Genomic DNA, 72,089 nt, shown 5'->3' with positions numbered 1-72,089 from the left:
TTTGTGTGTCCTTTTTCTTATGTTTTCATCGCTCTTTTGTCACATTTTCATCCTCGTTTTTGTTGCTATAACTTTTCCCAAAAGCTTTTAGATTTGGGTAAAGCTGGAGAAAATGTGCTCAGTTCAGGTGGGGGTTAAGAGGTTAAAGCCTGATGTACTAAACTGAAATCTAAAGTCTGTCTGTTACATTTGTTTATCAGATTTGCACAAGTAATATAAAAAGGTTTCTACTGATGAATAGCTTGTACCATTCTGTGAAATGTCCCTGTTTCAGTTTGAAGTAGTGCTTGCTATTAACCTCCTGCATTAGTAAATCATCTTTTGTATTAGTAGAGGTTAATTCACTGTTAATACAGAATTAGTTATTTTGTAGTATATTCTCAACCAAACATAAACTTTCAGGCCTTTGCCATGAAGGAGGCCTGGTTCCCCTCTCAAGTTTTTCCCATAGCATTATGAATAAACCAAGTATTGTTTTTTTCCCTATTACACATTGCTGTATCATATGCTTTGTATCTTTTATAGGGCAGGAAGAAGAGGAGGAAGGGTCACAACCGCAGTCCAAGGAAACTCCTTGTTAGGACCAAGAGTGACCAGTCACCCACTGATGACCTGAAGATCCTGGACTCGTTGCTGGAGGACCTGGTCGGTGTCTTTGATGTGAACTTATTTTATTACTATATATTAATACTATGCTCATTGTGTTTTATTCATTTACTGTCCAGGCGGTGCCAGCTGTGAAGGTGACCCCTGGAGCATCACCTGCCAGTGCTGATGTGGGCGGTGTTTCTCCTGCTGTGATGGAGAAGGACCAGGTTGGTGTCTCTACTTTAAAAGCATACTTTACATGCATAACCTGTCTGTGTTCCCAAGTCTGTTTAAAGCAAATATAGGCTTTACTGATGACTATTGTGATATTATTTACAATTACAAAAACACTCTACACGCTAATGTTTTACATATACTTTTTTTTAAGCCCTTAAAGACATTTATTCAATTGTAGTTCACAATAAGCCCAATCAAGCCCTAATTAGTGCTAGTGCAGCCGAGAGTTGAAGCTCAGTGAGTGAATTCTGGAGGTTATTGTTTTGGTTAATTATATGACTTTATTTACCACATAGACGGAGCCCGGAGCTGGGCCACTTGGAACACCGCCTGCCAACGACGCTGATGTTCTGGTGAAAGGCCAGGTTGGTATTGGAGTGTTCATTTGAGTATTATCATTATAGGTATTATAAGTCAAAAAGTGTTATTCTTGATGAACGTAAAAAGGGTCTGTATAGTGTGAATGTTCTGTGACTTTACCTGATAGCCAAGTGCATTTTCTACAGTTTGACTTTACCCAATTATAAAAGCATCTGTACTGGAGAGCAACAGTGTTACACTTCATTTGAAAGCTAAGACCTACAAAACTGATCCCAACTGCTTTGTCGTATAGCCGCATTTTTTTACACTCTTTTCACTTATTTTTGCTTATTTTTGCTTTTTTGGCATGTTTTTGTTGCTCATTTATTGCTTCTTTGTCTCTTTTTTGGCACATATTTGCTTCATTTTTGTCTTTGTGTGGCCTTTTATTTGTAGCTTTTTAGTTTCTGCTTTTGCTGTCGCATTTGTTATATTTTTGTGAACGTTTAATCATTTTTTCGTTGTATTTTTGTCATATTATTGTCGCTCTTCTGTAACATTTTTGTTCCATTTTCATCCACTTTTTTGTTCTATTTTGACACCTTTTCCAAAAAGCTTTTAGATTTGGGTAAAGTCAAACTGGAGAAATGTGCTCAGTTCAGGTGGGGGTTAAGATGTTAAAGCCTGATGTACTAAACTGAAATCTAAAGTTCAGGTGCCGTTGTCTGTCACACTCGTTTATCAGATTTGTGCAATTAATAATATAAAACAGTTTGTAGTGAGAAATCACTTCAAACTTACTATAAAATGACATGTTCTAGATTTAGTTTGAAGTAGTGCTTTACCACCTTATTTGGAGGTAATTCCCTGTTAAAACAGAATTAGTTATTTTTACTATATTCTCAGTCCAACAAACCTTTGTGATGAAGGAAACCTGGTTCCCCCACACTATTATCTCATAGCTTTATAAATATAAATCAAGTATTGATTTTTTCTTTGTATTATACATTGCTCAAGCATATTTATTGTCTTTTTTACAGAAGAGGAAGAAGAACAGGAAGCGTCACATCCGCAGTCCAAGGAAGGCCGATGGAAGGACCAAGAAGACCAGGAGTGATGTTGTTGTCGATGTAGATGATGGTGATGTTGAGATTGTTGGTTTTGGTCTTGATGTACCGGTTAAAGCAGGTTGTAGAAGAAAAGAAGACTGCCCCGGTGTTTCTGAGGTAAGTCAAGGTGAGTCGGTGCCGGTCACTCTTCCACGGAACATCCGTGGCTCCTTTCACCAGGGGAGTAATCGGTTCGCGTTTGCTGGCTCTCAGTGTATGGGGATTGCACTGATGAGTCTTGCTAAGCACACTGTGGGTCGTGTGTCGTTGTGGCAGAAGCAGGACTTGGACCGGACTCTTCTTTTGGGTGATGAGTTGTATAGATACTGCAAAGTTAGTGGCAGGATTGCTCCCGGGTCAAGTATGTTGTTGGTCCCAGAGCTCCCACATGAGTGGGACATTGAGGGACAAAAGGTTTGTTTTGAGTTCACTGAAGGTCTTCCCGGTGTAGTTGGTGTTGACCGTGGGGAGTTTATTGATAACATGATCATTGTTAGCCTGCGCAGTGGTTTAGAAAGAATGTTGGCACTGTATGACACCTGCCTGTTCACCATGTGTGGCAGCACTTGTGCCATCATTCATGATAACGGTGTGTACGCTGTGGTCGACTCTCACTCTCGGAGTGTGAGTGGGATGGTCGATGCTTATGGCAAAAGTGTTGTGGTGTTCTTTAGGTCTATTGAAGATCTGTATGGGCACTTTTGTCGTTTAGCACGTTGTTATAAGCGTGCGGAGAAACAGTTTGAGCTGACTGGTGTTGTTGTAACTGTTGCATCTGAGGATGTTGCCATCAGCGAGGATGTTGCCATCGTCGAGGATGTTGCCATCGTCGAGGATGTTGCCATCGTCGAGGATGTTGCCATCGTCGAGGATGTTGCCATCGTCGAGGATGTTGCCATCGTCGAGGATGTTGCCATCGTCGAGGATGTTGCCATCAGCGAGGATGTTGGCATCAGCGAGGATGTTGGCATCAGCGAGCATGCTAACATTAGCGAGCAGATGCAGTCAGTTGGTTGTAGTGTGCCTAAGGTTAATGCAAAGCCTCCAAACACCAAGGGCATTCACACATCAAAGAAATCTAAATCTATCCTCTCTAAAAAGGTTGATGCTGGTTTAGAGTTTATTAGCCACACTCAAAGAACTAGATATTTCACCCCCATAGATAAGGATATTAGCCAATCTTTGTGTAGAAAGTTAGAAATACAGTTTGAACATATTAATATGTCCCAAATTACCACCAGTAGGTCATTAGGTGCCCCATGCAAAAATGAGTCCATTGTTGCTGATGGGAATTGTTTTTTCCGTGCAATCTCCCTTGCAGTTAGTGGAACTCAAAAGAATCATAGACGAATTAGGATTTCGGTTGTAAAAGAACTCGAAAAGAATTCTTTGAAATATAAGAGTTTATGGTGTCACTATTCCCCCTCAGTTTATGAGTATATTCAAACTAAAAGAATGAAATATGTAGGTAGTTGGGCAACAGAGGTGGAGATACAGGTAACGGCTGACCTTTTAGGGGTAGGTATATTTACTTTCTTTGATGGGAATTGGCTTGAGTACACATGTAAGAGTAAACCACTGTCAAGCCAATCTATATACTTAGAAAACTGCAATAGAAATCATTATGAGGTAGTTCAATGTGTTAAAGATTCTGGGGGCGAGGGTTGTTGCGGCGTTTGCCAAATCAATGGTAATAAAACAGGGTACAGACTCCGATTTCGTAAGAACTCTTCAGCTCAGGTAAGTAACCCCATCAATGAATTTGTGCTTGAATGTCGAGAGAAAGAGAGAGAGAAATTTAGGAAACGGTACACACAGGGGGTTTTCAAAGAGAAAGTTAAGGAACTACGTAGAGTAACATATAGACAGAACACCGCCCATAGACAGAAAATAAGGCAAATAAACAGACAGAAGTACTGGCAACAACTTTCATTAAGAAACAACTTAAAGAAAAGAAGTATAGACTTGTATAAAGAAAATGTGTTGCACAGAAGTAAAGTTAAGGCCATGAGCATTAAAAAATATTGTAATGATAAGTCTCACCAAGAAAGCGTTAAAGCTTACAGTGTAGAAAAATATAGTAGGGATAAGCTGCACCAAGAAAGCGTTAAAGCTTACAGTGTAGAAAAATATAGTAAAGATAAGCTGCACCAAGACAGCGTTAAAGCTTACAGTGTAGAAAAGTACAGAACTAGTCTGTCACATCGTGAGAATTTAAAAGCAGATAGTAAACGTAAGTATGAAAATCCCATTCATAGGGAGGATAAAATAATAAGCAGTAAAACTAGATACCATAATAGTGAAAATAAAAAGCATATTCAAAAGACTTCAAAAAAACAGCATAAACTGAAATTGAAGGACTTTGATTATGTAGCACAGTGTTTCTTGGCGAAAGTTGAAAAGGGGCCAGAATACATCTGTTCTGTTTGCCATAGATTATTCTTTGAAAAATCTGTAAAACCCTGTAGCTTAAATAACTATAGAAAGAATGACAGAGTCTTAGATGTAGCTAATAAGTGTATTAAAGACACTTATTTACATAAATGTAGCAAAGCCTGTGCCCGCCCATGTTCAGTGAAGAAAACGGCCAGAGGTAAGTTGTGGATTTGTTTCACCTGTCATCGTAAGATACTTAGGGGTTGCATTCCACCGGAAAGTTCTTTTAACAACTTGGAACTTGATCCCATCCCAGAAGAATTGGCATTTTTAAACGATGTGGAGGAACTTTTGGTCTCGCCCAATGTAGCTTTGATGAAGATGGTAGCTTTACCTAAGGGAGGCCAAAAGGGAATTCACGGGCCAGTCACCTGTGTCCCTTCAAATATAGCAGAAACAGCCAAGTTATTGCCCCGTTCAGATTTGGGTGGAGTTGTGTTGCCAATTAAACTGAAGCGTAAGCTCACATATAAAGGCCATTATAAATATAGGTTTGTCAACACAATGCGTATTAAGTTAGCTATTCAGCGTTTAAAAAGCATTAATAAGTACTTTTCTGATATTAATTTTGATGAGGCGTGGATCAATGAATTTTCTAGAGAAGATCAGGATGATCAGGATCCAGACGTTGAAGAAATGGATGTTTCTTTAGATGAAGGTAAGGACAAGTCATCAAATTCACATCAAGAGGATGGAAAACCTCCTGATGTGAACCTTGATGACGAAGTCCTGCATGACCAACAGCGATACTGCATCTTTCAGGACACTTGTTCTTTGCCCGTGAATTTAGGCCAACACATATTAGATCAGTACTTGGATGGTGTTTTAAATCTAGCTCCTACTGAGGGTAACAACCCTATCAAATTACTTTCAGATAAGGGAAATGAAGCCAAATGCTTTCCTTGTTTGTTTCCACAAGGCCGCGGTACATTTCTTGACAAAAGACTGATTCGTATAACTTTATATCGTTATTTAAACAATCGTATAATGCATGCCGATGGACGATTTGCGCGGTGTTTATTGTTCATTTTTTATGCATATTATTTATCGGTTCTTCAGCAAGTGGTCTCTAGTGTATCCATCGCACTTCGGAAGGGCGATACTAATCCTAACCAACCACATGATCGCGGCAGCAATGATTCGGATCTAAAAGAATCACTTAAGAAGATGGTAGAGCGCGATTGTGGCTATCGTTTTCTTAAGCCGATTAGAGGCTCTCCACCATATTGGGGCGGTGGTAAGAGACACATGATGGCATTGCTGCACAAGCGCGAAAACCCGACCTGGTTCTGTTCTTTTTCCAGCGCAGATATGCGCTGGAAAAACTTAATTAACACCGTTCTTAGACAGGATGGCCGTGATCAAACTGTAGAGGACTTAGAGTGGGCAGAGCGTTGTGAACTCTTGCAGCGTAATCCAGCTACCGCGGCAAGGATGTTTGATTATCGCTGGCGTATATTTCTCAAGGACGTTTTAATGTCCCCAGCACATCCTATAGGAGAAATAGATGACTATTTTTACCGCGTTGAGTTCCAACAGCGAGGCTCCCCACATGTCCATATACTTCTGTGGGTGCGAGGAGCACCAAAATTAGACGTAAACACGGATGAAGAGGTGATCGCATTTATAGATAAATACGTCACCTGTGAGCTGCCACCAGAGGACGATGCGTTACACGAAATCGTCACCTCTGTGCAGAAACATTCAGAGAACCACTCCAAATCATGTAGGAAAAACAAAACTGTTTGTCGTTTTAATTTCCCCCGCCCCCCGTCTGCGCGCACTTTTATAAAACGGTCAAGCAAACCCAAATGTCCCAAGTGTCACAAAGACAATAAAGATAACCCCCAGGATGAAGCCCGAGAAGTGCCATGTATATGCCATAGGACCATAAATGCTGAACGAGCTGCAGCGCTTGTGGCTGCTGTCAAAAAAGCTAGTTCTGCCAAAGATTGCGCATATGTCCTCCCCGAAGATCTGTTTGATTCTCTGGGGTTTAATCAGGAAGTATTTGAAATAGCTTATTGTTCTTTGGGTGGTCGTACGCATATTGTTTTGATGAGGAAAGTCAACGCGATTTGGATTAATAATTTTAGTAGGGGGATCGCCAAATTGTGGAATGCAAATTTTGATATTCAATATGTATGCAATCCCTATGCTTGCATTGTGTATGTAATATCATATATGGGCAAATCTGAACGGGAGATAGGATTATTATTGGCCAACTCTCAAAAGGAAGCACAGAAAGGGAATCTAGACGCCAAGGAGGCATTGAAAAAAGTGGGTACAGTTTTCCTCCATAATAGAGAAGTATCTGCTCAGGAGGCCATTTATTTATTAACGGGGATGCATTTGATGGAGTCTTCCAGGAAGCTCGTTTTTATTCCAACGGGAGAAAACATAGTTAGAATGAGCAAACCATTAAGCGCCATTGAGGAAACAGATCGAGAGGAGGACATATGGATGCTAAACATTGTGGACCGGTATAAGAACCGTCCCGACGATGGCGTGTTTAATGATATGTGTATTGCGACGTTTGCGTCAGAGTATCGCGTCCTTTCAAACAGCCAAAGATCTAAGAAGTCCATTCAACTTCAAAATGATTGTGGATATATTGTTAAACGAACGAGATCTGAAGCTGCCGTCATCGATCATATGCGTCCTTCAAAAACCAAAAATCCAGAACTGTACTATAGGGTCCTGATTGAACTGTTTGTGCCCTATCGTACAGAATTGAAACCGGATGCTTGCGAGACGTTTTTGCTGTTTTATAAAAATGGCAGGATTGAGTTCTCCGACGGTTCAATACATAGTGTACGTTCAATAGTTAAATTGAATAGAAGCAAATTTGATGTAATAAAAGAAGACATCGAAAAGCTCCAGGAGGAAATTGTCTGTGACGAAGTCCTGGAGAGCGGATGGGCTTCGTTGTGTCCCGAGCAGGAATCTGAACGTTTAGACTGCATCGAGGAAATAGAACAGCAACGAGCCCAATACCCTGAAGAAGAAGAGCTTCTTCCCATTCCTGAGTTGGCCGTACGCCACGAGGAAATAGCCCATATAGAAAGACAAAATAATATCCTTAGTAGGCAAGAGGGTATAGCTTTAGTCCGTTCATTAAATGAACAGCAGTTGGCCATTTTTTACAAAATCCGGGCATGGTGTTTGAACAAAGTAGCGGGTACCAAACCAGAGCCATTTCATGTATTCATTACGGGTGGGGCGGGAACCGGGAAGAGTCACCTGATTAGAGCAATACAGTATGAAGCTACCAGGTTGCTGGCACCTTTGTGCCGGGATCCTGATGGCATCAGCGTCCTCCTTACCGCACCAACAGGTGTAGCAGCATACAATTTAAGAGCAGCTACTATCCATAATACTTTTCACATACCAGTCCCCCCAACAAAGCCAGTCAAAACTTTATTAGAAGACAAGGCAAATACTGTCCGTGTCAGATTTAGGGATTTACAGATTTTGATTATTGATGAAATTTCCATGGTTGGCCATAATTTAATGCTCTATATTGACAGTAGACTGACACAAATCAAACAATCAGGTGACTCTTCCCGGTTTGGTAATATTTGTGTAATAGCTGTAGGGGATTTTTATCAGTTAAGGCCAATTAAAGATACAGCCCTCTATAGAGATGGAGACAGTTCAGACTTGTGGGCAAAATTCTCATTTGTGGAATTGACGACAATCATGCGTCAGAAAGATGAGGATTTTGCCCAATTGCTGAACCGTTTAAGAACACGATCTAGAACTACGTCCCTGCTAAATTCAGATATTGACTTATTAAGACTTTGTGAAACCGGGGAAGAGTCTGATGCTTTGCATATTTATTCCAGAAATAGGCAAGTTGACGACTTTAATCATCACAAACTTTGTGAAACCTGCCCGGATTTTGTAACGATAGTTGCGAAGGATTATAGTCGTAATAAGAAAACAGGGAAATTGGAGGATAGAATGACCCCTCTGTTAAATACCGAGCATACATGCTTGCCAGAGGAGGTGTTTTTGGGTAACGGAGCACGCATTATGCTATGTAAAAATATAGACGTTAATGATGGCCTTGTTAATGGCATATGCGGTACAATTACAGATATTATTTGGTCAGGTAGAACGTTCCCAGTAGCAGTTTACATTTTGTTTGATGATAGCGTTGCTGGTTCTCAAAAAAGGCAACGTTATCGACACCCGTCCCCTCATCTAGCTGGATGTACACGTATTGAACCGGAGGAGGAACGTGCAAACAATCAAGGTGGCATTCGGCGTCAGTTTCCACTTAGACTTGCGTGGGCCTGTACTGTTCATAAGGTCCAAGGCATTTCTGTCGATAACGCAGTTGTGTCCCTTGATCAGATAGATTCTGCTGGTCAAGCATACGTTGCATTAAGTAGAGTAAGAACCCTGTCTGGTCTCATCATCCAAGACTTCAAAGAAAAGGCCATTTATTGCAATGATCAGGTTAAATTTGCTCTACATTTTATGCCTCCCTTCTTGACAGAAAGTGTGTCTCGGCCCATCTACAATGAACCCTTTTTTGTGTTGTTTTTGATGAATGTTCAAGGTTTAAGTAGGCATGTGTCGGATTTGTCACGGTGCACACAGCTTTGGCGGCCTAACTGCATTGCTGTGACAGAGACATGGCTAAGTGCTGACTCGTGTTTAGACACGGTGCAAATTGATAATTTCCTATTTCATAGTCGGTCCCGTAGTGATAGTTACAATAGTAGCACCAATCCAGCACTTGTAGAGTTATGTGGCCAACAACATGGGGGAGTTGGCGTGTACTGTGATGTAAATGGGGCTTATGATGTCACAGTACCTGATTTTGATTTGGAATGTATAGCATATAATAATCAGGCTTTCAATATTTTAGTTGTTGTGATTTATCGTCCCCCATCTTATGCCATGTCTTTGTTCATCAAAAACCTGAAGAGGCTATTTAATTGGCTACAGTCTAAGAGCGGAACCATTGTCATTGTAGGAGACTTTAATGAGGACATACTGAAATCTTCCAAATTGTCCAAATTGATGCTTGATAGAGGCTATATTCAGTATGTTGACTCTCCTACAACCGAGAGAGGGACCCTAATTGACCATATATATGTCAAAACAACACAGTTTGAAGTTCACTCTGTAGTGGTGCCAACATATTTCTCTGATCACGAAGGGATTGCATGTTCTTTTAAGTATTTGACTGATTAGATTATGTGTTGCTGTTGGTCATGCATGATGTTTGAGTTGTAGATATTTATTATATAATCATGTTTATTTATTATCATGTTTATACATAATCATGTTTATTTATTATCATGTTTATATATTATCATGCATGATCATGTTTGAGTAGTGTGTACTGATTACATTATCATGTTTATTCATTATCATGTTTATACATTTTCATGCATGATCATGTTTGAGTAGCAGATACTGAATACATTATCATGTCTAAGGCTCATTCATACTTGACAAGACGCAAGAACTTCTTGTTCTTGCACTCTGAGCTGCAGAACAAAATGAGGTCATTTTTGCCTTGTAACCATGGAAACTTTTTTTTTTACAGTTCTTTGGGGACAAGGCAAATATGACTTCATTTTGTTCTGCAGCTCAGGGTGCAAGAACAAGAAGTTCTTGCGTCTTGTCAAGTATGAATGAGCCTTTATATATTATGTTTATACATTATCAAGGTATGATCATGTTTGAGTATTAGTTACTGATTACATTATCATGTTTATTCATTATCATGTTTATACATTATCATGCATGATCATGGTCGAGTAGCAGATATTGATTACATTATCATGTCTAAGGCTCATTCATGCTTCACAAGATGCAAGAACTTCTTGTTCTTGCGTCTTGTGAAGTATGAATGAGCCTTTATATATTATTATGTTTATACATTTTCATGGTATGGTCATATTTGAGTAGTAGATGCTGATTAAATTATCAGGTTTGTACATTATCATGTTTTTTCATAATCACGTTTACATCTAATCATGTGAATGCGTTTGGAGTTTGGTGCTTTGAAGGTGAAGTTATCTTGATTTAGTCAATTATGGACAATGATTATGGTTGGTTTGATTTGATCAGGGTTAGACTTGTTTTGGTGTAATGCTTGTTTTGGTTTGCCTCGACCCTTTGGTCTGCTGTGGTACTTGTTTTGGTCCGGTGTTGTCCTTGTTGTGGTCTGGTGTGATCCTTGCTTTGGTGTGGTCCTTGATTTGGTCGGATGTGGTCCTTGCTTTGGTCTGGTCTTTGCTTTGGTCTGGTGTAGAGTTTCTTTTTTCCTGGTGTAGTGCGTCTTTTGGTCTTCTGCGGTGCTTGTTTTGGTCTGCAGTGGTGCTTGTTTTGGTCTCCACTGGTGCTTCTTATGGTTTGCACTGGTGCTTCTTTTGGTTTGCAATGGTGGTTGTTTTGGACTGCTGTGGTGCTTGTTTTGGTCTGCAGTGGTGCTTGTTTTGGGCTGCTGTGGTGCTTGTTTTGGGCTGCACTGGTGCTTGTTTTGGTCTGCACTGGTGCTTGTTTTGGTCTGCAGTGGTGCTTGTTTTGGGCTGCTGTGGTGCTTGTTTTGGGCTGCACTGGTGCTTGTTTTGGTCTGCACTGGTGCTTGTTTTGGTCTGCACTGGTGCTTGTTTTGGTCTGCAGTGGTGCTTGTTTTGGTCTGCACTGGTGCTTGTTTTGGTCTGCAGTGGTGCTTGTTTTGGTCTGCACTGGTGCTTGTTTTGGTCTGCAGTGGTGCTTGTTTTGGTCTGCACTGGTGCTTGTTTTGGTCTGCAGTGGTGCTTGTTTTGGTCTGCAGTGGTGCTTGTTTTTGCCTGCACTGGTGCTTGTTTTTGCCTGCACTGGTGCTTGTTTTGGTCTGCAGTGGTGCTTGTTTTGGTCTGCACTGGTGCTTGTTTTGGTCTGCTGTGGTGCTTGTTTTGGTCTGCACTGGTGCTTGTTTTTGCCTGCACTGGTGCTTGTTTTGGTCTGCAGTGGTGCTTGTTTTGGTCTGCACTGGTGCTTGTTTTGGTCTGCAGTGGTGGTTGTTTTGGTCTGCAGTGGTGCTTGTTTTGGTCTGCACTGGTGCTTGTTTTGGTCTGCAGTGGTGGTTGTTTTGGTCTGCAGTGGTGCTTGTTTTGGTCTGCACTGGTGCTTGTTTTGGTCTGCAGTGGTGGTTGTTTTGGTCTGCAGTGGTGCTTGTTTTGGTTTGCACTGGTGGTTGTTTTGGTCTGCGGTGCTGCTTGTTTTGGTCTGCAGTGACCCTTTAGTCTGTTTTAGTTTAGCGTATATTGATTTCTTAAATCTGGACTTGCTTTGAACCTGTTTGTTTTTATGGAGATCCTATTTAGAGTCTTAAGTCTGGATCGGTTTGACTTTGACCTTTTGGTCTTTAGTGATTGTTTGGTCTTCCTTAGCCATTTTTGTCCTTTTTTCTATGTCTGTGGCCTTATCTAGACTCTTTAGTCGTCTTCAGTCCTTTCTCCGTTTCCTTTCTTTTATGTGGTCCTCCTTGGGTCCAGCTTTAGACCCTTTGGTCTCTCCTTGGTCGAGACAGACGACCCACCTTGAGCCGGGGTCTGTCCGAGGTTTCTGGCCGTTAAAGGGAGTTTTTCCTCGCCACTGTTGCTCAAGGTTAGCTTAGAGAGGGATAAATTAGCTCAATCAAACATTTAGGTTAAGCCATAATTTTAAATATTAACATAATAATAATAATCTAATAATAATGATAATGATAATGATAATAACAATAATAACAATAATAATAATAGTAGTAATAGTAATATTTGCAATAATGGTATTTTATTAATGAATATTATAAATAATAGTTGTTAAATATAATTTAATATAGTTATAAATAATAGTTGTAAATAGTTTTTATAATAATAATAATAATAATAATAATTCCTATTGTAATAATTCCTATTTATCAAATTGTTATCTACTGTTCAAAAACACTTAGATTAAATATGGTTTTGTAAAAATTATTTAATTGATTACTATTAATGTGTAGTTCTCTTTAGTATTTTATCTTGTTTCATTTTTTCAACTTAACATGGATTTACTTTTGAGATGTGTATATAGTTCATAATGTTTGGATTTTGTAAAAGCCAAAATTAAAAGTAATTTTTAAATAATGTATCTTCAGTTTCCTCATTTTCTTATGACCTTTTTTTTGAATAAAAATTTGCTGTGAAAACTATATAAATGTGTGTCCCTTTTTTTCATGTGCTGCATTTAAATGCATTACCTGAATTAAAAGCAAATAAACCTGCTAAAATACATGTGTGTGTATTTTTCCCTCTTTTTTATTGTTTTGTTGAATGTGTAAAGCTAAATGAACCTTAATTGATGTATACATTAAGCCAGGGGTCCTGAATTAAATTTGACTGAGGTCCAAAAAAAAACAAAAAAGTCAGGCAAAGGTTGATTCATTGAATCCTGATTTGTTTTTTGTTCGAAATATATATTTTGGCTCCTATATCAGAAGTATATACTCTATGTACACAATGTGCCAATGCAGTGTTTCTCCTCAACATGAGCCCTGTTTAGTCCAGGTTTAATCCACTCCTGGTTTAGTCCAGTTTTAATCTTGGTTTGGACCAGATTTAGTCCAGGTTTAGTCCATGTTTAATCTTTGTGTAGTACTTGTTTTGTCCAGGTTCAGACCAGCTTCCTGCTCTTGTTTTAAACGACCTGGAAACAGCTGTCCTATTTGCACTTAACAACTACACGTGCATATTTAATTACATGATTAGGTTGGTTTGAGCCATATTTCAATCATTTTGGGTCTTGGCGTGTGTTTAATGAGCATTTATGATAAGTCAATGTCTTTCAATGTATTTTTTAAAGAACATTTATACTGTATTATACAGGACAAGTCTAGGAATTATATTGTGTACACACAAATATCTTTATGGAATCCATTGCATTACTGAGAGCTAGATGGGAAAAACATCAAGTACTGATGGACATCAACCCACGTGATGCAACAATCTGATCTGCTTTGACATACTGGTCCTCATACAACAACAAATAGTTCACTGGTTTTGGGAATTTTCAAGGGTCAAGGTGAAGGTCAAATTTATTTTTGAAGCACATTTACAAAACAGTCATCACTGCCCCAAAGGGCTGTACAGGGTGCATAAAAAAAGAAAGACGATGGAACCTAAGGTGAGGACATAATCATAATGACACGGTTTACTCTTTGATGATCGTCATTGCATCCATATGGTTGGAGTTTGACTACATTTACAGTGCAGCACTATTAAAATCCAACATCTTCAATTATTTGAATCAATTGATATCAGCACATTTTCATGTAATGTGTTTTTATTACTATAATGTAAAGATTTCAGATTACAATAAGTAATAATTTTAACAATCTGGTAAACAATACAACACAATGCCTGGTGCTGACAGCTCTAACTTTTGTCGCCGAATAAATGGCTGAGCATTCAGCACCATGGACAGTTCCCGAAGCACTACAGGACAGCAGAAATCAGGGTAAATCAAATGACAGGATGATTCTGAAATAATTTGTGCGCATGTGTATTGGCCTCCTCAATGTACTTTAGGTTGAGTTTGTTATGATACACATAATTTGGTTTCGGTGCAACAAAGTTATGTTCAGGAAAACATACTGACAACCTTTTGCATCTGCACAAAATGGCATTGAATGGCTCTTGCCCATTGGCCAGTTGCCACCACAATAACCGAGGGTGTTGCCACACCCTACCCGCCCATTTTCCAATTATACACTGCTCACAAAAACTTAGGGCACACTCAAAAAACACAATGTAACTCCAAGTCAGTCACATTTCTGGGATATCAGACTGTCCAGTTAGGAAGCCACGCTTATTGTGAACCAATTTCACTTGGTGTTGTGGAAATGAAACAGACACAGGTGGAAATGAGAGGCAATTAGCAAGATCACTCCAAAAGAGGAATGGTTTTGCAGGTGGTGACCACAGACCATTTCCCTGTCTTCATCCTTTGTACCGTATTTTTGGAACACTTTTGCATTTGTCCAGTGTTCTCACCACTAGAGGCATCATGAGGAGCATCTACAACCCACAGAAGCTGCTCAGGGAGTGATGCTCATCCAAAATGGCACGTCCATTCGTGCTGTGGCAAGAAGGTTTGCTGTGTCTCCCAGCGCAGTGTCCAGAGCATGGAGGAGATACCAGGAGACAGGCCAGTACACCAGGAGACCTGGGGTGGGGGGGGCGACCGAGGTCAACAACCCAGCAGCAGGACCGCTATCTGCTCATTTGTGCACCGAGAAACAGGAGAAGCACTGCCCGAGCCCTACAAAATGACCTCCAGAGGGCCACAAATGTGCATGTTGGTCCTCAAATGGTCAGAAACCGACTCCATGAGGGTGGTGTGAGGGCCCGACGTCCACAAGTTGGGCCGGTGCTTACTGCCCAACACGTGCAGCCCGATTGGCATTTGCCCGAGAACACAGTGATTGGCAGATTGGCCAATGGTGCCTGTGCTCTTCACGGATGAGAGCAGGTTCACCCTGAGCACATGTGACAGACGTGACAGAGTCTGGAGACGCCCTGGAGAACGTTCTGCTGCTGCAACATCATCCAGCATGACCGGTTTGGTGGTGGGTCAGTGATGGTCTGGGGAGGCATTTCATTGGAGGGCCGCACAGCCCTCCATGTGCGAGCCAGAGGTTCCCTGACTGGCATTGGGGACCGGGATGAGATCCTCAGACCTATTGTAAGACCATATGCTGGTGCTGTGGGCCCTGGGTTCCTTCTGATGCCTGATAATGCCAGGCCACATGTGGCAGGAGTGTGTCAGCAGGTCCTGCATGATGAAGGTATTGATGTTCTGGACTGGCCTGCCCGTTCCCCAGACTTAAATCCAATAGATACATCTGGGACATCATGTCTCGGTCCATCCATCAACGCCACGTCGCACCACAGACTGTCCAGGAGCTGACTGATGCTCTAATCCAGGTCTGGGAGGAGATCCCTCAGGAGGACATCCGTGGTCTCATCAGGAGCATGCCCAGGCGTTGTAGGGAGTGCATTCAGGCACGTGGAGGCCACACACACGACTGAGGATGATACAGACTCGTTTGGAGGAATTTCTACAGAATTTGGATCAACCAGTGACCTGGTTTGTCACTTTGATTTTGACTATAATTTTGGATCCAGACCTCCAGGGGCTGAGAATTTGATTCACATTTATCATTCTTTTGTTATTTTGTTCTCAACACATTGCCCTACACTATGAATAAAGATTTTCATCCGAAAAATCGAATTGATAGACATCTAGGATGTGTTTTTTGAGTGTGCCCTAAGTTTTTGTGAACAGTGTACTTTGCATAGATGATGTGGAGTGGTTATAATGTCGCTGCCACTCTCGGTTGAGTTTATAAAAGAGCAAAGAAATGGCGCCTTCGGCACCAGGTCACTCGATTTATCCAAAATGGCAAACTTTCTGTTGGTTGCCTAGCAACCCTGTAATGTACTTTTTTGTCCGGAAGGTCATGACACATGTGTGTACCAATTGTGGTTTGACACACCAAAGTTTACACAGGGTCGTTGCCATGGCAACACAGTGGGATATGTGGCCGTCTTTGAATTTTTTGATCGGGGTCATGTGACGGATGTCTGTGCCAATTTTTTTTAAATCTACGACAAAGTTCACTTTTTTTCTTCATTCATTTTTATTTGGTGCTCTGCAGGGGGCGCTGCAACAACTTTCAATGTCCCACTTGTGTAGATGATCTGGAGTGTCACTCCAGATTCTGGAGTGACCGGGGTGTCGCTGCGTTCAACGCCCTAGGACAAGTTAGTTCAAATTTGAGGGCATTAAATTGAGATCACTCAATTTACCGAAAATGGCCGACTTCCTGTTGGTTGCCTAGCAACCATGTAATGTACTTTTTTGTTTGGAAAGTCATGATGCACATGTGAACCAATTTTGGTTTGGCTGCACCTAAGTTGACTTTGGGTTGTTGCCATGGCAACGCGGTGGGAAAAGGGGCGTGGCCATCATTGACTTTTTTGATCGGGGTCACGTGACGGATGTCTGTGCCAAATTTTATTTGTCTATGACAAGGTTCACTTTTATTCTTCATTCATTTTTATTTGGTGCTCTGTAGGGGGCGCTATCGCGCCCATTTTCAAATTTCCTATATCACAACATCCAGGGTCAATGACTCGACCAATGGTTGAAGTTAGGCGGAAATCGGCAACAGTATGTCTGAGTTATGACTCTTCGAAGGTGACGGCGAGCGCCGAAAAAGTATGCAAAATTCACGTCCTTGCCATGACAACACCAAAAATTCTATTAGAAAGTTTTTAATAACTTTCAATGTCCCACTTGTCTAGATGATCTGGAGCGACCGGGGAGTCGCTGCATTCAACGCCCTAGGACGAGTTCGTTCAAATGCGAGGGCATGAAATGGCGCCTTCGGCGCCAGATCACGCGATATTTCCCAAAATGGCCGACCTCCTGTTGGTTGCCTAGCAACCACGTAATGTACTTTTTTGTTCGGACAGTCACAACGCACGTGTGTACCAATTTTGGTTTGGCTGCGCCAAACTTGATATCGGGTCGTTGCCATGGCAACACGGTGGGAAAATGGGCGTGGCCATAATTTACTTTTTGATCGGGGTCACGTGACGGATGTGTGTGCCAATTTTTTTTTGCCTACGACAAAGTTTAGTTTTTTTCTCCATACATTTTTATTCGGTGCTCTGCAGGTGGCGCTATTGCGCCCATTTTCAAAATTCCTATATCAAAACATCCGGGGCCGAGGACTCGACCAACGATTCAAGTTACAGTAAAATCGTCAAAAGTATGTGCGAGTTATGACTCTTCGAAGGTGACGGCGTGCGCCGAAAACGAACGCCATATTCATGGCGTTGCCATGACAAAACCGGAAATCCTATTAGAAAGTTTTTAATAACTTTTAATGCCCCACATGTGTAGATGATCTGGAGCGACCGGGGAGTCGCTGCGTTCAACGCCCTAGGACGAGTTCGTTCAAATGCAAGGGCACGAAAAGGCGCCTTCGGCGCCAGGTCGCTCTTCTGGCCAATATGGCCGCCATACAGATGGTTGCCTAGCAACCGCGTAATATGTTTTTTTTTCTGGCTTCATGCGACCAATCACTGTGCCGAATTTTTTTCGTCTACGACAAACTAAAATTTTCGGGTTTTTCGGGATTTTGGGGGGTCTGGCCATAGGCCGCAATGTTAACGTTGTTTTTCCAGGGGGCGCTGACGCGCCATTTTTTGGAATTTTTGAAATTTGGAGATGTGAAAGTTTTTTTTTTCACCTAATTGAATTTTGGGCAAAAATTCAGGACTTTTCGTCAGTGGGAAAGTGGATTTTGGGGGGGAGAAGAAAAATAATAATAATAATAAGAAAAACCCTTACAATAACAATATGGCGCCGCCTTCGGCGGCGCATCTTCCTATTTTCGGAAAGGTCTCACGTCCAGTAATCCACCCGTGAGGTTCATTTTCAAATACGAGCGCGTTGCGCTCGTATTTTACTTCTTCTTTGTCAATGTTTCTTAATGCGTTTTTTTTTCATATTTTTGTGCGAGCAACTACAAATATGCCGCTTTCGCGGCAAACACCTATATCATTGGATAGGCCTTAATGCCCTGAGTCACTCTAGTAGTGTTTTAGGGACTGTTTTAGGGCCATGGTCGATGACGAGCGCGTTGCGCTCGTCATCGACTACTTTCTTGTCAGTGTTGCGCCTTGCCTGGATTTTTCACCTATTTTCACACGAGCAGTTACAAATGTGCCGCTTTCGCGGCACACGCCTATTTCACCGGACAGGGCGTGGTGCCGGGAGTCCCCCCATTACTGTCTAATGCATGGGGAGCGCTCCGCGCTCTGTTTCTTGAGCGCTGCGCGCTCTTTTCGGGACGTGCGCTACGCGCACGTCTTTCTTCAGTGCGCTCCGCGCACTGCCGTACAATTACAATAGGCCCGAGCCCTGCCAGGCCGCTCGGGCCTAATAAGAATTAAAGCCGCAAGCGGCATTTAGAGGCCCTCGCGAGCAGCGTTGGCCGGTTGGCGCACGCCGTCGCACGCCACCGCAATAACCGGGGGGCGCTGCCGCGCCCTACGGGGTTATGCCGTCCCTGCCACCCTCGGTCGAGTTTATAAAAGAGCAAAGGCAAGAAATGCGCCTTCGGCGCCAGATCACACGATATTTCCCAAAATGGCCGACTTTGTGTGGGTTGCCTAGCAACCACGTAATGTACTTTTTTGTTCGGACAGTCATGACGAAGGTGTGTACCAATTTTGGTTTGGCTACGCCAAACTTTATTTCGGGTCGTTGCCATGGCAACACGGTGGGAAAATGGGCGTGGCCATAATTTACTTTTTGATTGGGGTCACGTGACGGATGTCTGTGCCAAATTTTTTTTGTCTACGACAAAGTTTACTTTTTTTCCCTATTAATTTTTATTCGGTGCTCTGCAGGGGGCGCTATTGCGCCCATTTTCAAAATTCCTATATCAAAACCTCCGGGGCCGACGACTTGACCAACGATTCAAGTTACAGTAAAATCGGCCACAGTTTGTGCGAGTTATGACTCTTCGAAGGCGACGGCGAACGCCGAAAACGAACGCCAAATTCATGGCGTTGCCATGACAAAACCGGAAATCCTATTAGAAAGTTTTTAATAACTTTTAATGCCCCACATGTGTAGATGATCTGGAGCGACCGGGGAGTCGCTGCGTTCAACGCCCTAGGACGAGTTCGTTCAAATGCGAGGGCACGAAATGGTGCCTTTGGCGCCAGGTCGCTCTTCTGGCCAAGATGGCCGCCGTACGGATGGTTGCCTAGCAACCGCGTAATATGTTTTTTTTTTTTGTTCCATGTGACCAATCACTGTGCCGAATTTTTTTGGTCTACGACGAACTAAAATTTTCGGGGTTTTCGGGATTTTGGGGGGTCTGGCCATAGGCCGCAATGTTAACGTGGTTTTTCCAGGGGGCGCTGACGCGCCATTTTTTTGAATTTTTGAATTTTGGAGATGTGAAAGTTTTTTTCTTCACCTAATTGAATTTTGGGCAAAAACGACAAACTTAAATTTTTGAGTCTCTCCATAGGCGTAATGTAATCCTGATTTTCCAGGGGGCGCTGGTGCGCCATTTTTCGATATTTTTTAATGGGATTCATTGACACTGTGTATCGCCGGGATTTTTAATTTTGGGCAAAAAATGGTGACTTTTCGTCGACGACTCGTCAAGTTATTCCAAAAAAACACGGATAGATGAAAAATAATAATAATAAGAATAAGAATAAGAAAAACTCTTACAATAACAATATAGCGCCGCCTGCGGCGGCCCATATTTATATCGTCGGAAAGGTCTCACGTCCAGTAACCCACCCGTAAGGTTCATTGTCAAATACGAGCGCGTTGCGCTCGTATTTTACCACTTCTTTGTCAATATTTCTTAATGCGTTTTTTTTTCAGATTTTTTTGCGAGCAACAACAAATATGCCGCTTTTGCGGCAAACACCTATATCATTGGATAGGCCTTAATGCCCTGAGTCACTCTAGTAGTGTTTTGGGCATTGGGAAGTGGCCATGGTCGATGACGAGCGCGTTGCGCTCGTCATCGACTACTTTCTTGTCAATGTTGCGCCTTGCCTGGATTTTTCACCTTTTTTCACACGAGCAGTTACAAATGTGCCGCTTTCGCGGCACACGCCTATTTCACCGGAAAGATCGGGGTGCCGGGAGTCCCCCCATTACTGTCTAATGCATGGGGAGCGCTCCGCGCTCTGTTTCTGGAGCGCTGCGCGCTCTTTTCGGGACGTGCGCTACGCGCACGTCTTTCTTCAGTGCGCTCCGCGCACTGCCGTACAATTACAATAGGCCCGAGCCCTGCCAGGCCGCTCGGGCCTAATAAGAAAAACCCTTACAATAACAATATAGCGCCGCCTGCGGCGGCCCATATTTATATCGTCGGAAAGGTCTCACGTCCAGTAACCCACCCGTGAGGTTCATTGTCAAATACGAGCGCGTTGCGCTCGTATTTTACCACTTCTTTGTCAATATTTCTTAATGCGTTTTTTTTTTCAGATTTTTGTGCGAGCAACAACAAATATGCCGCTTTCGCGGCAAACACCTATATCATTGGATAGGCCTCAATGCCCTGAGTCACTCTAGTAGTGTTTTGGGCATTGGGAAGTGGCCATGGTCGATGACGAGCGCGTTGCGCTCGTCATCGACTGCTTTCTTGTCAATGTTGCGCCTTGCCTGGATTTTTCACCTTTTTTCACACGAGCAGTTACAAATGTGCCGCTTTCGCGGCACACGCCTATTTCACCGGACAGATCGGGGTGCCGGGAGTCCCCCCATTACTGTCTAATGCATGGGGAGCGCTCCGCGCTCTGTTTCTTGAGCGCTGCGCGCTCTTTTCGGGACGTGCGCTACGCGCACGTCTTTCTTCAGTGCGCTCCGCGCACTGCCGTACAATTACAATAGGCCCGAGCCCTGCCAGGCCGCTCGGGCCTAATAATGATGATGTTATGTTTACTGGGCTGACTGTAGCACCTGAACTGGCCAGTTTGAGTCCAGTTCCACGTCTCACTCGAGTCACTGGTAAAACCTTCATTGCGCTCTCAGCCAAACCAGTACTTTTCCAGTGTGCAACCGACACCCGCACGATTGTTTTGGTCGCACGTTTTTTATGCCAAAGTGGTGTCATTGTTACTTAGAATAAACCAACGCCTCGAGATTAAAATAGAGCTGATCACTGAGTCATGATACGTAACACACACCGGTGACACGGATGGGGTTAAGTCACGCTTTGAGGGAAAATAACTACAAATGCAGGGTCAAGACACGGCAGTAAAGACAAGAGGCTTTAATAAAGTAACAAGCGTCAAAAGTACAGGCTCCACAGCTCAGCACACAAACTGAAGACAGAGCATCTCAGAGCACACTTTTCCCCACGCTCACAGCGCTCCCTGGTGGCAGAGCAGGTACACAACAGCAGAGCAACACAAGTAATACACAGCTTTTACACAACTTTGAATTCAGGGAAGGGGAAAAAATGGGCAATGCTTTTGTCACACATTTGAGTAAAGCTGCTGTGAGCAAGACATATTCATTACAATAGTCAATACAATCGTTTTCAGGTAGCCTACATAGTAACAGTGGATGGAGGTCAATTAAATGCAAAGTGTGCTGGCCTTTTCTAAATAGTTAATTGAAAAACGTAACCAAATATAAAGGCAAAAAAGCCTATTCTCGAACTGACAGTTACTAATATAGTCAGGCAGTCGCTTTTTAGAAGTGGGACTTTTACCAACTTTGTCTTTTGCCAATCGGATCTGTGGCAGCTAATGCAGCCATATGGATGCTTGCACCTGTGTGTAAATGTATATGTGTATGCATGTATGTATGCATGCATGTTCGCATGTATGTAAATGTCCAAATTATTTTTTCTTTATTGATCGAATTTCATCTTTTTTTTGTATATGTGTATATGTGTATATGTATGTATGTATGTATGTATGTATGTATGTATGTATGTATGTATGTATGTATGTATGTATGTATGTATGTATGTATGTATGTATGTATGTATGTATGTATGTATGTATGTAAGTATGTATGTATGTATGTATGTATGTATGTATGTATGTATGTATGTAAATATGTATGTATGTATGTATGTATGTATGTAAATATGTATGTATGTATGTAGCCTATGTATGTATGTATGTATGTATGTATGTAAGTATGTATGTATGTATGTATGTAAATATGTATGTATGTATGTAGCCTATGTATGTATGTATGTATGTATGTAAGTATGTATGTATGTATGTATTTATGTATGTAAGTAAGTATGTATGTATGCAGCCTATGTATGTATGTATGTATGTATGTATGTAGCCTATGTATGTATGTATGTATGTATGTATGTATGTATGTATGTATGTATGTAAGTATGTATGTATGTATGTAAGTATGTATGTATGTATGTAGCCTATGTATGTATGTATGTATGTATGTATGTAGCCTATGTATGTAAGTATGTATGTATGTATGTATGTATGTAAGTATGTATGTATGTATGTAAGTATGTATGTATGTATGTATGTATGTATGTATGTATGTATGTATGTATGTATGTATGTATGTAAGTATGTATGTATGTAAGTATGTATGTATGTATGTATGTATGTAAGTATGTATGTATGTAAGTATGTATGTATGTATGTATGTATTTATATATATATATTTTCTCTTTTTATTGTTATTTTATTTTTTTATTTTTTTATCATTTATTTCACTGGTTGGAAAAAAATGTGTGTGATTTCTGACTTGCTAATAATGCAATGTAATGGTAACATGAAACTCATGACACAATAAAGAGAGAAAGCCTTGTCTCTTACAAACCACAAAACTCGTCATTCATTCATCTATTCAATAGTGTAATAGGCAGGCCCACCTTAAAACAATGAATCACCTTTGCTTTTTTTCCCCCTTAATTCTGATAGGCCCTTGACTCTGCCCCTGGGCTCCAGCCCCTGCGAGCCCAGGGGGCTCAAGGTGGCTCCGGTAATAGAAGCCAACCAGTGAGTCTTAAACTGTGCAGTATCTTTTCCAACAGAAAATAAGTAGTTTGTGAATTTAGTGGAAAACAAATTGCATGTTTAATTTTGTGGGAGAAGCTAAATACTAACGTCAAGACCAGACAGGTACACACCAACACGTCTGAGCTCAGGTAAGAACATGTCTCAGTCTGTACAAACGGTGACTGCATCCAGGATTATGGCTTCATTCTCGTTATTGAAGAGGACCCTGCCCCCCCTCTCCACGCTGTACTTGGGGTCCCGCATCAGCCCCAGAACTCCCCGTCTGAGCTCGGGGGAGGCCGTCCCACTGAAGTCCAGCACCTGAGTGATGAAGTCCAGCAGCAGCTCTCCGGTCTGGTCTCCTTCAGTGAAGCACTCGGTGAGGTCCACGTGAGACTGCAGCTTGTAGCTCTGGTAGGGGACACCGCGGGCGTCCAAAAGACTCTTAATTTCTGCACCGGTCACGCTCACTTCTTTGTTGCACAGTTGGTCGGGGAAGTTTTTCCGCAGCGTCCCCGAGCCACTCTCACCAGACACCAAAATAATCAGAAGTTTTCCGTTCTTGTCGAGGAGGCTCTGAAAGAAGCTGATGGTGGCTCCTGGATCCTCGACATAGTACAGCATCTGTGGATTCATTCATCAGATCATGTGTGATGTTTGGCTGTGATACAAAGATCCTCTAATGAGATTTCCGTGATTGACATGAGGCTTCGTCATGTGTGACCCGGTGTGTGAGAAAAGCACACAGACCTGCACCATGTGAATGAAGTCGGCCTTCTTGGTGATGTTCTTCTGTCTCCACTGCTGCTCAAACTCAGAGGCCGTCGTGTTGTTCCAGGTGAACGTGATGTGTTTCAAATCCGGCCTCTGGGCGACTGTCGCTGCATCACACAGACAGACAAGGGTTATATTTGTGCCACATTTTGAATCAGCAGAATAAAATTACAAACGCATAAGGTAAACACAACATTGCGTAAATTACACATAAGTGACAACCAAATAGAGGTTAATTCTACATTTGCTACATCTCTCAGTGACATGTCCTGAATGCAGCTGCATCTGACTGGGGGGGTAAAGGGTACTGAGTACCCAGGGCCCAGAGCAGGGTAGGGGCCCTCAAAAATGCTGCAAAAAGCGTTCTGTGTTGTACTTTCTAAGTTTCCTCATAATTGATACTATAAGAACTGAACACAACCTGGCTAAAATACAATGGCTGCTACACAGAATTTTGCACAAACAATAATGATGGAAAATATCTCAGGGCCCTGGCACCTTTCTGCAACTGAAGCCAAATCAGAAGCAATTTCAAGTCAAACATTGACTTGAAACAAACAAACAAACAAACAAACAAACAAACCATGAACTAAGTACCCATTGGATTGGATGTGTGTTTGTGTATGAAGCACTCCCCCCCCCATATGAAATGTAAATTTCATATGGTTTGTACCCAGGGGCCAGGGGCCAGGGCCCCGAATTTGGTGCTACGCCCCTGCCTGAATGTACAAACACTGAGCACAGAAATCAGACGTACAGTGATGTCATTTGGACTCATACCTTTGTAGTTGTAGAGCCGCTGGCTGCTGGGCTCCAGCACCTCGTTATCCACTAACACCCCTGGGTGCTTCTGACACAGCTGAGAGAGCATCTCCAGGTCAATATTACCTACATCAGAACACGGCTGTTATTACATAGTACAGATCACTGACCTGATGCAGACCAGGCTCCTTCATAAGCTGCCTGTGTTCTTCCTTACCTTCTCCACTTCCAACACCAATGACATTTAGCTGTGGCTTTCCATTGCCAACACTGAGAGGAAACAATAAGTACAGGTCTTTTCAGGAAAATAGAGAGAGACATGAAGTGATGGAGTCTTGAAAAGCACTAAAAATAGATACAAGCTAGTTTTCCATTAGAAAGCATTGCACTTTAGACACATTCTAAACCAGTGGTTCTCAACCTTTTGGCACCGCAACCCCCATTTAACATAAAAAATTTTCGGGACCCCCGCTTGGGTCACACTGTGAGAAATAGAAATAGTAGCCTACGTAATTCTTAACCTCTTAACTCCCGCCTGAACCGAGGGGATCTTTTTCCTCACGTCATCAAATTTCTTTTCCATCATTTTTTTGTTGGGCATTCAACTCATTTTTGTAACTTTTTGTCATTTTTTTCGCCATTTTTTGTCCAATTTTTGTAAATTTTTTGTAACAGTTTGTCACATTTTTGTCATTTTTTTGTCATTTTTTTTGTCACATTTTGATCACATTTTTGTCACATTTTTGTCATTTTTTGGTCAATTTTTAGCCATTTTTTCGTCAATTTTTTGTCAGTTTCTTGAGACATTTTTGTGACATTTTTGCCACTTTTTCCATACATTTTTTGTCACTTTTTTGTCCCATGTCCATCATTGTTTTCGTCTCAGCTTTTTTCCAGAAGCTTTTGGACTGGGGTAAAGCCAAACTGGAGAAAATGTGCTCGGTTCAGGTGGGAGTTAAGGGGTTAAAAAAAAGAAAAAAAATGGCTAAAATGAAATTCATCAAACTACAAACAAATAATGGCACTCTGGTAAAATATCACACGCATGCTACAATAAAATAGCAGATTATATGCTAATGAAAATATGGCTATTTTATCTAAATGATCTGGCGACCCCACAAATTTGTCTCGCGACCCCCTTGGGGATCCTGACCCCCAGGTTGAGAACCACTGTTCTAAACAACTGCAAAGCCTGGTGCCTCATGTTTTTTTTTTTTAAGTCTACAGCTACACATTCCTCCTTTGAAAACACTGGATCACTTACAATTAAAGAGCATTAGAGCTAATGACGTGGGCGTGGCTACGACCGAACTACAGTCTACAGTGAAGATCCCGCCCTTATGCCCTTTTTAGGAACATGCTCGGTCAGGGCAGGGGAGGAGGCCTTTCGAACGTGGTCATCGTGGTGAACGGGGAGCAGTGAGCAGAAGCTGTCTATTGATTCTACAGTCTGATATTTTGTTTTGTACGAGTGCGAATGCCCTTGTAAATGAGCACAGCGCGTTACCCGGCCAGAGTGTCGGGCAGCGTGTTGTGGATGAAGTCCCTCGTATGATGTTGGTGAGAGGACCTCTCCAGAACCAGTTTATAGGCTTTTTGGTATCTGTCATCATCACAAGTCAGGCACTTGAGCGGAGACGTCATGGTGTGAGCCTGAAAACAAGAAGATTTACAAGTAATATCATATTATGTTTAGCGCCAATGTAAGTTAAGTATAAGTTTCAAGTGTCAATGTAAGATAAGTAAGGGTTAAAGTAGAGAACGCTGGTTAATAAGCACCGACAGGGCGAACCGGACCCGATGTGAAGCGGAGGGGTCTTGTTTCGCCCTGAAGGTGCGTGCTCTGGGCCCTTGGTAGAAACTATTGTGATGGCCTGATGGCAGGTGATGACAGTAAATAAAAGCAGAGGGAATCTAAAACGATTAAAGAGACTATACGGAGTTTAACAATGGTAAAATTATCTATTTTCCTCCCCCTACATGTTCCAACAATGTCCTAATGTGTGGAATGAGCCCAGACCTGTTCACCACAACTGCCTCTAAAATCCTGCTCTGCCGTCATGCACGGGCTTGCTATAGAAGGTGCAGTTACACGTATGACCTGGGGTGGCAGTAGTGAGCATAAAATGGCTAACTTGCATTTAGCCCTTTAAAATGAGGAGAGAAGGAGCGCAGACGCAGGCGGCTGCAGCACCATTGAAGCAGTGTTAGCTATGACAACATATTTAATTTTTTTTAGTCTTAGTCTTGACGAAAATGTAATTACATTTTAGTCAAGATTTAGTCGACTAAAATTGCAAGTAAATTTAGTTGACAAAATTTAACCTCTTTACTCCCACCTGAATGGATCCCAATTTCCCCAGTTTGGCTTTACCCTAATCAAAAAGCTTCTTGGGAAAAAAAGCACCAAAACAGCTACAAAAAATGAGAAGAAAACAAGGATGTAAATGCAACAAAAATTCAACAAAAATTCAACAAAAAAATGTGACAAAAATTCAACAAAAATGTGACAAAAATTCAATAAAAATGTGACAAAAATTCAACAAAAATGTGACAAAAAATCAACAAAAAATGTGACAAAAATTCAACAAAAATGTGAAAAAAATTCAACAAAAATGTGACAAAAAATCAACAAAAATGTGACAAAAATTCAACAAAAATGTGAAAAAAATTCAACAAAAATGTGACAAAAAATCAACAAAAATGTGACAAAAAATCAACAAAAATGTGAAAAAAATTCAACAAAAAATGTGTCGACAAAAATGTGACAAAAATTCAACAAAAAGTGACAAAAAAACTCAACCAAAAAGTGACAAAAATTCAACAACGATGTGACAAAAACTCAACAAAAATATGTCAAAAATTCAACAAAAATGTGACAAAAATGGAAAAAAAGAAAGAAAAAACATACAAAAGGTGACACAACACAGCAACAACGCAAGGAAAAAGATCAGTTTTGTGGGTCTTAGCTTTCAAATGAGGTGTTACACAGGCCTGTATAATAGCCAAAGAGGACAGAATGCATTTGGTTTAGGCGGGTGGTAAGAGGCTAAGGTAAATTTAGTCTTAAATTTAGTCAAATTAGGTCGACTTTGGATTTATATTATTCAAATAATCTTGTTCCTCTGCTTCATGGAGCTGCTCCTTTGGCAGAGGATTTACATGAGAGGCTCTTTCAGACTGACAACAGAAGTTTGGATGGTTTTAGTCTCTCCTTTTCATTTTCATTTAGTCTTACTTTAGTCGACTAAAATATCATGGACATTTTAGTCATAGCTTTAGTCTTGTGAAAAACCTTTACTTTGGTTTTAGTCCAATTTTAGACTTAAGTCTTAACTAAACTTAAGTCGATGAAATGAACACTGCATTGAAGACTGTAATGTGCAGGCAGAGGGAGGGACTCACCTTGGCTCACGTTTACCTGTCATTTATCACAAAAAAGTTACAACCCAGATCATAATAGTGTCAACAGGAGCCTGTCAGAGCGAAAGAGCGAGGCAAGACTAATATTTGTCTTTACTCGCTCTGTCATTACATTACGGAGCTCACCTTGTTCAAACACACTGGTCCCACTTCCTCCTTCCTTGAGCAAAGAAACATGCGTTGTCATTGTAATGTATAATTAATTCAAACAACTGATGCTTTGCCACTCCCACATGGCAAGTGACAAGGGCCAAAAAGCACATTAACTTTAACAAAATACAACCTCTCCCCATTTTTATATCTGAAAAATAAAATAAAAGAGCATTATTCAAGGCAACGATGATATACACTCACAGTACATCATGTATCATGCAATAAAAACGTTTTGTTTTGTGGATTTAGCTTTTTTTGTTTAAACAATGGCATTACATGGAGAGAGTTGTAACACTCAGGGGTAAGACAGGAGTCACATGATCATATCAGTGTTTACTTCCTCCCTGATCCCACATGGTGATAGTCTAGAACAGGTTCATGCAGATTCTAGAGTAAAAAAAGGATTTTTAAAGTGTTTCTGTTCAAAAACAAAGAATAAATCCATAAAATGCATTCAAATTTACATTTTCCAAAAGGTGCTGATATGGAAAGCTTTAACAACTTTAAAATGAATCAATGAGTGAAATGATCATGTTGAGAAAGAAAATATACAAATTGTGAACAACTCTTGGTCTGTGTGTCTTCTATTTAGAGCGTATGTAGCGGCCTCTACTGGTGTCAAAGCGGCGCTGCAGCCTCTTTTAAAACTGAACCTTGGGCCCTCGAGATGATTTTGTGGAATATTACTCGGGCTGGGTACCATTAACCCCTTAACTCCCAGCTGAACCGAGCACATTTTCTCCAGTTTGGCTTTACCCCAGTCCAAAAGCTTCTGGAAAAAAGCTGTGAAAATAGCGACAAAACTGAGACGAAAACAATGATGGAAATGTGACAAAAAGTGAGAAAACATTGACAAAAAAATGACGAAAAATTGATGAAAAAATGGCAAAAATGTCACAAAATTGTCACAAAAAATTACAGAAATTTGAAAAATTGACGAAAAAATGACTAAAAATTGACAAAAATGACCAAAAAATTGACAAAATTTGACCAAAAAATGACCAAAAAAATTACTAAAAATGTGACAAAAATGTGACAAAAAATGACAAAAAAGTTACAAAAATGAGTTGAACACCCAACAATAAAATGATGGAAAACAAATCTGATGACATGAGGAAAAAGATCCTCTCGGTTCAGGCGGGAGTTAAGAGGTTAAATGATACCAGTGTGGTACTGGGGTAAAAAAAATAAACAAACTACCAGTATCAAAAAATGAAAGTGTCAAAAGCAGGTGCAGAAAAAAAATCTCTTTAGATCCAAGTTTTGATGCTGTTGGTCCAGGGACAGGATTAAAGGAAGTGGTTGTTTCACCTCAGAAATATTATTATTATTCCCTATTTTTTCCCCATTTAAATTTTATATTTTTGCCCAATGTGCCCCATTTCCCTTCATTTTTTATTAATATTTTCCTATTCCCTCCATTTCCCCCCAATGCACACACATTTCTTGACATTGGAGATAATCCTGATAGTGTAGATGTGCAGATCTTCCACACACTAATGTTCTGTTTCTGGTTCTAGACGACAACACTGTAGCGCAGGTATTGGAAAGACTATTCAGAATGAAAGCTGTTTGAGTCTGACTGCTGTGTTTTGTGTTTCTCACCTGCAGCGCGGTGTAGAGCGACGTCCCGGTCAGTTTGAGAAACGCCGCTCGGATGCACAGAAGGTCCTCCTTACCAAATTCTGTTTAGTGCTTATAATATTGCCATGACTTACATTACATTAAATTGTAGTTTCTCAGGCAAAACGTGATGCACAAATTCAACAAAAATGTGACAAAAACTCAACAAAAATGTGACAAAAACTCAACAAAAATGTGACAAAAACTCAATAAAAATGTGACAAAAACTCAACAAAAATGTGACAAAAACTCAACAAAAATGTGACAAAAACTCAACAAATATGTGATAAAAACTCAACCAAAAAGTGACAAAAATTCAATAAAAAAGTGACAAAAATTCAACAAAAATGTGACAAAAACAAAAAGGTGACACAACACAGCAACAATGCAAGGCAAAAGATCAGTTTTGTGGGTCTTAGCTTTCAAATGAGGTGTTACACAGCCAAAAGAGGACAGAAGGCATTTGATTTAGGCGGGTGGTAAGAGGTTAATGCGTCAAATGCAAACAGTGGTGGTACTTGGTTCTTTAGTAAAAGTACAGATACTACAGCTCCAATACAATATAAGTCCAAACTTGCTTATCAAAGTATTACTTATGTTAAAGCGCTGGAGGGTTTGCTGTAGTGATTAATGCTATTATGCACAAAGACCCAGCTTTATCGTACCCAGAACACGCAGAGCTACTCTCTAAACATACTAACACTACAAATGAATCTCACTGGCTACTTTATATCACCCAAAACTTTTATCTAAGTTTATCCCAGGCAGTGATCCAGTAAACACCTGCACTATCACGAGAACTACGCTGACTTCGTTCCATGGCCGAATGTCAACACAGTTTAACGACTTGACTGCATGGAAATGTCAGCTCTGATTCGCGGTCGTAAAGAGACGGCACACCTGGAGAGAGGAGAGGCTGACGTGTGATTCTAAAGCCGAGGAGCCTGTCTAAGCTCCAGCAAAGAGGCGCGGAGTCTAAACTATGCTGCCTCACAGGTTTAATCCCGGGCCGGACGGATCCTTTCTGAGCGGAGTTTGCATGTTCTTTTCCTCCAGTTTCCCTGATGACGAGCAACAGGTTAATCCTCCTAAAAGATTCCCTGGCGTCGTTGAAGGATGGGTGCAGAGAAGGAATTTCCCTACAGGGATCAATAAAGTATAGCCTACATTAACCTTAGCCCACCTTGCACATATAAACTATTACATAACATTGTGCACATTTAGTCCTGCTCGGGAAGTGGGCTCCTTGTGGAAGCTCCAACTTTAACCCAAACTCACAGTAGTCCTAAATAACTCATGCCCCTAGAGGCTATAAGCGCCACTGCAGGTGTGGTAGCATGTTGCGTTTTTTTACTCATTAATTGTCCGTGAGAGTAAAAACTACGCTGACAGAAAAGACAAAGGGACAGAGGGATATTGTTCATCCAATTACACAATGGAGATGGGTTTTTTTTCACTCAAACTCGGCTGTAAATACTGTTTGACCTCTTAACTCCCGCCTGAACATGTTTTCTCCAAATTCTCCAAATCTAAAAGCTTCTACAAAACATGGAACAAAAAACGAGAAGAAAATGAGGATGTAAACACAACAAAAAAAGCGACAAAAATGACAAAAACCCAACAAAAAAGTGACAAAAGAGCAATAAAAAAGCGACAAAAACCCAGCAAAAAAAGACAAAATTCCAGCAAAAAAAAGACAACAATCCAGCAGAAAAAAAACAAAAATCCAGCAGAAAAAAAGACAAAAATCCAGAAAAAAGTGACAAAAGTCCAGCAGAAAAAAAGACAAAAATCCAGCAAAAAGTGACAAAAATCCAGCAAAAAAAGACAAAAATCCAGTAGAAAAAAAGACAAAAATCCAGAGAAAAGTGACAAAAATCCAGCAAAAAAGTGACAATAAAATAAAGTGGCACTAGCCTGCACTTAGCTTTGCCCGTTAGCCTGTTAGCTTCTTCTTCAAAACATGGATTAAAAAACGAGAAGAACATGAGGATGTAAACACAACAAAAAAAGCGACAAAAATGACAAAAACCCAACAAAAAAGTGACAAAAGAGCAAAAAAAAGCGACAAAAACCCAGCAAAAAAAGCAGAAAAAATGACAAAATTCCAGAAAAAAAGACAAAAATCCAGCAAAAAAAGTGACAAAAATCCAGCAGAAAAAAAGACAAAAATCCAGAAAAAAGTGACAAAAATCCAGCAAAAAAGTGACAATAAAATAAAGTGGTGCTACCCTGCAGTTAGCTTTGCTCGTTATTCTGTTAGCTTCTTCTTCGTGATTTCATTAGTGTGTATTGGTGACTCTGACCCGGTGCAATTGTGGTTTTCTGGACAGAGACACCAGGGGGAGATGAAAGACCCTCCAATCATCCCATAAACACTTGCATTACCCCCAGAGGGACGACGGAAAGGATTTATTACGGTAAATAAGTTACCTAGCACTGCTTTAATTTCGTTGACTCAAATATTCCGTCATAATTTTAGTCAAAGTGATATTATTGCTGACTAAAATACACGTTTTTTCATGAGACTAAAACCCTGACTACAAAGTCCAGATATTTTATTAAATGTAGTCTGTGTTTTTTTTGTATTTTCTTCTTTTTATAATTTAAGTTTATTTGTTTTTTCCCTCCCTGTAATATGTATTTATTCATAATTTTAGTTTGTATTGTTTAGTTTTATTTATTTGTATTTATTTTTAAACATTTGCCTACTATATTCCCTTGATTAAGTTAAAAGAACATGTACATTTCATAGAATGTGGTGTGCGTGTATGTGTGTGTGTTGTTTTTTGTTTGTTTTGTTTTTATGCTTTGTCGATGTCTGTTGTCCTGTCATGTATGGTTTTAAGTTGAAATAAAGAAATCAAAATATAAAGTCCAGATATTTTCGTAGACTAAAACATGACTATAATGAAGAGACTAAAATCATCCAAACTTCTAATGAGTTTGAAAGAGCCTCAAATCTTTTAAATCCACTGCCAAAGGAACATGTGGAGAACAGACATGAAGCAGAGAACCACGATTAAATAGGATCATAATAAATATTATTAATGCAAAGTCGACTAAATTCATCTTAAATTTAATCGATTCAATTCATATGCAATTTTAGACGACGAGTATCTTGAGCCCATTCCCCTCGGTGGCGTCATACCAAGGACAAACCTTCTTTATCTTTTCTCCTGAGTTTGCAGCATTGATCGTATAACAGCACAGCTCCACCTGCTGTTTTGCTGTCTGTATTGCAAGCTGCTGGGCTTATAGAGGCAAAAGCAAGTCAATTTTAATGCTTTGTAATGACATTCAAGGCCTTGATTTTGGCACAAATGTGTTACTTTTCACTCAGGAGCCTTGACATGGAGTGGGGAAATATTGCTGTAAAGAAAACCTCTGCATCACTGGCTGCTATGGACATAAAAGGAGAGAAAGTCATGATGTGGACCCCCTCCTCCCCTGACCTCAACCCTATTGAGAACCTTTGGAGCCTCAACAAGAAAAACTTCTATGAGGGGAGGCAGTTTTCATCCAAACAGCAGCTCTGGGAGGCTATTCTATAATTCTGCAAACAAATCCAAGCAGAAACTCTCCAAAAACTCACAAGTTTAATGGATGCAAGTGTTTTGAAGCAGTAATCAAAGACGAAATGGTAGTTCAACAAATGACCATTTAAAGTTCTCTCCTTGTAACATACTTTGAAATAAGGAGTCACTCAGCACATTTTAAATTGAGCAATATCGAGCTGTAGAAAGTTTTTAAAAATTCAGTTCGAGCCAGTCTCTGACAAAGGAGGTCGAAAAGCGTCATTGGTTCATGAGGTTCACTAGTTTTGGGCTAAAGACTTAGAGAAACTTACTTGAGATGTTTGTTTATCCTTGTCCTTTGTCCGTCCATTTGTCTATTCTGCTCAGACTTTATCTGCTAAAACAAGCTAGTCCACAAGGCAAGGGAAGAGCCTGGTCGGTACTTGGATGGGAGACCGTCTGGAAGCACCAGGGCCATCCAGAGAAATGAGCTACTTTTTTGTGACAAAGTCTGTAAAAGAAATTAAAGTCTTCATTTACTCAGTGCCCGTCTCTGTGTGTGAATCAGCACCTGCAGTCTGATGGGCCTGGTTACTGAGAAATAAAGAGGAGACCTTCATTCTGTGTTCACTTTATTTAAATAACATGTTATGAATACATTATTTGCAGGTCCGTGAGTCGCTCAGTCTTCAGATCGGCAGATGTTGAGCAGAGCCGTGAGCTGGTCTCCTTTAAAGTGTTTCTGTTCAAAAACAAAGAATAAATCCTCAATAAAATGCATTCACATTTACATTTCCCAAAAGGCGCTGATATGGAAAGCTTTAACAAGTTGAAAATGAAATGAATCAATGAGTGAAAGGATCATGTTGAGAAAGAAAATATACAAATTGTGAACAATTCTTGGTCTGTGTGTCTTCTAATTAGAGCGTATGTAGCGGCCTCTACTGGTGTCAAAGCGGCGCTGCAGCCTCTTTTAAAACTGAACCTTGGAGATGATTTTGTGGAATATTACTCGGGCTGGGCACCATTAACCCCTTAACTCCCACCTGAACCGAGCACATTTTCTCCAGTTTGGCTTTACCCCAGTCCAAAAGCTTCTGGAAAAAAGCTGTGAAAATAGCGACAAAACTGAGACGAAAACAATGATGGAAATGTGACAAAAAGTGAGAAAACATTGACAAAAAAATTACGAAAAATGTATGAAAAAAGTGGCAAAAATGTCACCAAAAAATGACAAAAATTTGATTAAAAAATGACAAAAAATTGATTAAAAAATTGACCCAAAAAGGAAAAAAATGTCACAAAAAATTACAAAAAAATTACAAAAAATTGACAAAAAAAATACAAAAATGTGACAAAAATGTGATAAAAATTGACAAAAAAATGAAGAAAAAAGTATGAAAAAAGTGGCAAAAACGTCACCAAAAAATGAAAAAAATGACCAAAAAAATGACAAAAAATGTGACAAAAACTTACAAAAAAATGACCAAAAAAATGACCAAAAATGTGACAAAAATATGATAAAAATGACCCAAAAAAAGACAAAAATTTGACAAAAAATGACAAAAAAGTTACAAAAATGAGTTGAATACCCAACAAAAAATGATGGAAAAAAAATCTGATGACGTGAGGAAAAAGATCCTCTCGGTTCAGGCGGGAGTTAAGAGGTTAAATGATACCAGTGTGGTATTGGGGTAAAAAAAATAAACAAATTACCAGTATCAAAAAATGAAAGTGTCAAAAGCAGGTGCAGAAAAAAAATCTCTTTAGATCCAAGTTTTGATGCTGTTGGTCCAGGGACAGGATTAAAGGAAGTGGTTGTTTCGCCTCAGAAAAATTATTATTATTCCCTATTTTTTCCCCATTTAAATTATATATTTTTGCCCAATGTGCCCCATTTCCCTTCATTTTTTATTAATATTTTCCTATTCCCTCCATTTCCCCCCAATGTACACACATTTCTTGACATTGGAGATAAACCTGATCGTGTAGATGTGCAGATCTTCCACACATTAAGGTTCTGTTTCTGGTTCTAGACGACAACACTGTAGCGCAGGTATCGGAAAGACTATTCAGAATGAAAGCTGTTTGAGTCTGACTGCTGTGTTTTGTGTTTCTCACCTGCAGCGCGGTGTAGAGCGACGTCCCGGTCAGTTTGAGAAACGCTGCTCGGATGCACAGAAGGTCCTCCTCGCAGTGAGACACCATCACCCTGTGAGTCTGCGGAGTCTGAGACCAGAGACAGGCACGGGTCATGTCCGAGGATCAAACCTTTCACTGTTTTAGTCAAAGCAACATTTTTGGAAAACTCGAATTCAAACTAGTGCTGTCAATCCATTCATCTTTTAAACTGTATTAATCGCACTTGTGAAATATCAACTAATGGCGCGTTTGTTTTCTGACCTTCATGGCGCTGATCCGTTTGGCGAGGTACAGGTCTGGGTTTTGAATGCACTGCACTGGAAGAAGAAAAACAGACGAAGCTGAAGCACAAACCAAACACTTCAACCTTTATTATTACGGTTGAAATATTTACCCAAAACTTTGAGTCCGAGCCGCAGGTCTCCGGAGAAACGCTTCTCAAAAGCCTCTTCCAGAAACAGCCCCGTCTCAAACTCCACCGCGTCCAGCACTGACCACATCAGAGCACGTTACACTTTGGATTTGTTTGTTTTTTGGTTGTTTTGGCCCAGTAGAAAAGTGTGAACCAGTGACAGAAGAGAAGCTGAAAAAGCGATTCCAGGGCCAGGCCAGGACACAGCGAGTCAAATGCTTTTAGAAGCCATTTTAATGCTGAAATGGCCTCTCTCACCGACCTGGAGACTATAGGTGGAGGCTCGACTTGTCTCCGAGACGTCCCCTGGAGATGAGGCGAGTCTCCAGGTAAAATCTCGGTGAAAACGAACAGGTTTGATTTCATACAGGGGCGGACTGGCCATATGTCCATTCTGGAAAAGCACAGAAGGGCCACTGGGCTCTAGGGCCACCGGTCTGGCCTCTCACTTTTCTCCTTAACCTCTCACACCCTGCTGTAATCGAGCTTTACCCAAATCTAAAAGCTTAAAATAAAAGCATCCAAAACAAGGATGAAAACGGAACAAAAAAGTGACAAAAACACAACAAAATGTGACGAAAACGTGACGACAAAGCAATGAAAAAAGCAATGAAATACAACAAAAACATGAAGAAAAAAAAAGAAAAACAAGAGACAAAAACATAATACCAAACAACAAAAACGCAACGAAAAAGTGACAAAAAAGTGACGAAAACATGACAAAAATGCGGCGATAAAAAGCTACCATCACTTTTCTAGATTTTAGCTTTCAGATGAGGCTGTGAGGCTTTCAGTGTTGCTCTCCAGTCAAGAAGCCTTTAGATTTGGGTAAAGCTGAACTGGAGAAAATGCTCTCGGTTAATACGGGTGGTAAGAGGCTAGCACATGTCCTTGTGGAAGTGTCGCATTTATGCTAATTTGGGCCGGGCTGGTCAAAGTCCTGGGCTGTTTTTCAGTCCCAGTCCGCCCCCTGGTTTCATAGGAGACGGCACAGGGACTTTAAAGTCTCCATGCAGTCTCCGAGACATTGCAGGGACGTCACAGAAACGTCTCACAGGTTATTTATTGGTTTATTTATTGGTTTATTTGGTCGGGACAGTGCATGTCAGTGAACATACATGGGTTCCGTGCACACTCTCAAACACACAGATTCACCCTGGCCTATTGTACATGTTTTTAGTGGTGGGGAAACCAGAGGAAACTTACGCAGACAAGGGGAGAACATGCAAACTCCACAGAAAGGCCATGACCAGGTGGGAGTTGAACCCGGGACCTTCTAGCTGTTAAAGGTAAATTATGCAAAATCGACTTTTTCAAGCTTTACATCATGTTATTATGTCACTCCCTCATTAAAAACATGCCTGAAGTGTTGCCTTGGCACATTCACGTATTTTTGAGTAATCTGTAAAAACTCTGATGGCGGCCATTTTAGGGATAGGTTTGCCTGAGTCCTCCTAGGAACGCCCCCACCTCCTGGAGACGCCGCCGAGCTTTCGTCACCAGCCGAGTAACCAACCACTGCTCCTCAGCGTGTGGAGGGGGCGTGTCGGAAAGGGTCAGAGGTTCTTAAAGAGACAGAGGCCTATTTCAAGACATTCGCTACAGCCATTTTGAGAGAGCAATGTTATACAAGGCAGTTATTCTAATTTACTGCATTTACAGACCAACAGAAGGTTTGGTCATCATTGTAGTGAGGTATAGACTGGTGCTATGTGATTGACAAAAGCATAATACCCCCCTCTTTAAGCACGAGCGCTAACCACTGTGCCACCGCGCTGCTTGTTGAGGACGACAACATTGCCACCACTACTTCAAACCACACGGAGACTTGAAAAAGTCTCAAATCAAACCTGCTCGTACTAAGACTACCTGGAGACTCTCTGCTCTTTTTTCAATTTCTAACGAAGGAATTAAGGAAGTATCATATCTACCAGCAGACTGGACAAAATGGGAAACTCTTGTGCAAAATAATTGTGCAAAACTGAATAAATAAATGGACCGCAACTGTATTTTCGAAAAAACGTTGAGCTATGTCACTATTTCCAAAAGAAAAGTAGAATTAAACCCTGTTGGTATCAAAGTGAAAGCTCTTAAATGACCCTGAAGGATGAAAGTGGGACACACTCAGGGGCCCTTTGGTACAGTATGGCTGCCTGGCAACACTGGTGAAGATTCTACCTCCTCTTATCTCACATGTGTCCGAAATACACAAGGAAGTGAAACATAATCAGAAAGTGTCAAACCATAGAAAAGAATAAAGTTTAAGCAAAATCCCAGATATTGTAATAGTGTTGGAATGTTGTAAAGTTAATGCAGATTTCCTTATCGGTTAAAGACGTATAAAAGTAAATAAAGTAAAGACAAATAAAGTAAATAAAGTAAAGACGTATAAAGTAAATAAAGTAAAGACGTATAAATTAAATAAAGTAAATAAAGTAAAGACGTATAAATTAAATAAAGTAAATAAAGTAAAGATGCATGAAGTAAATAAAGTAAAGACAAATAAAGTAAATAAAGTAAAGACGTATAAAGTAAATAAAGTAAAGACGTATAAATTAAATAAAGTAAATAAAGTAAATAAAGTAAAGACGTATAAAGTAAATAAAGTAAAGACGTATAAAGTAAATAAAGTAAAGACGTCTGAAGTAAATAAAGTAAAGACGTATTAAAGTAAATAAAGTAAAGACGTCTGAAGTAAATAAAGTAAAGACGTATAAAGTAAATAAAGTAAAGACGTCTGAAGTAAATAAAGTAAAGACGAATAAAAGTAAATAAAGTAAAGACGTATAAAGTAAATAAAGTAATTAAAGTAAAGACGTATGAAGTAAATAAAGTAAAGACGTCTGAAGTAAATAAAGTAAAGACGTATAAAGTAAATAAAGTAATTAAAGTAAAGACGTCTGAAGTAAATAAAGTAAAGACGTATAAAAGTAAATAAAGTAAAGACGTATAAAAGTAAATAAAGTAAATAAAGTAAAGACGTATAAAAGTAAATAAAGTAAATAAAGTAAAGACGTATAAAGTAAATAAAGTAAAGACGTATAAAGTAAATAAAGTAAAGACGTATAAAAGTAAATAAAGTAAAGACGTATGAAGTAAATAAAGTAAATAAAGTAAAGACGTATAAAAGTAAATAAAGTAAAGACGTATAAAAGTAAATAAAGTAAAGACGTATGAAGTAACTAAAGTAAAGACGTCTGAAGTAAATAAAGTAAAGACGTATAAAGTAAATAAAGTAAAGACGTATAAAGTAAATAAAGTAAAGACGTATAAAGTAAATAAAGTAAATAAAGTAAAGACGTATAAAAGTAAATAAAGTAAAGACGTATAAAAGTAAATAAAGTAAAGACGTATAAAAGTAAATAAAGTAAATAAAGTAAAGACGTATAAAAGTAAATAAAGTAAATAAAGTAAAGACGTATAAAGTAAATAAAGTAAAGACGTATAAAGTAAATAAAGTAAAGACGTATAAAAGTAAATAAAGTAAAGACGTATGAAGTAAATAAAGTAAATAAAGTAAAGACGTATAAAAGTAAATAAAGTAAAGACGTATAAAAGTAAATAAAGTAAAGACGTATGAAGTAACTAAAGTAAAGACGTCTGAAGTAAATAAAGTAAAGACGTCTGAAGTAAATAAAGTAAAGACGTATAAAGTAAATAAAGTAAAGACGTATAAAGTAAATAAAGTAAAGACGTATAAAGTAAATAAAGTAAAGACGTATGAAGTAAATAAAGTAAAGACGTATAAAGTAAATAAAGTAAAGACGTATAAAGTAAATAAAGTAAAGACGTATGAAGTAAATAAAGTAAAGACGTATAAAGTAAATAAAGTAAAGATGTATGAAGTAAATAAAGTAATTAAAGTAAAGACGTCTGAAGTAATTAAAGTAAAGACGTATGAGGTAAGTAAAGACGTACCGTTGCGGAGGTGATCCGTGTCCCTCGACGTCATGATGTTGATCCACGGATCTTCATCACACTTTTTCCCCTTCAGCGTCTCCACCAGAGTCTGGAGAACAGGAGCGAGGACGGTTTTATACGACTGAGCGTTTCAGGGGGTTAAAAGTCTCGGTTTGTTTTTACCTGCACGTCTTTGTGAACCAGTCCAGCCACGTCCGTTTTCTGCTCAGACACAGAAAACACACATTAAAGCAAAGAGGTCAGACACTCCCTGTAGATTACTTATTTACTATATATTTTTACTTATATAAGCTAGTTAATAGTGGGGATGAAAAACTGTAATTTAGAGTCTGCTGGAGCTGCTAAAGTGGAGATGTTGTGAAAACGAAATGAACACATTACATTGAACAAAGCCATGACCAGTTTAGCGAAGTCTCCGCTGGTTTCTGATTTCAGCTCCTTCTCCAGGTCCTTCCGAAACACTGGAAACAAAACAAACAAGAGTTCAATGAAAATGCAAAAAACTATGGTGCAAAACACGTTCATTTGCAGATTTAGTAAGATTTGTAATTTCATATCAGTGTTTTTGCTGTAAAGTTTCTCATTGCATTCATTTGCGTTGCTTTGAAATATCCCACAATCCATCATTCATCTGTTTACTGGACTGGATAAAACTCTTTTAACCTCGTACCCTCGCCTTAGCTGAGCACATCTTGGTCTTACCCAAATCTAAAAGCTTCTCACAGCCGATATGCCAGTGCAAAGCCTCATTTGAAAGCTAAGACCTACAGAAGTGATAATCAAATTTTTTGTCAAATTTTTGAAGCATGTGTCATGCTTTCATTGTTTTCCGTCACTTTTTTGTTGAGTTTTTTGTCATTATTTTTTTTTCTGTCTTTTTTTTCTGTCTTTTTTTTTTTTTCTTGTCACTTCTTGTTGATTTTTTGGTCCATTTTTTGTCACTTTTTGATTTTTTTTGTCACTGTTTTATTTTTTTGGTCACTTTTTTACCTTTTTTTTTTTTACTTTTTGAGTTTTGTTTTTTTACTTTTTTGTTGATTTTTTTGTCACTTTTTTATTTTTTTGTCACTTTTTGGTCACTTTTTTGTTGAGTTTTTTGTCACTTTTTTGTCACTTTTTTTGTTTTTTTGTCACTTTTTTGTTGAGTTTTTTTGGTCACTTTTTTGATTTTTTTGTCACTTTTTGTATTATTTTTGTCACTTTTTTATTTATTTATTTTTTAACTTTTTTGTTTTTTATCACTTTTTTGTTGAGTTTTTTTTTTCACTTTTAAAAAAAATTGTTTTCACTTTTTTTTAACTTTTTGATGGGTTTTTTTTCACTTTTTTGTTTTTTGGTCACTTTTTTGTTGAGTTTTTTGTCACTTTCTTGATTTTTTTGGTCACTTTTTTTTGTGTTTTTTTTTTTTCACTTTTTTGTTGAGTTTTTTTTTTTTTTTTTTTACTTTTTGAGTTTTTTTTTATCATGTTTTGTAGAGTTTTTGTCATCTCCGTGTCAGTCTCGGGGCCTTAGCCCACTTTAAAGCCCATCATCTCCAGTAATAACACATGTAATAACTCACTCTGCTTGTAGACCTGGCTGATCTGCCGGAGCTGAGGGCCCGTCCTGGTGCAGAGGATTTCCAGGAGAGTTTCTTCATCTGTGCCCAACCCCTGGAAACAAACACTGTTACATCAGCGTGACCACAAACGCACCGCCCTTCACCTCAGCAGACCACAGTACTCATTCATGCCAGACTCGGTGATGGTAAGCTACATCATTATTCATACTGTTGATCATACTGTTGATACAGAACATGCTCTTAATCGTGTATGATGTTCTGATTCTGGGGCGTGAACAGGTGAGTGGTGGGACTGACCGCCATGGCCTGCTGCAGCCTGAAGGCCTCGTAGTGAAGAGGAGGCATCAGCATCTCCAGCAGCAGAGCCTCCAACTCCCCAGACAGCGCCTTCTTCACGCCCGCGCCCAGCTCCTGAGAACAACAGGGAACTTCATCAGTCTCAGAGTCAGAGGAATCCGTATACTCTCTAAACATGTAAAATAATGACCTGGTCTTCACAATAAGGGGTTTAAATCCAGCACTGACTCGAGGTTTTAGATTTTAAAGAGAAATTCAAAGGCCGTTTTAGCACCAAGGACACATTTCCCTATGAGGAGTCTTGTAATGATACTTCAAAAGTTTCTTCAGAAGGATTTGTTTTTAATTCCTGCCTGATTTGGTCGTTCATTCATTCAAACACTAAACAAGATCCATCTTTGTAATGAATCTTTGTTAACCTCTTAACTCCCACCTGAACATGTTTTCTCCAAATTCTCCAAATCCAAAAGCTTCTTCAAAACAGAGGCAAAAAACGAGAAGAAAATGAGGATGTAAACACAACAAAAAAAAGCTAAAAAGTGACCAGAAAAAGCGACAAAAATGACAAACAATACAGCAAAAAAATGACAAAAATCCAGCAAAAAAATGAAAAAAAAAATCCAGCAAAAAAAATGACAAAAATCCGGCAGACAAAAAGAAAAAAAATCCAGCAAAAAAGTAATAAAAAAGTGACAAAAACACAGGAAAGTTACAAAAGAGCAACAAAAAAAGACAAACAATACAGCAAAAAAATGACAAAAATCCAGCAAAAAAAGACAAAAATCCAGCAGAAAAATGAAAAAAAAAATCCAGCAAAAAAAATGACAAAAATCCGGCAGACAAAAAGAAAAAAAATCCAGCAAAAAAGTAATAAAAAAGTGACAAAAACACATAAGGGAAATAAAAAGTGTTTTGGCGGGTGGTAAAAGGTTAACAAAATAAGCCATACATTTAAACCTGGATCTACATCCATTATCTAGATTTTGTTGCAGAAAATATTGGCAATGATGACAATTTTTATGCATAAAATGTACCATTTTTATATGAAGTGATTGTGATGTATACTAATGTCACTGCCCTACAGCAGTGGTTCCCAAACTGGGGGTCGCGGGACACTGAAGTGGGGGTTCACAAGATGATTTTGAGACAATATTTTTTTACATTTCTGACATTGAATTTGATGTTTTTTGGATTGAAAACATATCTCTCCCCTTTTTTCCCAACCTGAAACAGCTCCAAGTACCCCCTGCTAGGTCCTTGAGTAGTTGGGAAACACTAGATCTACAGCAACATTTTTAAGTAGATATTTAAAGGAACAGGCCACCGTTTTTACATACTGAGATATGTTCTGTGGGAAATTGAGGATTTTTCGCTAATGTTCTATTTTATAATGCTATTGAATGTTTTTTTATGAGTTTAATCTATGTATCTTTTCACATGCACATTGCTGTAACAATACCCCATTTCTTGCTCTTGCATTCTTTTGCTCAAACCTGTGGAGACGTTCGGTGCCCTCACCGGAGCTGTGAAAAACAACTCCAAATAAGGCAACAGGAAGACACTTCTAGTGGAAAACTACTTAGAGAAAGGCTTGATGACCTTGGCCCGAGCTCCACTCATCTCCTTTCTCTTCGTGAACGTCACATTTTTTCTGATATATATTTGTAAGAGCGCAGTTAGACAGTGCCGTTTCCTGGGACGGCCCCGCTCGAGCACCGTGTGTATTGTTCGGGACTTTAGCATTCAGATAACCTGTGTTTACAAATTGTAATTGTTATAGGGAATAAATCTTCTTACTGAAGCTACTGAATTCTGGTTTCTCCTTGGGATCAACGAACACGCTTGGCGAGACCTTTTTGATACTTTAATACTTTAAACTTAACTGTGTTTAAATTGATCTTATGGAGTCAGTTTTTATGTAAATTTAGAGTTTTAATATTTCCTGTGAAATCGCCTACAGTTCTTACCTGAGCTTAGACGAGTTGATGTGTACCTGTCTGGTCTTTGTGCGTGCGCTCGGTCACGCACAAAGACCAAAGATGTTGTTAGCATTTAGCCTCTCCCAGTATATTCCTGTAGCTCCAAACAGGGTAAAGTTCGAAGCTCAGGTAAGAACATCTCTCAGTCTGGAAAAACTGTGTCCTGTTCCTTTAAACGTTCCCCTGTTCTCCTGCAGCGTCGGATTTAAACATTAATCCCTTTGTTCTTGAAACACGACATGATCAGCACTTCCAAACCACGGCCAAACAAAGGTGTGCGGACTTTTCAAAACCAGTTTCAGCCGTCGAGTATTTACCCAGCAAACACATCAGCGTCTAAACTAAACAAAGCTCTTCCCCAGAGGAGGCCGTCCTGCTCGTGAACATCGGCCTCACCTTTTGGGTCAGCTCTTCGAAGGTCTTGGCCAGGACTTGCCTCTGAGCGTTGTTGCGATTGGTCAGGATCCTCAGCAGCGTCCCAGCGTCTGGAACAGGAGAGGTTAGAACCAAACTAAAGCATCAGGGGCAGCAGGATTCGGCCTGACCTTTCCTCTCCAGGGCGCTCTGCAGCTCCATGACGTCTCGGTCCGGGTGGAAGTTGGAGTAAGGCCGGACTGTGCCGAGAGTTCCCCAGCACATCTCCTGAAAGACAGCAAACATGAAGACATGAATCAGCTCAGCATCAGAAACCTGCTTATTAATGAGACTGAGAGGTCACTAAAGGTCATATCTGAGTCCAGGCAGAGGAGCTTTGTGTCCTCCTGGAGATGATAGACTGGGTCACAGTAAAGCTCAGCGGTGAGAGCTGCAGCCTCATCTGTCACTCCTGCCTCCAACTCTTTCACTGAGGGATTTCCTGACACTAGTGAACGCTGACAAGTCTGAATCCAGAAGCTTTTACTCAGGACAGTGTGGCTTTATTTTACTGTGTTTGTTTGTGGAAGCCTTCTTTACTTTTTTCTTCCTTACGACAGTTCAATTCAAATGACCTTTCATTTCCTCTTGGACCTCAAAGGGGTTGATTTGACAGGCACCACGGGGTTCTATCGCTCTGTGCTGAAGGCGTGGAGCTCAGTGCTGTCGATCTCCCTTAGAGGAACCTTACGGTCATGCAGGAGAAGAGCCGCTTTTCCATAATCCTGTGATCAGGGGCGACATTCTGGACTCTGCTCGGGTGAGACGGGCGTTTGTGTCTTCAGGGGTGACCAGGCTGATCGATCTGCGGACTGAGAGAGGCTGGAAGAGTGTGCTGCCCAGCTGAGCCAGGAGACTGGGATCAGGTCTCAGCGTGTGATTGAGAAGCTGCTGGAGGAGGTCCGGAGAGGGCTCCCCCCACGCTTCAGAGAAGCCCTAGGGACGTACGGAGTCAGTCCACCTGCCCGCCCTTTGCCCTTCCCTCCACTGTCGGTGCAGGCTGTAGGAGCACAGCAAGGAACAGCTGGCACTCTTATGTCCTTTTCCATCTTGCCAACAATGGCCACAGTGACAAAGAAGGAGCTGTACGTACAGCGACTAAAGTCCACCACAGAGCTGAGCTGGCTGCCGCCCCGGAGTCCAGGTGGTCAGGTGTGTTGGCCCCGGAGTCGTCTCCCAAAGGCAGCTGGAAGTCCCTGTACCGGTCTCCGATTGAGAAACGCTGTGCGGATCTCCAGTGGAGAGTGGTACATGGGGCCGTGGCCACTAACAGACACGTGGCCCACTTTGACCCAAGGTCTGACAGCCACTGTGCTTTCTGCACAGAAGAAGAGACACTGAACACCTGTGGCTGTCCTGCCCTCGCCTCTGGGTCATGTTTGAACTCCTGAAGGACTGGATGGAGCGCCTAGGACAGACTCTGATCAGGGAGCTTTTTATCTCTGGCCCTAAGTTCTCCATAGCGCAGCGGAGGAAAGTGGGTCTGGTGAACTACATCCTTGGTCAGGCGAAAATGGGGATCTGGCGGGTTCCGGATGCACAGACCCCAAACTGCTCCAGAGGCTGCTGGGTGAGACTGAGGATGGAGTTCCGATACAGCGTGTTGGTGGGGGAGCTGGCGGACTTTGAGGAACTGTGGGCAGTTGGGGGGGTGCTATGCACAGTGAGGGGAGAGGAGTTAGTTCTGTGTGTGTAGAGTTGTGGGGGTGCCTGTGGTTGGACTCTAAAGTAAATGGATGATTTTAATAATAATAATAATGGTTTTATGAGGTGTTTTTGAGCAAGAAATTGAAAATAAATGCATGTGAAAAGTCAAAAGTCTCTGTCCCTCTCTCTTTCCTTTCCTTTCTTCCTTATATCTATATAAATTGTCATTGTCTCGGTCAGTAGCTGTGACCCGCTGACATGAACTTCCGTCTCCACAGAAAGGCGAGCGGCCGACGCCCACTGGAGCTGTCGTAGTGAGATGTGGTGATAGTGCACATGCAGGCGGAGTGAGATGTGGTGATAGTGCACATGCAGGCGGAGTGAGGACAGACAGATTTCATCACCAACAACAATGTCAAGAATGTGAATTATTCACAACCTCAGAGCGACAGACGGCGACGCAGAGTTTTGATCAGGATGCAGTGAATTAGAATCGACCAATAATTTCGCTCCATTATGATCATTTTCAGGCAACAATGATTGATATTTTTTACAATTTTTTTTGTTCGATATTTGAAAACTCACTCACTGAAGCAGATACGACATGAATCTGACAATGGAGAGAGAATACAACAACTTTAAGCAACAAACTGGTGAAGTGGTGAGTTTAATCAAGAGGAACGAGCTGTGAGCTGAGGCTAATACTCAAGTGTGAACGCCAGAGGTGGCAATAATGTCATCTAAGGTTATGTCAAAATGGTTTGGAAGATAGGCACATTTACAATATCGAGGTCATCTCCAGTGTTAATCAATGTGGAAGAAATCAGGAAAAATTATAAAAAATTGAGGAAAAAAGGGAAACATTCGGGACAAATGAGGGAAAATAGGGGGAATTAAGAAAAAAAAACTGAAAATGTTATTTAAAAAAGTTGGAAAAATTGGGAGAAATGTTATTTTTTTAAAAGTTGGAAAAATATGGGAACAAATGGGGAAAAATAAGAGAAAAATTAAGAAAATAAATTGGAAAATTTAGGTTTAGAAATTGGAAAAAAATTAATTAAAAAGTGGAATTAAAAGGAAAAAAATATATATATATTTTTTTAAGTAAAAGAAAAAAATAGAAAGAAATTGGGGGAAAATAGTGGGAAAAATTAAGCAGAAAAAATAAAAATTTTATTTAAAATTGGAAAAAAATTGAAAAAAAATTAGAACATTTGGGGGAAAATTCATTTTTTAAAAAGGGGAATAATATGGAGAAAAAAAATTAAAAAGTAAAAGAAATTTTTTTTTGAAAGAAATTGGGGGAAAATAGTGGGAAAAATTAAGGGGAAAAACAATTTTCATTTAGAAATTGGAAAAAATTGGGATATGTGTAATTTTTAAAAAGGGTGAATAATAAGAAAAGAAAAATGTTAAAAAATAAAGTAGAAAAAGTGAGAAAAAATCACAAAAATTGAGAATTTTTTTTTTAAAAATTGAAAACAAAAACTGAGGGAAATAAATGTGGAGCGTGTTTTTCTGCCCTTTTGTGGTCTGTTCCGGCAATTATCTTTTTGAGCGTCAAAGCCTGTAAATGTAGATGTTTGCTGCACATTTTTGCATGTTCCTGATGGTTTGCAAAACTATCATCATTTTGAGAAAGTCCCTAAAACACTGAGATATTTTGTATTGCATCGCCCAGCCCTGGTATACATTAAATAGAAATGTAGATATCACTTTAAGTACATGAGTGTGTTAGCCCGGCAATGAGCTACAGTTTGCCCAAGGTGGACCCCGCCTCGCGCCCAAAGCAGCTGGGATGGGCCACTGTGACCCACAAGCCCACATAAAGATAAAGAGACATTTGCAGTGTGGTTGAGCTTACGTAAGACTTGAAGTACTCCGGGTCCATGGCTGCGGGATTTTTCCACCTGGAAAACAAATCAGTGCAGTTTCAACAACAGCCACAGCACAAAGGGGCCAGGAGATCAAAATAAAGGAGAAAAGCTTTATTAATGCACAAGAACACTCATTTATGAATCAGTGTTCTTCATTTTTAAGTATAGTAATTCATGTCTTGGATAAAATGACTTAAAAGTGATTGAATTATCAGCATTTGTGCAGATTTGGACTTGGAGTTGGATCTTACGGTCAATAGAACAAGAATGTATTCAAGCCTTTGCCTTTTTTTGTCTCATTTCAAGTGATTTTCTTTCTAATTTCCCATTTTTATATTGTTAATACTGTGCTGCTGTTGTTGTTTGTCCTTGAAGTCCTAAAGCTGACATTGACATTTCTTACTTTAAGTGTAGTTTCTCTTTTTTAAGTGAAATAACACAGGTTCCATTGGCTTTTCTCTCAGGACAGTCCAAACCTACTCAGCATAAACTGTCTTACTTCAAGCACTTTTTAAGCAGTTTATCTGAAATACAATAAACTCCCAGCTCACGTTAAAGAAGCAGACACAGTCTCTACGTTTAAGACTAGGCTCAAAACTTTCTTCTTCGAATCAGCTTATGATCAGGTGAGTTTGGTAAAGTTCTAACCCACAGCCTGTAGGAGAAACACTAACTGAGCGCGGTCCTCTAGTTCTTCTTACTGCAGACTTTGTCTTATTTATGATACAATATTTCTTTAATCTGAAGTCTGTTCTTCACATGGCGTCCCCCGTCCCAGTCCCTGGTTGGTTGGTCAGCATCACAGTCTTCAGCCCTGTCCACGGAGGAACCTCTGCCTACAGGGACAAGAAGAACTGAGGCTCCAACAAGGACTGGATGTTCTTCCATCTTGGTCCGTCTGCTCGGGGACTCCCATCAGCCCTGGGTTTATCTACAGCCTGTCCGTCCATGGGAGTGGATCTCTCCTTCTGTGGTTCTTTTTTTCTCCTACTGGGTTTTTGAATCACTTCCTGCCTCCGACACTTATTTGGACATTATGTTTGCCTGGATACTTCATTGCTTTAATGTTTGATGCAGCCCTATGAGCTCCTGTTGTGATATTGGGCTCTACAAAACCAGTGATTTATTGTTTCCAGTTTGAGCCGCCTACACTGCAAAACATATTCTAAAGAGTTCTTGAAATCAGTATTAGTTCATGATTCTCTTCAGTCTTCAATCCGCTCGTGGAACAAGTATTTCACACGTAAATAAAGACAAAACATATAATCAAAATACTTTTTCAACCGGCATATTTACTTGGCAAGTAAAAAGTGTCATTATATTCATGTCCAGGAACACTTACAGTAATATATATTTTCGTCACTTTCATTCAAGACTTTGCCTGAATTTTAGGATTATGGAAAAACATGTTCATTCACACACCTCAAAACATGTATATAGAATATGTAGCTGAGAAAATACAACATAGGAAGGTCTATTGCTGCTACTACAACTGGAATAGTCATGTACTTCGAACTTTGTGATATTTATCTGTGAAAAGCACTTTGTACATGATCTCCTTACTATATGTTTTCACAATGAAGTACTTCAAACAAAACTTCAAACACTTTTTCACACAGAAAGGTCACTACTTCCACTCAAGAACAACACAATCATGAGTACAAATACTACAGTACTTTTCCACACTCGTTCACATTGTAATATCCTGGTCCTTTTCTTACCTGTGTCGAGTCTCCTGTTGCTTCACCTGCACTTGTTGGTCCAGTGAAGCTTTTACAGCCTCCTCTGATCCTGCACTATCTAAGCCCCGCCCACACCTGCACAGACTCACCTGTCACACACTCTGTCAGCCAATCACAGCCCTCCAGGAACCTATACCCGCATCTCCTTTCTTCCCCCTCAGTGACTTCACCCACGGCTTTGCAAAATACAGTTTCTTGCACAAGCGGAATGTGGACGATCCAGTTTTTTACCTGGATTTTTCTGCAATAAAACCTGAGCTGTTATTTGAAGTTTGTGCGTGGACTCAGTGAGGCGCGGCGTAATAGTTTTACTGTTCAGATAAAGCGTTGCCAGATAAGCTCTGCGTCCGGAGAGAGGAGGAACACGTGGATCTCCGGAGTTTGTGCCTGAAATGCTGGATGTAACTGGGTCGAACGGGCGGAAAACGAAACCCCTTTAGAGCAGAACAATCGGGCAGATAATGGTCAGAAACTCAAAACCAAACAAGGCACAAGAAAACAGGGCGGGAGCTGAGGAGGAGATGACTGGGGTCGATTGTTTTGGGAAGCAAAAACTATTTAGTTCATACACTGGAAACAGAGAAATCATTATAAGGAAGAAATGACAAAGTTACTTCAATTAAGGTTTAGGTAGGTTTAGTCTGGTCTTAGATAAGATTAAAACCTGTTATAACCAGTGGAACAAGCACATTATTTCTTCATTTGGATTTTATTTTATCATTTCATGTGAAAAGGGTTTATGCTTGTTCCATTGGTATCAGCGCTTTTATCTTATATTCGTTCATACCAACTCAAACTCAACATGAAGTGCCTTAATTCAAGCTATTTGAAGTAATTTATCATTTAAGACAGTACTTTTCGCAGTATAGGCTGTTGTATAAAAAAAGTTGTATTCACTAACTTTTCCATTATAAACTTGCGTTTATTTACTTTATTTATTTGGTCGGGACAGTGCATGTTAATAAACATACATGGGTCTCATGCATGTAAACACGCCACGCCGGATGGTAGCTTCATCCTGGCCTATTGTACATGTTTTTAGTGGTAGGGGAAACCAGAGTACCCAGAGGAAACCTACGCAGGTGCAAACTCCACAGAAAGGCCCCGTCCAGGTGGGAATCAAACCCGGGCCTTCTAGCTGTGAAGCACAAGCGCCAACCGCTGTACTTTACTCGAGTAGTATTAGTGATGAGAACTACTTCTACTTCATCTCTATAATGGCTCCAAGAAAGAAAGAAAAAGTACATATTGTCACGTGTTTAACCAATTCATTTTACAAGACTTAATGCACACCATATGAACAGCAGGTGGCGCTGTGCAGAAGTAATCTCCCACTCACTCAGAGGCCACAATGAAGGAAAAGGGTTTCTTCTCTGTCGTGTTCCCAGTATCCTCCGTTACTTAAGCAACCCATGGTTGCTTTGAGCATCTGGAAAAGCACTATATAAGCTATACTTTTGCTTTATGATCATGGATTAGGACTATCTACATCCATCCATTTTCTTCCACTTTTCCTGCCCAAATCCCAATAGCACTTTGAGGTTTCTTTGAAATGTAAAGTGCAATATAAATAAAATGTATTATTATTATTGCACTAGCCAATATGGCTCCTCCTGCAGGTGGGTCCACAGGAGGTCAGCCTCATGGTTCTAACCGGGCCTGTTGGTCTCTCATAAGGAGCTTCTGAACCGCTCTTTGTCTGACCCGTCACCCAGGACCGGTTTGCCCTGGGAGACCCTACCAGGGGCACGAAGCCCCGACAACAGAGCCCCCAGGATCATTCAGGTGCTCCAACCCCTCCACCACAGGACGGGATATTTATCTCTATTTCAGTATTATTTTAATGGAACAGGACTCTTACTTGAGTAAAACATTCATTTCAAAATTGATGGCTTGGGATCTGGCAACACAAAATGAGGGGTTCATTCTGTTTCCTGATATTTGGTTCTCAAAACAAATACAGGTCTAAATCCCTTGTGCATCAAACAAAAACGGCCTGTAATTTAAGGTTGAGTTGGCGCAGCGAGGATTGTGGTGAGTAGAGTCGCCTTGGTTTATGTTAAATATATCTGTAACGGCTGGACCCCTCCACATGAAACAAAAACTGTTGCAAAGTTACAAACCTTCTCTCTCAGCACATATGAACAAAGGTCACATGACTGTCTCATAAAGGCGCCCAAAAGTGGGGACAATATTCAAAAGGATGTGCCTGAATAAAGGACTTTCAGCCATAGGTGGGATGTGTCAGGTTTATGAATCCAGTCACTTCCAGAAACTGATCAGGGAAAACATTGGACTTGATGTTTTATTGGAGATTTCTTTCCCATGTCGTTGTATCGGTGATTTTCATGAGGTTATTGTTGTATCGTTCAACAAACAAAGCAGAAAGTCACATGACAGAATAACTGACACAAGCCCAGTGATTAATAAGAACATTTTTATTAATAATTTTAAAACCTCTCCCTTCATTTACATCAGAAACACGTATATTATGTATAAAATATATTAACATTTGGTGCAACACTAGAGTAACACGTTGTCGGATACATTCCACTTTCCAACGCAGCGAGACGCCGGGAGATTTGGCCAAAATATATAAACTCCTCACGCAAAAATCATCACAAGTAACGTTCTCCATTGTAAACAAACATAAGCATCAACTACAAGTGCGTCCACCAGTTTACGTCAACTATGGAAGAGAATAGTCTTTGCATAAAACAATTAACCTGCAAAAAGATCCACATTATTAAGGAAATATTTATCAACTTCATAAAATGACAATATGAAAAGCACAGTGTAAAAGTGGTGAGACAGCGGCAGTGAAGGGTTCCCTGAACGTCGTGGCTTTGTATAAAGGAATAAAGTTCAGTAAAGGCAGAACTAAAGCATCTCGATCTCCCACTGCTGACTGGGCCGGTCCTCGTCCTCGGGCATGACCACCACGTGGTCCCTGTCGTACGTTTTCCCTCCTACAAAACAAAAGAAAACACCAGTCATTATTTAACCTCTTACTTCACCGAGTGCATTTTCTCCAGATTTCAGATTTGGGTAAAGTCGAACTGGAGAAAATGTGCTCGGTTCAGGTCAGGGTTCACTGGCATTGGAAGGGAAGTATCGATAATCACATTACCAGCTGATTTAAATCAAATATGTAGCAAAGTAAACATTTTGAGATACATGAAAGTTGCAGTTTAGCAAATAAATATAAGTGTGATTTTTTTGGCATTTACATTTACATTTGCTTCAATGAAGGTTCTTGAGTCATCGTCTGTACTGGAGATAAAGTGTTAGAACATAAATGTTCCATTCATAACTAAATCCACAAAAGAATTGGTTATATTTACATTGTCAGAGAACAGGTTCACAAACGTCGTGCAACATAAAACAAAGCACACGAGAGCAACAAGGCGTCTGTACGTGGTGCCATCTTGGAAGTGTAAAGATTTTAATTCCTGCAACACTCGAACGCCTCAAACACTTCCTCATGCTTACTTTATTAAAAAAATATATATTTTTTTTATTATTATTGCAAAACTAGACCCTCTAATACACCTTATGTGTGATTTTGATAGCTCTGTGATGAACAGAAGTGAAATAAATGACGATCAAAAACTTGTGAAAAGTCACAATCTGGACTTTTTATATATTATTGCGTTTCCTTTTTTTTAGTCTGAGGGGCGTGGTGTTAATCTGAGGGGGCGTGGTGTTAGTCTGAGGGGGCGTGGTGTGGCGTGGTGTTAGTCTGAGGGGGCGTGGTGTTAGTCTGAGGGGGCGTGGTGTGGCGTGGTATTAGTCTGAGGGGGCGTGGTGTTAGTCTGAGGGGGCGTGGTGTTGTGTCGTGAAGAGCTGTAAATCTGACACTTCTCTCGCTCTCTGGAGCGTTTGACAAAGTAGAGCGGCTTCACATGGACAGATTGAAACAGTCGAGATTTTAACGTTTCTCTGAGTTTTTAAATGTTTAAAATCGGTCCAAATTGATCCAAACTAGCCTCTGTTTAGCTTTGGATTTCTCAGGAACTGAGGCACGTACAATTAGCTTCAAACGAGCCACAGCATGTGTCCTCAGCGATAACACAGAATACACTGTGGTGCTAAAAATGTGTGTGTGTTAGCTGCTAACTGTTGCGGCTTCTGCTGCTTCACACATTTGCGAGTAGTGAGGGGTGTGATGGGGAGGGCACTGTGAGAGGCGAGGGAGGGGCGGCGCTCGTCTGCTGTTTGAAAAGGGACTGAGGGACGGGGGGGTCAGGGGGATTGGGGGGAGCTGCTGTACCTTTGACGTCCAGGACCATCCCGGGGAAGGTGAGGCTGGAGATGAGGCCTCTCGTCTGGGCCGTCCAGCTCTGGATGGGCTGCCTGGTCTCGGTCCACAGAACCACTTTAGACGCTGGCTCCACGTTCCCCATCACCTGCAGGCACATGGTCGGGGACAGCTGCAAACCAAAACACACACGCCATTAGATACAGATATTTATTACGCACAGTTTACTCTATTATCAGATCTTTCAATTCAGATCAGAGCAGTTTCAAACACTTTCTGACATTTACTAAAGCTCGTATGGTAGCGACTTCCTCTGTTCTCTGATGTCATTTCCATGGATACCTTGTTCTTGATGAGTCCGTCCTGGTAGAACCACACGTCGCTCATGGGCTCGGCCTCCGGCGCCACCACGACCCGTCCGGACTTCATCTCCTCCACCCCGCCCTGCACCGACAGGTAGTGGCCCAGCTCCTTGTTCTTCACGCGGAAGAAGCTTCGCTTCTGCAAACGAGAAGATAACAAATGGTGAGCCGTTTTTTTCCTATTGCCACTTCATTTGAAAGCTAAGAACCAAAATATCTATGACCAGATTTGCCTGTGTGTTTGTGTGAATATAAAAGCTGCTCAGTAAGAGCTCGGGTTCAGTCAGAGTAAATAGCGGTGGAGGCGCAGACCTGTCGGACCGGATACATGGAGCCGATGGTCTGCATGGAGCTGAACTTGGGCCAGTTGGTGATTTCTATCGGCTCAAGCAGGAACTGGCGCCCCCTGTAGTTACCGTGCTCACACAACACCCAGCTGCAAAAGACACGGACACAAAGAAAGCAAGTTATTAAAGTCTCAAGTCGCTCATTCAGTTAGTGGGAAAATGTAGAAAAATAGCAGCAGTAGCAGTAGTTTAGTAGTAGTAGTAGTAGTAGTAGCAGTAGCAGTAGCAGTAGTGTAGTAGAAGTAGCAGTAGTGTAGTAGTAGTAGCAGCAGTAGTGTAGTAGCAGTAGCAGCAGTAGCAGTAGCAGTAGTGTAGTAGAAGTAGCAGTAGTGTAGTAGCAGTAGTAGTAGTAGTAGTAGAAGTAGCAGCAGTAGTAGTAGTTGTAGCACTAGTGTAGTAGTAGCAGTAGCAGCAGTGGTAGTAGTAGTAGTAGCAGTAGTGTAGTAGCAGCAGTAGCAGTAGTAGTATCAGCAGCATCAGCAGCATCAGCAGCATCAGTAGCATCAGTAGCATCAGTAGCATCAGTAGCATCAGTAGCAGCAGTAGCAGCAGTTGCAGTAGTAGTAGCAGTAGCAGCAGTAGCAGCAGTAGCAGTAGTAGTAGCAGTAGTGTAGTAGCAGTAGCAGTAGTAGCAGTAGCAGCAGTAGCAGCAGTAGCAGCAGTAGTAGCAGTAGTAGCAGTAGTAGAAGTAGCAGCAACAGTAGCAGCAGTAGTAGAAGTAGCAGCAGCAGCAGCAGCAGCAGCAGCAGTAGTAGAAGTAGCAGCAGTAGCAGCAGTAGTAGAAGTAGCAGCAGCAGCAGCAGCAGCAGTAGTAGTAGAAGTAGCAGCAGTAGTAGTAGAAGTAGTATCAGTAGCAGCAGTAGTAGAAGTAGCAGTAGCAGCAGTAGCAGTAGTAGCAGTAGCAGTAGTAGCAGCAGTAGCAGTAGTAGCAGCAGTTGCAGTAGCAGTTGCAGTAGCAGCAGTAGCAGCAGTAGTAGAAGTAGCAGTAGTAGCAGCAGTTGCAGTAGCAGCAGTAGCAGCAGTAGCAGCAGTAGCAGCAGTAGTAGCAGCAGTAGCCGTAGCAGCAGTAGCAGCAGTAGTAGAAGTAGTAGTAGCAGCAGCATTAGTAGTAGCAGCAGTAGCAGTAACAGTAGTAGCAGTAGCAGTAGTATCAGTAGCAGCAGTAGCAGTATCAGCAGTATCAGTAGCAGTAGTAGTAGTAGTTGTACCATCCGCTGTTGACGCGCACAGACAGGATGTGGTTGTTGTATCCCTCCTCCACTAAACTGAAGATCTCCGATTCCGTGGTGATCTCTCTGCCCTCCAGACACTCCAGCCCGAACAGCGAGATGGACGGCACCGACAACGTCTGAGGAAACAGAGAAACGCCGGCGATCACAATGTGGCTGAAACTGTTACCAGAAGTAAAAGCATCACGAGTTATGAGCTTTCTTTTCTTTCCATTGTCCACACTGACCATAGGCACGACCTTGATGGAGCGCAGGAAGCAGCTGGCGGGACAGCCCATACTGCTGAGGTTTGGATAGTCTCCTTCAGACAACACGTACATGTTTCCCTGGAACTGCTTATTCTCATACAGGATCCAACTGCAACGGCAAAAAGATCCATTATGATGAAGTTAAAACCCCTTCTACGCAACATTCAAAGGTCCGTAAACTGAACTACATCAAGAACAGAAAGCAGAGCCGTGGGAAGATATTTTAGTTAGGGGGCGCTGAGGGACAAAATGTACCCCCAATATACTTTTTCTGTGCATAAATCCTATTTATTAACATCTTAACTCCCGCCTGAACCGAGAGCATTTTCTCCAGTTCAGCTTTACCCAAATCCTGTAGGCCAGTGTAACACCTCATTTGACTAAGACCTACAAAACTAAATTGATCTTTTTCCTCACAACATCAGATTCTTTTTCATCACTTTTTTTGTTGGGCAGTCATCTCATTTTTGTCAAGTTTTTGTCACTTTTTCGATTTTTTTTTTCCGTCCATTTTTTCTCCATTTTTTGTCAAATTTTTTCTCACTTTTTTCACATTTGCATCCTTGTTTTCGTCTCAGTTTTGTTGCTATTTTCACACCTTTTTTCCAGAAGCTTTTGGACTGGGGTAAAGCTGGAGAAAATGTGCTCGGTTCAGGTGGGAGTTAAGGGGTTAATATTGCCTGCAGTTCACAAACTGTCCACCAGGGGGTGCTGCAGCGCCCTCAGCACCCTGGGTTCCCACGGCCTTGACAGAAAGTCATGATTTCTCCCTCACCTGCCGCCCAGCACTCTGCAGGACTTGGGCAGCAGTTTGTCCGATAGCGCCTCCTGGTTGCGGTCAACGTTAAGACACTGGCCTTGGAAATCCGGCTCAGTGAACAGCGTGATCTGCAAACACAGGAAAAACAAGATAAATGATAAAGCTCAGATTCCAGGGGCAGATGGAGCGGAGGATTCAGCAGCTCAGACCGACCTGACTCCTGTTCTTCGAGATCGTGTCTCTCGGAACCTGAAAAAAACACAATTCAGTGTCAGTGTTACGGAGAAAGGATGTTATTCTGGTGATTTCAAAGCCTGCTCACGGTGAGGATGGGCTGGATGGAGCAGAGGCGGCTGTCCAGGGAGCCCCAGTCGGAGTAGCTGTTGTAGAAGCCTTTCTCCATGATGTACTGGCTCCCCGAGAAATCCACATGGGAGTACCCCACCCACCTGGAAGAGATAACACTTAGGTCACACAGACAGAGGCCTGTAAATTGCTTTTATATAGTATCTATTTCAGACCCTCGATTCTTCACAGGGATGAGTTTATGAGCACGTTTCACAACTTTCAGGAGCTTTGAGTATCCCCATGGCTCTGTGTACCCCTGTACCACTGAAGTAAACAACGAGCTGCTGGTTTACCATCTATAAACATGCATCACAATTAAAAGATTTTCTTTTTCCCACATATGAATGCTTTTACAGTAAACAGATGGATAAACAAATTGTATTACACTGCTACATTGGGTATTTCATTTTCCTAAGTTGTTTTTTTATAGGGATAATAAGCGCGACTCCAATGTGCTGCTGGGATTTCTGCACATACCAGTCCACAGGAAACAAAAAGAGTTGGGATGTGGACACTCTTCTCTCCAAGCCTAAACACATCTGTCTAAAGTCTCGTGCAATAAGAACAAAACAGTAATATATATTTTTCTTTTCACATGCACCATCTGCAGATGACTCTTGTAAAGCCCCAAGTAATTTAATGTAATATTTAATATTTAATTTGCTCATCTCGACCAAACCCAAACAAACAATGCAAAACTATAGAATTGTAAATCAAAACTTTCTGTAGTTTGTGATTGTTTCTTCTGGACCATTGTTTCTCTGAGAGTTACGTTTATTTAAGAAGAAATCTGCCGAAACTGTTCATCTGCTTTTCGATCTTACAAAATGAACATCAGAAAAAGAAATGGCCCTACATGCATTTGTTTTTTATGATGATCGTTTTTGCATCAGGACAAACATTCACTGGGTTTATTTTACGGCCAATTAACCATTTTTTGTGTCTGACCAGTTCAAACCATGTTAGGATCAAATCTGGAAGCTCAGCAGGACGGGCCTGGTCGGTGCTTGGATGTGGAGACCGTTTGGGAACAGCAGGAAGCCTGTGTGAATGTTGTGAGTGAGTGGTGGTCGGAGGGGCCGATAGCGCAGACTGGCCTCGCTTCCGTCAGTCTACCCCAGGGCAGCTGTGGCTACAATAGTAGCTTACCACCACCGGGTGGAGTGAAGAAATAGTGCAATGTAAAGCGTCTTTCAGTGGCCAAAAAAGCGCTGTATAAAATCAATCCAATTTTTATCATTAACATTAAATCAATAATCGCAGATGAAAATGTTTTATTTTCAAAATACACTGGGTGGTTCACTTTACCCAGTGGCTGGATTTACCAGGGATTTCTCCCTTATTAATGAAAACATTTCTATCAAGAGTGAAGTTGTTGGTCACATGACTATGACAGCATCGCTCCCTGAAAGCTGTGAAATGTGCTTTAAACTCATCCCTATGAAGAAGTGGGACGTCCAGTTTGAACCACAACTGTATCAAGTATATTTTTTCTGGACGACCCTGCCGTCTGTGGACTGAAGTCTAGGTATTTTGATATTTATGTTGATATTTCACGTGAAGGCATTTCTGTGTGAGCTCCTCGTGGACTCACGCTCCGCTGAAGACTTGTATGGAGCGCGTGTTCGTCTTGTAGCCGAACAGCTCCACGTCGGGAATGGCCTCCGTCACCTCGAAGGTGTTCTCCTCCGCCTCCCCCAGCTCCTCCTCCGGCTCCTCGAACATCACCATCAGCGGGTCCGTCAGGTCCTGCACGGGCACAGAGAGCGAGGAGTCTCAGACCGGAGCCTTCACGCCTCAGCTTCTGCTCACGTCTGTACTCACCGCTCGAATGACCCGGACGGACCGGAGCTCAGAGTCCACCCCGCCCCACACTCGCCAGTCCTGATAGTCTCCCTCCTCCAGCAGGTACTGGTGCCCCCGGAAACCCTCCCTCTCATAGCCCACCCAGCTGAGGGAGGAGAGAGGCATTCAGCACCACGCTTTACATACACTGAGCCAAATACAAGGCCTGAAATGTCATTACAAAGCATCCACTCTTGATTGAATTGAATGTTTTTTTGTTTTTGTACGTTTTTGTACTCACATCCCGCCCATGACTTTGAGCGAGCCTGCGTTGTGCATGAACGCCTGCGCCTGCCGGTCCGTGCGAGTCATGAAGTCTTTGCTGCTCTGGGTGACGGTCCTGGATTTTCCGCAGAAATACGGCTTCTCGTAAACCACCATCTGTGAGTTAGAGAAATTTAAGGGAAGTTATAGAAGAGTCTGATCCACAACTATCAGATTAAACGTGACTCGCTCCATCCTTCGCCGATTGTGAACAGAAAAAAAAACAGGTTCGGGGCCTTTAATGTTCGGAGTCTCTTACCTTTGGTTCACCCGCGTTTTCCACGCGAGGCTCTCCCTGTGAAGCACAAATGTGGGAATTAAATATTTTCTTAAATTGAACTTCATTGCACTGGGTTGATACAGGTAGCAGCAGGTCAAATGTAGTGCTTTTTATGCCATTTTACTGCCAAGATAATACATTTTTGTGCAAATTTAATTTCTTACACTTTGCACATTTCCATCAAACAGAGGAATGAGGGAAAATTGGACACAAGGGAAACTTTTCAGCAGAACATAATTTTTCAAATCTCTATTGGCCCAATATGGATATAGCCTGATCCCATAATGCATTGCAATATGGCGTAACAATCCCAAACTCAAAAGAGAAAAAAAAAGAAAAAAAAACCTGGAAAAAAAAAATGTGACAAAAAAAACATGGCAATAACACAACAAAAAGGTCGCCATCAGTTTTGTAGGTCTTAGCTTTCAAATAAAGCGTTACTCTGGCTGCCACATTTTAGATTTGGGTAAAGCTGAACTGGAGAATGTGCTTGGTTAAAGTGTGGGGTTAATAGGTTAAATGAAAAATATCTTCCTCTAAAAACATGAAATGCATGTCATTTTTGTACTAGCTTTGCAGTGTATTCAAGCGGTTTCAGTTTTCTGTCAAATGTTTACCTCTTCACCCCCACCTGAACAAGCACATTTTCTCCAGTTTCGCTTTACCCAAATCTAAAAGCTTCTTGGTAAAAATGGTCAAAATAGCAACACAAATAAGACAAAAACTTGATGAAAAAGCGATGAAAAAGTGACAAAAGCGTGTGACAAAAAGGCCAGAAAGAAGTGACAAAAAGGGACGAAAAATTTGATGAAAAAGTGGCAAAAAGGCCACAAAAGAGCAACAAAAGAGTGATAAAAAGCGATGAAAAATGTAATGAAAATCCAACAAAAAAGCGATGGATAAAAATGTCAAAAAAGAGCCCACGACACGAGGAAAAAGCTCCATAGATGAGTTTTGTGAGTCTTAAGAAAATGCACACGGTTAAGGCAGGGGTTAAGAGGTTAAAGGTGCATTATGCAACTTTTTATGTGGAAAAATCAGTTGATATTTGTGCATGTTTGAGCTGGTAGTGACCCGGCAGCTGTATGAGCGCTTTTACTTTCCATCACGGAGGCTTAAAGGAACAGGCCACCGTTTTTCCATACTGACATATGTTCTTACCTTAGCTTTGACGAGTTCTTTAGGACCTGTCTGGTCTTCACCCGTGCCTTCAGTCACGTAAACACAGCGCAGACGACGTTAGTGTTTAGCCTCTCCCTCTCTCCTCTATAGCTCCAAAACAGGTCAAGATAGAAGCTACCAAGCTCTTCCACGTAATAATACCAGGAGTAGTTCGAAATCCGCGCAGTAATCTTCACTTTACTGTGCGGATGCCAAATTACTCCTGGTATTGTTACATCCATCCATCCATTTTCTTCCACTTGTCCGTTTCCGGGTTGTGGGGGCAGCTGTTGGAGCTGCCCAGATCACATTGCAGCAGCCCCTTATGGCTCCTCCTGCAGGTGGTGGGTCCACGGAAGGACGGCCTCATGATTTTACCCGGGCCTGTTGGTCTCTCATAAGGGGCTTCTGAACCACTCTTTGTCTGACCCGTCACCTAGGACCAGTTTACCATGGGAGACCCTACCAGGGGCACGAAGCCCCCGACAACATAGCTCCTAGGATCATTCGGGTGCTCAAACCCCTCCACCACGTTAAGGTGATGGTTCCAGGAGGGGTGGTATTATTACGCCTTACAATATAGTTCCCCCTTTTATCCGCTTAGAAAATCCACATTGTTTAATTTTGTGTAATTATACTTTGTAGTGGAACACTTCACGTAACCATATTTAAATAGGGAAAACGTGGAAGAGCTTGGTAGCTTCTATCTTGACCTGTTTTGGAGCTATAGTGGAGAGAGGGAGAGGCTAAATGCTAACGCCGTCTGCGCTGTGTTTACGTGACTGAAGGCACGGGTGAAGATCAGACAGGTCCTAAAGAACTCGTCAAAGCTAAGGTAAGAACATATCTCAGTATGTAAAAACGGTGACCTATTCCTTTAAGAGTTTCTGGTAGGTTTTCACTGCTGATGGACCCTCTCACCAGAAAACCTACAATACAATAGATCGTGGAGCCACTATGATGGAAAGTAAAGGCGCCGTGCTGACCCCTCACACAGCCACTGGGTTAAATACCGCCTTTGCTCTGCCCAATCCCGTCAGACCTTGGAAGCTCAGCAGGAAGGGCCTGGTCGGAGGGGCCGATGGCGCAGACTGGTTGCCTCGCTTCCGTCAGTCTACCCCAGGGCAGCTGTGGCTATAATAGTAGCTTACCACCACCGAGTATGGAGTGAACGAATAGTGCAATGTAAAGCGTCTTTGAGTGTCCAGAAAAGCGCTATATAAAACCAATGCATTATTATTATTATTAAATACTCCTTTCCTTTAATGGGACTCTTAAAAAAACAAAAACACTATTAGATATGTTCCAAACCCATGCAGCCCAATAATAAAACAGTGCGAGACGATGTTTGTGATCTTACGATTTTGAGCGGGTGCAGCGAGGCCACGTACGGCTGCTCCACGCCCCAGGCCTCGGGGTTCGTGTACCCGCCCACCTCCAGGACCCTCGGGACGCCCTGGAAGAACGGCTGCGCGTACACCAGCCACCTGCGGGGGCGAGAGTGTTGTCGTTAGCAAACACGTGAGACACAGGGTGAACGTAAAGGCGAGAGACGGACTGACAGGCCGGCGTTGATGACGATGGAGTTGGCTTTGATGGGGAAACCGAAGATCCGCGCGTCTTCAGAAGAGTCTCTGAACACCACCTTCTTCCCCTCGGCGTTCTGCTCCGGGAACAGGCTGATCTCTGGGACGCTGTAGTCCTGGAGGGGCAGAGGACATGGGGTTTACAAATGTAGTTCTCTTGTTCAAACACTAGAGGGAGCTGTTCATTCAGAGGGAGACCATGTTCTGTAACAACTGACTTAATCCAATACAGGTTACAGCAAGTCAAATTCAAGGCCATTTTTAAAACCATAAACACAAATAATCTATGCATTTATCATTTAGTTTGGGGTCAAATTGGTTTCTTCACATATAAACTGTCACAGGGAAACAACAAAAACCTAATCTTCACAATAACATGTTTAATTATTCACTGATGAATACATTTACACATATCGTTGTGACAAAACCTCCATGTAAGCAGCTCCTTCAGACTTCACATTTCCCAGCCTTGGATTTCACAATATTTTGAAGATTTTTTCAGACGTATTTTTTAATATCTAACTCCTAACCGGACAAATTGAATTTTTACAGATTTATTGTTCCATCAGCTCTTAAGAAACACTCAGAATAGACAGGAAAGGTGCAAACAGTAATAGTAACTAGCGGTAACTTATACACAATGAATAGAAAGCTTTAAACCAGGGCTGGGCAGGTTTGCTTGGGGACGATTTTCTTCATTGTAAAAAGACCAAGGGCCGAACCTGCCAATTTCAGCCCAAAGTAAAGCACCATTTCCTACAAATGCCAGCATTGTCTGTATATGATTATGGCCACACTGTTAAACGACACCACTCTGGTATCGGGGAAAAAAGTTTAGGTTCTACTGATCTGAAGCAGAAAAAAACAGGCTTTGATGCCGTTTGTCCAGAGACAACATTGAAGGAAGTGACTTTGTTGTTTTAGCTCAAATCAAATGATTTCATTTTACCATTTTTTTCCTCCATTTCTTCAATTTCTCGTTCATGTTTGCCCCATTACACCCAATCTTTTTTCTTTTCCTATTTTTACCATTTTTAGGCCCGAGCGGCCTGGCGTCGCAAGGGCCTATTGTAATCGCAATCGCAGCGCAGTGCTGCAGTGCTGTCACTGTTTTACACGGTGAGTTTATGTTTGACATGGGGACAGCGCTTCGCTATATTATATATATATATATAATATTTTGAAACTAAACACAACCAAACTCCCTATGAAAAAGTCTTTGTAACTAATATGTCACACAATAAAACCATAAATATTTTCAGATTGACGTCCCGGACTTTAGGAATGGCTGTGCTTGTAATGAGAGCTTCATGAATGCAGTAATGTGAACAGATCTACCAGAAACACGTGGTCTCACTCACCCGGACACTTCTTCGTATCGATCCGATGAAGGACTTTCGCGCCGGCGTCTCCTCCGTCTGCGCTTCGCTCGCTTCCCCGCTCTGCTCTCCGTTCGTCTGCGCTCCGTTTGTCTCTCCATTTGTCTCTCCATTTGTCTGTCCATTGGTCTGTCCATTCTGCAGCTCCTCCTCCTCCATCGGGCCGAAAGGATACGTCAGCTCGATCTCTCCCTCGTCCAGAGCGATCTTCTCCCCTTTGAAGTTAGGCTTTTCATACAGTACCCACCTGCGGACACAAGGGGGCAGCGCGGTCAGAGAAACGTGGGGATTAGGAGTTTCTCTGGCTTCATGCAGGCAACTTATTTTAAATTGGGGTCTAAAACACAATGTTAAAACCATAATACGTCAAAATAAGAGAAAACCAAAGACCACAGTGCACAAAAACGATCTAACAGGGCTGCTCAATTATTGAAAAAAAAAAACCAATTACGATTATTTTAGTCCTAAATGAAATCACGATTATTTGTTGCCTTTAAAAAAAAGTATATCTTTATTTTATTCATTTATTTACTAATCAAAAAACGATGCTGAATATTTTCTGAACAGTCATAAAAGTACAAATGATTTCAAGTTTGTCTCGATTAAGGAGAGGTCTCTGCTTCACACCCGCCCCCTGCTGGTCAGCCCTCACACCTGCACAAGCAAACTGAGCGGCGCGGCCTGATGACATCATCACACAGCGCTGTTTGTTTTTATGTCAGGCAAAAGCATGACAGGTGAAAAACAAAGGGAAAATCATCTCAGTGGCCGGAAATAATGTAAATCTGCTTTACTGGAAAAATAAAAATAAAAATGTGAAAAAATAAATTAATAAAATAAAAAAAATGGGGGGGAAAATAAAATAATTGAAAAATAATAATGCTAATAATAATAATAAAACACTTTTTAAATGATGCTAATTTTGTAATCATTTATTGTAATCATCTAAATTGTAATCAAATTTCGATTAATTGCACAGCCCACTCTCTTAATAAGTTAAAATGACAAAAATAGAAGATACTTTACCTTAATTTGTGTCATTTGAACTTGCCATGAAGAAAAACAAATCTTCAGAATAAGTAATTTTGCACTTGTTGCATTTAAAATTAGATTATAATCTAGTTTATTCTTAGTTAAAATGCAAGATTACTCACTCACTGGTAGATTATTTTTCCTACTAACAATTTCAAAAATACTTGATTCATGAACTTTTTTACTCATTTCTACATGACCTTCTGTGGATGTGAAACAAACAGTGACTGCAATCTGCACTTTGGCCACAAGAGGCCGCCAAAATATTGTGTTGTGATTCTAAAATGCTGTTTATTTTTTCATGACACATTACACTATAGGCAACAGTGGATCAAATGCAGTTTTGTAAAGCCATCAATGCCCAAATACTATATGTTGCCCCAAACACAAGCTTTATATCCATTTTTTATAACCCAGTGATAAAACAACAGATGAATAAACACAGATTAAAGCTTCGTCCTCCTCTTCAGGCTTTATGAACACGAGACTAAAGCGTGGCCTCATTTACCGCAGATTCTTCTGAAACCCGACTCCATTAACCTCATTAAGGCCGACGGTTACGTTTCCTGACAGAGCTATCGATGTGAGTGAAACAAAGCATTCCTCCTCGCGCCGGTGTGTGTTTAGCTCGGCATTTTGGGTGTGTGGAGTATTTGAAGTATTTGGACGAAACGCCGCGGATCAATGGCGTTTTGTTTTGACAGAGCTTCCGGAAACACTGACGAGGCTTTAATTACACGCTTCGGATTTCTGACAGGTTGGGTGAGCGGCGGAACGAGACGTAAAGAGGCGCTAAGTGGGAGGTGGAGGTTAAGTATGGTTTAAATAACTATGATTACTTGAATTACTGCCCATCAGCCTGTGGCTCTGCTGAGGATGTTTTCATTTCAAGCCCATGTCCAGGGTCCGTCTGTATGTGGAGGCTCTGGATGATCTGACTCCAGCCTCAGTCCTTGTGAAGGTCCCCCACACTTTTGAATGGCCTTTTCCTGACAGTCCTCTCCAGACTGAGCTCATCCCTGCGGCGTGTCCACCTTTTTCCTCCACACTTTCCCTTCCACTTAACTTTCTATTAAGATCCAGCACTTTGAGAACATCCAGCTTCTTCTGCTCTGACCTTTTGAGGCTTTTGTCAATGATCAGGTCAGCAGTCTTCCTCATGACACTTTCCGTGATCGGACCAAGTTTGCTTTGCTTGTTGGAGGACATTTCAGACCAGTTCTGAGTAAAATTGCCAATGAGATAAGACCAATTTTCTTACCCCATTGGCAAAGAAAATGACCTGAAATAAGGACGAAATGTATCGAAACGAGTCAGAAACATCTCAGAACAAGTGAAATAATCTAGGACAAATGCCCAAGGACTTCTTAACTAGTCAAAACAACTAAAATTTGGATTATTATGCTCAAATTGAGATGTTTATACTGATCTAGTTAAATACTTTTGGCAGTGTACTGAACCACTGAGACCACTTAAAGTCTCAGGGACCCTTTGCAGGTGTTTTGGATCCATTACCTGATGAAAGTCTCCCTTTCTTGGAGCTACAACAACAGTCCCTTTACACAATATTCTAACCTTTTGAGAATGTGTGTTTTGTACAAGCTGTAGCCAAAACCATCAAGCAAAGTGAGCCTTTATTTGTCATCATTCTGATTATTATGGCTCACAGCTCATAAAAAAAATCCCAAATAAAACATCTCATTAAATGATTACCGTAATTTCCGGCCTATAAGCCGCCACTTTTTTCCCATGCTTTGAACCCTGCGGCCGATATATCGCTGCCAACAGGCACTGCCGTAAACACAACAGTGAGACGGGCTTGGCGAAAGATTAAGGCTGAACTTCTGATCAGCGCTGCTCTTGGCTGAGGAACGGTGGATGAGTAACTTTTAAAATGATGAAGGTTCACTTTAGCCTAAATGTGGGAGGGCTTTGCTCGTCTGGGGAGCGTCTGATCCAGACAGGGGTCACACGTCACATCCCGACACTTCCACACTGAGGTCGGCGACGCTGGACATTTCTGACTTTTTCCGTGTTGATCACCGCCATCCTCCCTCTGCCCAAAACTGCATCTTCCTCTGGAATCCTCAACCGCACCATGGGCCGCTCTGAGTGGATGCACCGCACTGTGAAAACCTGCATACCGTAAATGCTCTAATATAGACCGGGGCCTTTATTTACTCAAGGGCATCTCGCACCAGGCCTTTATTGGAACCAGGCCACAATTAGAGACAGGCCTTTATTTCTATTTGTGCAAAACGGACGACCAGGAAAATGAAGAAAAATGAGATTTGTGTCCATTTGCACCTAAAATATTAGGTTCATTTATTAATTAACATTTCAAACCCTCTCCCAGCGGCTGGAACATTGACGCCTTTTATTTTGTCGGGACAACAGGAAGTGTTTTGTTGCTGTTAGCGGAGCTTTGACATCAATGTCACTGCAGGTTTCTGTTTCGTTTTTACTGCGGACCGGATAATTTGTTGTTATCTTTTGTAAAAGGCGAGTTTAGACGGAGCGTTTGTGTTTGTGATCGATCATGAGACTGACCCGAGAGAAGACGAGACGCTCGCGCTGATGGGAGGAGTTATTTTGAGGCGTGGGACTGACCTGCACACGGAGTAGCTGGACGTGCTTTGAAGACGCGATGGTGACTTTATTAAAACCCTGGAGGGTCACACAACATTTGTTGCAGCGTCCCCATCGGCCCGGGTTCCCGTTTGTTTACTTCCTGCACGTGAGTTTTCATTTACACAAGTATGAGATAAATTCCTAACATGGGGAATATTTCTACCGCTATAGTTTCTAGTAAAAGCCCCGGCCTGTTTTACGGTACGGTATGTATGCATATGTACCTGTATGTGAACAAGGCCGCAGATGTAGCTGGCGTGGCTTATAGTGAGGTGCACTTAATTGGCCAAAATTTACGGTATTTTGAATATTGTGAAAATGGACTAGAAGCCATAATCATCAAAATTATAACAAACACTTTGCATGTCATGAGTCTATACCATATATTAGCTTCACATTTTAAGATGAATTACAGAAATAAATTAACTTTTTTACGAATGTTCTAGTTTTCCGAGTTTCTCCTGTATCTCCATCCATCCATCCATCCATCCATCCCATTTTCTTCCACTTGTCCGTTGCCGGGTCGTGGGAGCAGCTGTTGGAGCTGCCCAAATCACACTGCACCAGCCCCCTATGGCTCCTCCTGCAGGTGGTGGGTCCACAGAAGGACGGCCTCATGGTTCAACCCGGGCCTGTTGGTCTCTCATAAGGGACTTCTGAACCGCTCTTTGTCTGACCCGTCCCCGAGGACCAGTTTGCCCTGGGAGACCCTACTAGGCGCACCAAGCACCGACAACAGAGCTCCAGGATCATTCAGGCGCTCAAACTCCTCCACCACGTTAAGGTGGTGGTTCCGGGAGGGGTCCCCTGTATCTTAAATATCTAATTATTGTCACATGAGCATCTATTGCCGTCTATTCAGCGTCGCACACCTGTGTGGCCTCACGAAGACCCTGTGAGTCAATAAATCCTTTGTAAATCCAGATCTTCTCAGTACAGCCTTGCACAGATTTGATGTCCTCTAAGCCTGAAGAGCACCTGATTTTTTATGATTTCTACTTCAGCCTTTACTCTGTTGATCCAGTGCAGCTCTCTCTACCTCTTTTCAAACTCAAATCCAAAACTAGACGAGCTCCAGAAGCTCCATATGCAGCTTGCGATGTTTGATGAAGACATGAGTACTGCCCTGCCTTCATCCTTAATCAAAGCATAAGAAACTCTGATCTGCTCCTCCTCTCGCTGTCTGGTCGGGCACTCACCCGCCTCGCACCACCCTGATGGAGAACGTCTCCTCCAGCTCCCACGAGGTCGCGTCGGCCACGTCGCTGCGGATCTCGATCCTCTGTCCGCACATCCCGGGCTGGTCGAAAATGTACATCTGCAAAACACGAACGAAAACAATTAGAAACGGCTCAGACTGAAAACAACGCAGACCAATAAACCGGAGCGGCGTGTGAGAGACGAGTCTGAGTTTGGACCGGCGCCAAAACCACTCACTGAAAGATGAAGACGATAAAGACAGAACGTGAAAGTTACAATTCAATATGAAGTCATGTCTGTGTCTATTTGTGGAAGTGCATTTGATTTCTTCTTGTTTTTGTATTTAATATAATCATTTGTCCATGGGTGTGGATCTTCTGTGATTCTCCCTGAGGTTTCTCTTTTCTCCCCCTGGTTTTTGAGTTTTTCTTCGGACAAAGCTCAGAGCTGGATTTAAATGATATGAGGCTTTTTCAACCTGTCAGTGGAAGTTTGAATGATTTTAGTCTCTTCGTTTTTCTTTAGTCCATGAAAATATCTGGACATTTTAGTCCTAGTTTTAGTCTCATCATCATTGGGGGAACGTGTTACAAAAGAAGTGACTAATGTGAATATATTATTGTTTCAGTAACTAAGGAATAAAACATATTATTTACACAAAATACAATGATTCATAAGTCATTACAATTCAAGTAACTCAACAAATAGATCAACAAAAACTCCCCCCAAGTAAAATGCACCTAATCAAGTTGACACTGGTGAAGAAGATCTGCAGTCTGCGAATAAAGCAGTACTAAGTAACTCATGCCCCTAGAGGCCATAAGCGCACACAGGTGTTGTAGCATGTTGTGTTTTTTTACTCATTAATTGTCCGTGAGAGTAAATACTACGCTGACAGAAAAGACAAAGGGACAGAGGGATATTGTTCATCCAATTACACAATGGAGATCATTGTCACTCAAACTTGGCTGTAAATACTGTTTAAGTGGTGCTAGCCTACAGTTAGCTTTGCCCGTTAGCCTGTTAGCTTCTTTGTGATTCCATTAGTGTGTATTGGTGACTCCGGTCCGGTGGCAGTCAAGTTGCAAACATGGTTTTCTGGCCAGAGACACCAGGGGGAGATGAAAGACCCTCCAATCATCCCATAAACACCCCCACAGGGACAAAGGAAAGGATTTATTAAGGTAAACACGTTACTTAGTACTGCTTTAAACACTGAGTCTCATTAATTTTAGTTTTAGTCTAATTTTTGTCAGGAAAAAAAAGCACTGACCAAAATTCGGACTAAATATTTTAGTCGGCAAAATTCTAATGTTTTTGTTTTGACAATAAAAATACACGGCCTGTCCAAAAAACATAAGCTAAAAAAAAAAGGTGACACCAGAGTTTATTTTGCCAACATATTTTATTTTAGCTTTAGTCGTTTGACTAAAATGTAATTTAATTTTAGTCGAGATTTAGTCAAAAAAAGCTTTTAAATTTTTTTCTAGTTTTAGTCGACTAAGATTGTAATTAAATTGAAGACTAATTTATTCAACTTTGCATTGATAATATTCATTATAATCATATTTAATCTTGTTCCTCTGCTTCATGGAGCTGCTCCACATGAATAAAGCACAAACCTGTTCATTTAATTGTGAATCAATATGATATGAGGCTCTTTCAGACGGTCAGTAGAAGTTTGGATGATTTTAGTTTCTCCTTTTCATTTTTATTTAGTCTTATTTTAGTCGACTAACATATCTGGACATTTTAGTCATAGTTTTAGTCTCATGAAAAACTTTTAATTTAGTTTTAGTCCAATTTTAGTCGTCAAAAATAACACTGACTAAAATAAAGACTAAATATTTTAGTCGACGAAATTAACACCTTTAGTTTTGAATCCAGCTCATTCACTGTGGCTTTGTTTCAATAAGAAACTTCAGCAAAGTCCAAAGGTCCAATGTCACATTAATGTTTCACCCAGATCTTGTTTCACCCAGATTGATGACAGGAGAGTGTGACCACTGTGCAAAGCCTTCTCCAGCACATCACAAAGATCCTCACTGGGGTTCAGATCTGGACTCTGTGGCGGGCGATCCATCTCACACTCCCTGATCCACTCTTTCACAACGTGAGCCCCACGAATCCTGGAACCTGCCCGAGTATCAGCTCATTCAGGATGTTCATGCGGCTGAGCCTGAACCAGACCGACTGAACTTGAGTTTCGACCAACCAGTTAGGAACCACAGCCCTTCAATGAACATTTCAAACCTAATGTCATGACCTCCTGACATTATCAAACCGGTGCATACTTTTAAATGTCACATGAATTATCCCGTGAAACCTGAGCCCACGTTTCTGATGTGTCAACCATCAATTAAACCTCAACTTTGTGAAGGTTTAGTTCAGAACAAAGGTTTTTTTTCGCGGTGCGTGCAGACAAGTCCAGTCCCGGCTCAAACCGAAGGCGCCCGGAGCGAACCGGCCCCGCGCAAATGTCAGCTCCTCCTCTGGAAGAAGCGCTTATTCCACAGATACGCGCTGCAGCAGGCCTGACATTTACCTGGAGGATCAGGAGGTGCCGAAAGTGACATCAATCACGAGGGACAGTCTTTGAACAGCGACGCATTAACTCATTGGTAAAAGGTTAAATCTGCAGGTTTGGTCTAAAGTAACAAACCTCCAGGGATGTGAGGCTTTGAAACAAACTTTTCCACCTTTGCTAAACTAGACTCTGTCCGACTTAAAGCTACGCCGTGAAACAAGTCACCCAGAGGTATAGAATTAACACAAGCTTTTATTATTGCATAACATTACCTGAAAGAAAAGACTTGCTGGTATTTTTGTGACAGTTTAGTTGCCTATGAACCTCTACTGATCCGCAGTGTTTAGCTTAATCTCGTACCATCCGCCTAAACCAAATGCATTCTGTCCTCCTTGGCTATAGGCCTGTGTAACACCTCATTTGAAAGCTAAGACCCACAAAACTGATCTTTTTGCTCGCATTGTTGCTGTGTTGTGTCACTTTTCGGTTTAGCTTTTTGTCACTTTTTGTTGATTTTTTCACATTTTTGTTGAATTTTTGTCACATTTTTGTTAAATTTTTGTCACAATTTTGTTGAATTTTTGACACATTTTTTGTTGAATTTTTGTCACATTTTTGTTGAATTTTTCTCATTTTTTTGTTGAATTTTTCTAATTTTTTTGTTGAATTTTTGTCACTCTTTGGTTGAGTTTTTGTCACATTTTTGTCACATTTTTGTCACATTTTTGTTGCGTCCTTGTTTTCTTCTCATTTTTTGTAGCTGTTTTGGCGCTTTTTTCCCCAAGAAGCTTTTTGATTAGGGTAAAGCCAAACTGGAGAAAATGGGATCCGTTCAGGTGGGAGTTAAGAGGTTAAAAATGGCATGAGTTCCAGTTTGGCTGGTGTTGATGTTTTTGGTTGAATTTGCATAAAAAGTGGATCTCAGTCAGATCAGACTTTCGTGATGATGCGATTCAGATTTAGCATCGCCTAAAATCACCAAACAATTGTTTTTGTGATGAGCAGCCTGGAAACGTCAGGCGTTTCTGCAGACACAGATCATTGTTTAAAAAACATACAATGTGACTTTGTGGAGTTTCGTTTTTCACTGTCTCTCACAGTTGTCGTGCACCTGTGATGGGGAATGAAAG

The 72,089-nt window shown here is 41.1% G+C and overlaps 2 protein-coding genes across 2 annotated transcripts; both read right to left on the bottom strand.

Moving 5' to 3' along the window:
• Positions 1-23,416: 23,416 nt before the first annotated feature.
• Positions 23,417-26,434, bottom strand: LOC306973512 (histamine N-methyltransferase-like; the record flags this gene model as incomplete). Its single annotated transcript, XM_079570436.1, has 5 exons — positions 23,417-23,878; positions 24,005-24,135; positions 24,809-24,916; positions 25,008-25,060; positions 26,298-26,434. The coding sequence occupies 5 exons, from the start codon at positions 26,432-26,434 to the stop codon at positions 23,417-23,419; spliced, it is 891 nt and encodes a 296-aa protein (XP_079426562.1).
• A 7,742-nt stretch (positions 26,435-34,176) lies between these two features.
• Positions 34,177-44,468, bottom strand: anxa14 (annexin A14). The gene is made up of 11 exons (XM_079570468.1): positions 44,365-44,468; positions 44,216-44,304; positions 41,841-41,954; positions 41,544-41,634; positions 40,364-40,443; positions 40,145-40,183; positions 39,980-40,070; positions 36,044-36,139; positions 35,911-35,966; positions 35,629-35,736; positions 34,177-34,249 (listed from the first exon to the last, which is right to left on the bottom strand). Exons 1-11 carry the CDS (start codon positions 44,456-44,458, stop codon positions 34,190-34,192), a joined length of 918 nt encoding a protein of 305 aa, XP_079426594.1. The 5' UTR covers positions 44,459-44,468; the 3' UTR covers positions 34,177-34,189.
• Positions 44,469-72,089: the final 27,621 nt, after the last annotated feature.

The sequence above is a fragment of the Gobius niger genome, assembly GCF_951799975.1.
Source record: "Gobius niger genome assembly, chromosome: 14".
Taxonomy (NCBI): Eukaryota; Metazoa; Chordata; class Actinopteri; order Gobiiformes; family Gobiidae; genus Gobius; species Gobius niger.
This window is presented reverse-complemented; position numbering and strand designations above follow the sequence as displayed.

What these genes read in the sequence shown, in the direction of transcription:
- anxa14 (XM_079570468.1), bottom strand. Translation starts at nt 44,458, where the DNA reads ATGTGCTGGGGAACTCTCGGCACAGTCCGGCCTTACTCCAACTTCCAC. An exon ending in GAGCGCCCTGGAGAGGAAAG is followed by an intron (nt 44,305 to 44,364) that starts GTCAGGCCGAAT and finishes CTCCTGTTCCAG; the next exon opens with ACGCTGGGACGCTGCTGAGG. An exon ending in AACGGATCAGCGCCATGAAG is followed by an intron (nt 35,737 to 35,910) that starts GTCAGAAAACAA and finishes CTCTGGTCTCAG; the next exon opens with ACTCCGCAGACTCACAGGGT.